Source organism: Phoenix dactylifera, chromosome 12, assembly GCF_051530095.1.
Source record: "Phoenix dactylifera cultivar Ajwa chromosome 12, Ajwa_hap1_PhDact_Kaust_v1.1, whole genome shotgun sequence".
Lineage (NCBI taxonomy): Eukaryota > Viridiplantae > Streptophyta > Magnoliopsida > Arecales > Arecaceae > Phoenix > Phoenix dactylifera.
In genome coordinates, this window is record NC_143201.1 from 14,083,148 (window position 1) to 14,154,714 (window position 71,567).

The 71,567-nt window shown below is 40.2% G+C and overlaps 4 protein-coding genes and 1 non-coding gene across 12 annotated transcripts; 2 read left to right on the forward strand and 3 right to left on the reverse strand.

The window, feature by feature from the left end:
• The first annotated feature begins 1,373 nt into the window (after positions 1-1,373).
• Positions 1,374-1,479, forward strand: LOC120108607 (small nucleolar RNA R71). The gene has a single exon (XR_005509895.3). It is a non-coding gene; the product is annotated as a small nucleolar RNA R71 (small nucleolar RNA).
• A 10,696-nt stretch (positions 1,480-12,175) lies between these two features.
• LOC103717019 (protein TIFY 9-like) lies at positions 12,176-16,084 on the reverse strand. 7 transcript variants are annotated; one of them, XM_088708499.2, is made up of 7 exons: positions 15,850-16,084; positions 15,612-15,771; positions 15,444-15,522; positions 15,251-15,365; positions 14,534-14,657; positions 14,345-14,431; positions 12,176-12,530 (listed from the first exon to the last, which is right to left on the reverse strand). In XM_088708499.2, exons 1-7 carry the CDS (start codon positions 15,872-15,874, stop codon positions 12,443-12,445), a joined length of 678 nt encoding a protein of 225 aa, XP_088564625.1. In that variant the 5' UTR covers positions 15,875-16,084; the 3' UTR covers positions 12,176-12,442. The 7 variants fall into 7 exon arrangements, with proteins under 7 accessions (XP_088564625.1, XP_088564627.1, XP_088564626.1 ...); XM_088708501.2 differs by having other exon boundaries at positions 14,349-14,431; positions 15,850-16,082; XM_088708500.2 differs by having other exon boundaries at positions 14,534-14,594; positions 15,850-16,081.
• Positions 16,085-32,470: 16,386 nt separating this feature from the next.
• Positions 32,471-36,400, forward strand: LOC103717018 (uncharacterized). 2 transcript variants are annotated; one of them, XR_015971949.2, is made up of 3 exons: positions 32,471-33,163; positions 34,867-34,978; positions 36,087-36,400. XR_015971949.2 is itself a non-coding variant. In XM_008805242.6 (2 exons), exon 1 carries the CDS (start codon positions 32,582-32,584, stop codon positions 33,140-33,142), a length of 561 nt encoding a protein of 186 aa, XP_008803464.4. In that variant the 5' UTR covers positions 32,474-32,581; the 3' UTR covers positions 33,143-33,163; positions 36,087-36,400. The 2 variants fall into 2 exon arrangements, 1 of the variants encoding a protein (XP_008803464.4); XM_008805242.6 differs by lacking the exon at positions 34,867-34,978 and having other exon boundaries at positions 32,474-33,163.
• Positions 36,401-37,693: 1,293 nt separating this feature from the next.
• On the reverse strand, positions 37,694-42,928 carry LOC103717017 (proline-rich family protein). Its single transcript, XM_088708506.2, has 4 exons — positions 42,460-42,928; positions 42,058-42,304; positions 38,085-38,146; positions 37,694-38,008 (listed from the first exon to the last, which is right to left on the reverse strand). The coding sequence occupies exons 1-3, from the start codon at positions 42,503-42,505 to the stop codon at positions 38,098-38,100; spliced, it is 342 nt and encodes a 113-aa protein (XP_088564632.2). The 5' UTR covers positions 42,506-42,928; the 3' UTR covers positions 37,694-38,008; positions 38,085-38,097.
• A 9,063-nt stretch (positions 42,929-51,991) lies between these two features.
• LOC103717034 (uncharacterized) lies at positions 51,992-59,167 on the reverse strand. The gene is made up of 3 exons (XM_039130631.3): positions 58,902-59,167; positions 56,684-56,758; positions 51,992-52,315 (listed from the first exon to the last, which is right to left on the reverse strand). The coding sequence occupies exons 1-3, from the start codon at positions 59,049-59,051 to the stop codon at positions 51,992-51,994; spliced, it is 549 nt and encodes a 182-aa protein (XP_038986559.2). The 5' UTR covers positions 59,052-59,167.
• Between the last annotated feature and the right edge of the window lie 12,400 nt (positions 59,168-71,567).

A 71,567-nucleotide genomic window follows, 5' to 3' on the forward strand; every position in this document is an offset into this window, starting at 1 on the left:
AAAGGTTGACACTTGCCCCTAGATCTAAGAGTGCTCGATCAATGAAATTATTTTCTAAGACACAGGAGATGGTGGGAGCACCAGGATCTTTGAATTTTGGAGGGGTGTTGTGTTGGAGAATAGAACTCACTTGCTCAGTTAGGAAGACCTTTTTAGGCACATGTGTCCTAGATTTTCGCTTTTGTGTACAAAGGTTTTTGAGAAATTTGGCATAGGAGGGAACTTGTCTGATGGCATCAAGGAGTGGGAGGTTGATTTTAACTTGTTTGAAAACCTCCATCATCTCCTCTAGTGAAGTTCCCTTTTTGCCAAATGGAGAGGGTGAAGTAAGAGCTTCAGGAAATGGGGCCTTTGGGATGTGAGTTTTGGCAGAAGATGGACTAGCCGAAGAAGAAGAAGAAGGTTTCAGATTTTCATTTGATACATTTCTATCCTCTTCTTCACCTTCCTTATTGTTGTCCTCCCCAATCTTATTGTCTATTATACGTCCACTCCTTAGGGTAGTCAAAGCATTGGCTTGTTCATGATGAATTGCATTTAGTTGATTTTCTTGAGCCATGTATTGTCCCCTAGGATTACTTAGTGGTTGGCTTGGAAGCTTTCCTTCCTCTCGCTCGTTTAGTGCATTAGCTAGTTGACCCATTTGGTATTCTAGCTTGGCGATTGATTGCGTATGAGAGTGCACTAATTGTGTAATGGTTTCCAAACCTTGAAGGGCGTTCAACACTTTCTCCTCAAAGGCTGTGTTTCTTTGGGGTGGAGGAGAAGTGTGTTGAAATTGAGTCGAGGGACGGTAGGGATGAATATTTTGTTGGGTTTGAAAATTCTGAGGATTTTGAAAATTTTGGAAATAGGGTTGGGCTGTGTTCGAAGCTTGCTGCTTCCAAGAAAAGTTTGGATAATTTCGCCATCCTGGGTTATATGTATTGAAAAATGGGTCATTACCCGGTCTAGGCAGTGTTTGAGCAGCATTGATGTGTTCTTGCACGAGTTCGGGGAATTGGGGCGCTGAAGGGCACTCATGAATAGGGTGGGATGGGCTAGAACAAATAGTACACACTTGTGCTTGGGAAGAGTTCATGTAATGCCCACCTATCATCAGTTGGTCAATCTTATGGGACAATGCATCTACCTTGCTAGACAGGTCCATAGAATGACTTATTTCACAAATGGTCCCTTTTCTTTGAGAACTCGGGGGTGCTTGACGAGAACATGAAGCATGGTGGAGGGAGTTTTCATTAAGATTTTCAAATAATTTCCATGCTTCATGCTCATTTTGAAGCATAAAAGTGCCCCCGCATGCAGCATCGATCATCTGACGGTTTCGTTCTATCAATCCGTCATAAAAACATTACACTAGTTGCCACTTAGGTATTTGATGATGAGGGCATTTACGGATTAGGTCCCTAAATCTCTCCCAAGTTTCATGAAATTCTTCTCCCTCAGTTTGGGAGAAGCTTGTAATGGCACGTCTAAACTGGTTCGTTCTTCCTATGGGAAAGTATTTTTTAAGGAATTCTTGTTGCATTTGATCCCAAGAACGAATTGAGTTAGCTTCTAAAGAATTCAGCCATTGTTTGGCTCTATCTTTAAGGGAGAAGGGAAATAACCTAAGTTTTAGGGCATCATCAGTGAAGTTCTGAATCTTGACAGTGGTGCAAATCTCAAAAAATTCATCTAGGTGTTTATATGGATCTTCATTGGTGAGCCCATAAAAAGATGGAAGCATTTGGATCACACTAGACTTTATTTCATATTGTACAGCTGCTACCTCAGGTAATCGAATGCAAGATGGGGAAGTGTAAATAGTGGGAGTAAAGTATTCCCTCAGGAGTTTGGGTTGTTCTTCAGCCATCTTAAGAGGTGGGGATGATCCTAATGTTTTGATCTTAGCTCGAATGTTCCTAAGGGTTCGTTCTATTTCAAGGTCAAAAGGTAATAGGTTTTGTACTCTAGAACGACTACCGTGCATACACTAGTACTCGATCAATCAAGCATGTAATAAAAGAGAAAAGCATATCAATCCTAGTCTTTATCCTAAAATCACTAGACAGCTCCTAACTGGTTTGAAGAGGGCACCTAAGCCTTCAATCCGGTCTAATGAACCGAGTTGACCAGGTAAGCTCCCAGGTAAGTGGAGGGGTCACGATGCGTTCGCAAAGGTCTCACTTAAAACCCACTTGCCTCGAACAGATGAACTGTCTCCCTTATAGGGACAAAGCTTGCCTAGACATCAACTAAGCCACAGAGCGAAATTGGTGCAACTTTCGGTGATCTTCGTCCTATTGAGCTCGAATGTCCCTAGGAGCCAATGTCTAATTGATTTTAATTAAAGTGACACTATGTGAGATTGAGTTCACCTAAGTTGGGCAAGAGTCCGGTGATGAAATCCGGCTCTTATCTTGTTGGGGTGATTGCCCTTACTAAGTGCAAATAAATTGGTGTATGTGTATCAGGCATGCATTCACACTTTTGCTGAAATTAAAATCAAACAATCATCACAAAATTTCAAGCTAATACTTAATTTAAATAAGAAAGGTTTAGAGGTTACCAAAGAGAATTTCTCCAGCAATTTAATTTTTTTTTTTTGCAAACCTCTACAGCATTTCTTTTCCGGCAGTTCTCCTTTTGATCATCCCAGATTCTTTTCCTCGATTCCTGATCAAATAATATAAATAAAAATTAGTAAGGGAGAAAAAGAAGATAAGAAAAGTAACAATAATAGAAATTTTTTTAAAGAATTTTTTTTTTAATTTTTAAATATTTTTTTTTAATAAGAAAAATAACTATGCTAGCAATCCCCGGCAACGGCGCCAAAAATTGATCGGTTATTTTAATTTCAAAAATAAACCACGCAATAGCACGTATCCTGTAGGATAGTGATTACGGGTGTCGGTCCACAGGGATTGGAGATAAGTTATTTTTCTAATTAAATAATTACTTCAAAGGGGATAAGCTAGAGTAAATGATAAAAACTAAGAATTAATATGGGTGTAGTAGTATGAATTATCTATGGAGAGAGGTGTTTAGGGCTAGATTCCACCGATAGATTTATATCCGTGACGCTTTCAATGATTGAGTTGTATGTAAGACTTGATTGCTTCCGACTACAAGCCAAAGCAATCACAAAAGAAAATTATAACTAATTCCCAGCATGAATCATCTAAGTCTAGCACAAACCATCTACTCTAACGATAAGCATGACCTGTCTAACCTAGCATGATGCATCTGATCATTAAGTCATTAAACATGAAATCGATGTCACATGAATATCTCCTCCAAACCACAGGTGTTGGATTCGATGAAATAGATCAATCTATGTAAAATATTTTATGCAAGATAAATGATTCACATAAATTGGATAAATCATAAGATCAATTGATAAATTCTTCATCATGCAACCCTCTTACAATACAAACTCAAATCAATAAAAATGAAACGAATACTCCTCTATGGCTTCATCAAACCCCTAAACCGAGGCTTAGCTGCTCATGGTGGCCGGAAGTCCTCCCATCTTCATAAAAAAATTGCTCTTCACTCCCTTCCGCTCCCAGCCTCTCTCTCTTCTCTCTTTTTTTATTTTATTTCTTCATCTCCCTCTCGGCCTTCTTCTTCTTTTCACTGAAACAGGGGGTCTCCCCTGTTTTTCTGTTGAACCGAGCTCCCCCCCTCCTTCCTGCCGATTGCTCCTTCATATAGACCCTCTCACCCGATGATGGATCCCTTGGGAGCGTGCCGGTGGGGATGCAAATCCGGGATACTCGATGGGAGGAGCCGCGGGATCAACGTGATGGCTGGCTCCGGATGCATCGCGGAAGAAGAAGCGGAGGACAGATCACGGATGGATGGCTCAAATCCGGAAGAGGGGGAAGGCTAGATGCTTGGGCTCATGCCTGATCTCATGGGATGCTGGAAGCGTTGATCATGGAGGAGATTTGGTTGCGGGATGGCTGGGACGATTGCTCCGGACGACTTCTTTCTTTGGACCGTGGAAGGAATGGATGCGGGATCGCCGGACGCCTGATGCGGAGGGATGGCTGACTCCGAGAGCGGCTGGGACGCGATGCTGGGAGGAGCGGAAGAAGGAGGTGGCCGGATCCATGGCGTGATACGCTGGGAGCATGCGGAGCTTGTCTCGGACGCCCGGAATGGCAGCTGTGCGGAGGCCGGGATGCAGGCGGATGAAGAGGCGGAGGATCTGGTCGCCGGTTGCACCGCGTGGAGGATTGGAGCGTCGGCTGGAACGGGCAGGGGGGCGCTCTGTGAGGCGGGATCACGGGAAGAATGGATAACGGGAGGAAGGAGATAAACAGTGAAAGAGTCATATATATTATTTTTTTTTTATTATTATTATTACATTATTTCTCACTGTTCATGTGAACAGTGTTTTTACGGGACACTGTTCATATGAACAGTGAATAAGTGATTCTCCCCAGAATTATTTTTATTTATTTTATTATATTCATTATTTCCCTTTTTTTGTTTTAAATTTATAAATTTTATATGAAGGTAGGTAAGGAATTGGTTGGGAATTGACTTTGGGTTTGAGGTGGGTCATGATGGTTGACTTGTCCTTGAGCCCATTGTCATTTAAATTTAACTAAACCGCTTCAGATTGGACTCAACCAGATCAGACCGTGACTTAATAAAAGGGTTAATCAAATATTATAACTTTCAATCTAACCAGGACCAAAGCCCATTTAATTATACCCTTAGCTTGATTACAACTCCATTAGGTTAATAAATCGGGTCAACACAATCTCCTCCTTATATATTTTTATGGAAGATCTCAACCAGAAGAGAGACAAATTCAGAGTCTGTTTTAAGAAAAGTATTATTTACTTCTTACCATAATTTAAATTTATTTCAATGATTATTCGATTTCATGGTAAAACAAGTAGTTATCCGTTTAAGAACATTGATAAGTGCTGGAAAAAGAATATTAAATTATAGATTAATCAGCACTTATCAGGAAGCTGCGGAGCGATAGAGTAGAAGGCCGAGGCCCAGGCAGCGACTGCCAAGCAACGGCAGCAAGAGGCGGAGGAGAAGGCGAGGACGACCGAAGCTCAGATGAAGGTTGGGCTCGCCGGAATTCAGGAGATGGAGTTCGAGCATGCCCAAGCTCGTTCGACCACCAAAGGTCGCATCTCCGAGCTCGAAGCTGCTCTGGCCAGCCAAGAGCATGAGGCTGGAATTTTGGGGTTGAAAGCTGAGCAGTTTGAGAAGGCGGCCGAAAAGCGTGTCCAGAAGGCCATCCATAACTACCGCTAGTCTGAGGAACACCTGGACGAGCTGGAGAAGGAGGCAACTGATGGCCTAATCTGGGGCTTCGAGAACTGCCGTGATTAGGCGCAGCGACTCTGTGTCGAGGTCGATTTCAGCGGCTTTCGTCCACTTTTGTCTGGAGCCACCGAGACAGCGGTCACGACTAAAGTGGCTGAAGCGGGCGAGCTTGTCGCCGGAGATGCTGCTGAGGCTATTGCTGAGGTTGGAGCTGGAGCTGCTGCCAAGGTCGGGCCCAAGGCTGCCCTAGCCGTCTGATTTTTCCCTTTTTTCTTTCTTTTTTTTTTATCATACTTGTAAAGTTGCCCACTTAGGCTTTTTTGTAGTTGACCACTTTTGTATTCAATTCGACCTCAAGATCGGCATCTCTTGTACTCAGCCTTTGGCCTTTTAATATCAATAAAGTACACTTTTTTCTCTAAATATTTGAGCTCGTCCTGTTTTGCGTCTTGTATTGGATTTTTGTGCTCAGCATTCACTTCTAACTTAGACTTAGGATTAGATCTGTAGTCTTGCAAAGTTGATGAAGAGCTTATTGCTCCCGATCTCGTCCGCTGGCGCACATTAGGCATCGAGGTCGGACATCAGGTCTGCTTCGGGCTTTTGTGCTCGGGACCCTATTGAACTTTCACTGTAGTTTGCGAGGGTATCTCTTCGGTAGAATGTCATCGTGAATTTCGATGCCTTTGGGCTTTGTAGGTCTTTTTAGGCTTTAACTTGGATGCGCGAACTGAGGTCGAGGCGCCCTTAAGTTTTTTTGGATCGATGGAGCTTCTTTGGCTCGCAGTCGACTCTATAGGGCGCCCCAGAGCTCAAACTGGAATGTCATTATAGATACATGCGGTTGAGGGAGCCTCTTGGGCTCGCGGTCAATACTGCAGGGTGCCCCAAGCTCGATCCCGGGGCATCATTATAGATACCTGCGGCCGAGGGAGCCTCTTGGGCTCGCGGTCAACACTGTAGAGCGCCCCGAGCTTGATCCCGGGGCATCATTATAGATACCTGCGGCCGAGGGAGCCTCTTAGGCTCGCGGTCAACACTGCAGGGCTTCCCGAGCTCAGTCATGGGGCGTCATTGTAGATTCCTGCAGCCGAGGGAGCCTCTTGGGCTCGCAGTCGACACTGCAGGGCGCCCTGATCTCGATTCTAGGGCATCATTGTAAATAACTGCGGCCGAGGGAGCCTTTTAGACTCGTGGTCGACACTGCAGGGTACCCCAAGCTCGGCCGGGGCGTCATTATAGACACCTGCGGCCGAGGGAGCCTCTTGGGCTCACGGTCGACATTGCAGGGCGCCTCGAGCTTAGTCCCAGGGTGTCATTGTAGATACCTGCAACAGAGGAAGCCTCTTGGACTCGCGGTCGACACACTGGGCGCCCCGCCCTTCTTGTCGAGATGTCATTACCTGCAGTCGAGAGAGCCTCCTAGGCTCGTGGTCGATTTTGCAGGGCGCCCCGGAGTTCGGAACGGGATGTCATTGTAAATACTTATGGTCGAGGAAGCCTCTTGGGCTCGCGGTCAACACTGCAGGACGCTCCGAGCTCGGTCCCAGGGCGTCATTGTAGTTACCTGCAGTCAAGAGAGCTTCTTGGGCTCGCGATCAATCCTACAGGACATCCCGGAGCTCGGACCGGAACATCATTATAGATACCTACGGTCGAAGGAGCCTCTTGGGCTCGCGGTCAACACTGCAGGGCACCCCGAGCTCGGTTCCGGAGCGTCATTATAGATACCTGCAGTCGAGGGAGCCTCTTGGGCTTGCGGTCAACACTGCAGGGCGCTCCGAGCTCTGTCCTGAGGTGTCATTATAGATATCTGCGGTCGAGGGAGCCTCTTGAGCTCGCGGTCGATCCTGTAGGGCGTCCCGGAGCTCCCTACCCTAGTGGCCAAAGTGGTCTAAGAGTTTGATAATCTTCCTGGATCATATTAGGGCAAGTTTGGATCTTCTCATAGTCAAGATCCAATTTGCTATGAAGCTTTTCAATCTCATTAGTGAACGCAGTAACTTATCACCCTCTCTGATAATGTTTCTTTTAATATTTTAAGCGATGTCCAGAAAGATTGATTACTTCATCCATTCATACACTTTATATAAAATATGTGATAAATGAACAAGAGCGTCTATGTTTCCAGCATCCTTGATAAAGCTCCTCATTGGCTTCTTCAAAGAGCCTCGTAGAACTTTTATATTTTCTAGTTCGGCTCATTACATTTGGTTACATGCATAGATCATCACTAACCCCATGAAGATTTTGAATTCTTCCTGTAAAACCCTTATTTCCAACTTGGGTGTAGCCAACGACCATCTCCTATAAGAATCAACAAACATTAGCTTGCATATGTTCAGGTTCGCTAGATCGGTGGGTTGTGATAATTACTCCCATAACAATATCAATAAGTGTAAGCAAGAGAAAACCCATGAGTCAGACATGATTTTAAACAACATCTTGAGAGTAACAAAGTCTTTTGACACATTTCACACATGGACAACCTAAAATTCCACCTTTAGAAGATCTTAATGCAAACTCTAGAAAGCTAGCAAGACCTTCCAAATATCTTGCACTGTCTCTATTAGGCTCATACATCCAACTTTGGTCCATATTATATTTCTTCATACTGACTTTTAATTGCACAAAAAATAGAAGCAACTCAAAATATAATATAAATGACAAAAAAAATACAAACACTTTGATCATTCAATAGAATAAAAATTAATTCTTGTCTTTAACAATCATTCAAATATTATAAGCAATTTGTGACTAAATCCTATAAAAAGCTGTAAATAATTTGGCAAGATACTTCACTTCTTAAATATATAATCGGCATAGCTTGAATGGATGGTAGTAAGTCACAAAATTGAAATTTGCTCCCTCTCATAGTCCAACTGTCAAAGACCTTAGCTCAAGACCATAAAAAGAAGTCAAGACCAAAATCATGGTTATGAAGCAAATCAAACAATACTGCAATAAGTGATGCTTTTGCTTTCAATAAGAATTAGGATTAAGTCAAGTCCATGGCGAGTTCAGAAGAGATCATAATTGCAATTATAATTGTTCTTATATTCAAATAAAAAACATAAACAGAAGCAAATCATTCTCATGACTATAAAATTTTGTGCAAGCCCAAGATTGCATTTGAGATGATGGATCCCTGAAAAACCTAGGAGATCTAGTAATGGCTAGCATTGTGATAAGAATTTCATATGGAATGTATATTAAAATCAATGTAAGAAATAATTTGAAATGAGACTTTGGGCATTTTTATATATGAAAAAGTACAAGCATAACTAAAGAAAACTTTGGTTGCAATTTGTATTATGATCTAGGCAAGTTAGATCAAAATTCTCAAAGGACTAGATTATAAATTTTACATCAAAGCGAGGGTCCTAGTTTGACATGCAAGTTGAAATCAAGATTGGAATGTGACTAACACTAGAATCAAATTCAAATCATGCTTCAAGTCCTCGAAAGTCATAATCAAAATTTAGTGTATTCCAAATTAAATTCAGATTCAAGATCAACATGATTTGGCATATATAAAATCATGATGCAGTGCCCATGTCAATATTCAAAATAACCACTTGGCGAAGCCTGAGTTAATTTCAAGGGTCAAAATTTGGATCTCATATCTAAAATTGAACATAAAGACTGACTAGTGATTAGATCCAAGATAAAATATCATAACCCTAAACTTTTTACAAGTGGCCTCCGCATAATTGTCACCAAGCTTAACCAACTTTTCCAAGAAAGTTAAACCACGCATATTGAACATAATCACGAGGCTTCACAACCGAAAGATCAAAGTCCTGCATAGTCTCTTAGTCGCTAGCATTGAAGCTAGGCATGCGACAACGCTGCATATTCCCTAGGACAAGACTTGTGATTATATGCATGACCGTTAAATTGAACACAAGCTCAATATCACTGGACAATGATGATCCTCATTTCATAACAAAATAAAATAATTTCATCACTAACCAAAAACAAGAGTTACCCAATTACAAATTTTAGTCATTTGATTGGTATCAATTACAGTCTAACTATCCAGCACTGCTCAAACAAACTGATATACACATATATACATCATATATCATCAAATAACTATTCTGTTAAAAATGACATATTATATATTATCATTTAAATCTTTTTATTCAACAGTGGATTCAAGTGGCTTTTTATTTCTCATTAATACCAACCGGATCCAATATAGTTAGTTTTCCAGTTTTGGAGTAACCCAGGTCATGCTCTAGCCCGTGAATAAAAAACCACAATACCACATTTCTGTATGAGGTGAGGGTATCCATAATATCTACATATTAGCCCATGGCAGCCATCCATAATACCTACACTTTACCCTATGGCAACTATTTATATTACGAGACTAGTCCAAATACCTCCTATCCAACCATCTAGTTATTCAATTTTATACTTATCAAATAAAATATAATTTAACACTACATTCCTTGCCTAATTTCAAAGCAATGGCATCATATTTCGTGCAACCAAAATTATCGGTATATGATACACAAGTAATTATGTGTAGGGATTCTTACCTCTACCTGCAGCAGAAATCAAGGTACAACATTTATCAATCATGGTGATTCCTAAAATATCCAATTAATTTAATATCAATATCAATCCAATTACACTCCTAAAATGTCCAATTAATTTAATATCAATACACAGCCAACTTGTCTTCGATCAACCACCAGCAATATTAATTAATCAATCAGTTACTCACTAATTTCTTGAATTAGGAGTTTTAATGTCCAATTCACCCCTAATCCTAGATTTTCTTATCCTACCCTAATTCAAAAATAAAAAATAAAAAGGTCAGGGTTTTACCTCGATTTAAAGATGAGAGTGCAAAACTCCTTGCTAAGCATCTTCTTGCCCGAACGATTGCGCCCCCACACAAAATCAAGACCGAACATTAGAGGGGATTTGCATAGTGAATAAGGGCAATGATGGAAAACTATGAGGAAGCTGTGGAGGTGGAACAAGGTTGATTGGGTGGTAGCATTTGATGGCCCGAATGGGTCTGATTTGGCAACCCTACTTTTCAAATAAAGAAATAAGTATCTAATTAGGGCAAAGGTAACATAATAGGGGTTGTCGATGATAGGGTCCAAGGATGGTGACAAAGGCCAAATTGGAGGCCAACCTGATGGACGGTTGCCAAGTCGGTCCAGAACCCTCTACTAGGGTTGATTGGGAGCACAGAGAGAGAAGAGAGAGAAAGGAACCCTTTGCCAAGGTCCACCTAAATATAAAGAAAAAGAAGAGAGAGAAAGAGATACAGAGAGAACAAAGGGAAGAACCCTTCAAGGCCCTCTCAAAACAAAGAAAAAGGAAGGTAGTTCTAAGGCTGCGCAGTGGTAGTGGCTAGAGGGCTATGGTCTACAACGATGATAGGCAATAGTGAGTGACCGGCGACGACGGGCAATTGGAAAGAAAAGAGAAAAGAAACGAAAATAAGAAATTCAAGGGAGATTATGGCTCATTTCAAACCTAGGCCTGCTAGCTAAAGACCGAGGCTCCAGCTTTGCTCCCCATGTCATTGAGGCTCAATTGATTGTAGGACCGGCAGGACGACCAGAAAATAGGAGAGATTTTCGAGATGGTGGTTCTCTACGAGATCCTACCTCGATCACCTACTACGTCATTATCATAATTGAGGTGTCATGGCATAAGGGCCATATGCGGCAAGGCTTGGATAAAAACTTTGCTCCCTTTTGGGTGACGGTGATCAAGGTCATGGTGCCTAAGAGGGTGGGAGTAGGGATCTATAAGTGGCGAAGTCCACATCCACATCCCCCCCCCTTTTTGATTAGAGTTTGAGGAGAAGGCAAAGTCCACCTCCTTCGTGTTTGAATAGGCTCTGCCTTGTTTGCTATTCAAGTGCAAGATCAGCCTGTGGACCACCCTTAGTCTAGCATTGAACTGGCTAGAAAGTCTGGGTCATGTAGAAGTTGGATCTTCAAGCGACAACCCCTACGGAGGTGTAAGAACACAACCATGGGTGCCTCTGGCGCCACTTGCTCGTCATTGTTATGATTTGCCAAGGAAGATGCCATCATGGTGACATTCAAGTTCTTGGTCCCGACGGTCATTGCTATGGACACCTAGAGATAATTCAATATCAAGCTCACTAGCCCTCTGCTCCTTTTCTCCAATTGTCACCCTCAGCGACTCGCCCCTTTTGCCTTAAACTTTACTCTCTCTATCTCTCTCAATTGATTATGACATTTATAATTAATTGAATATAAAAATTTTGAGTCTTTTTAGCTAATCCTCACATGATATCTCTCATCATGATATCAACCCAAAAAGAGATATAACCCCACCATGATGTCGCCTTGCTATTTTTGTCCAAGCAGATTGATGACTAACTGTATTTATTCTAATTCAACAAGCAATCAATACACAGTTTGAATCCAAGGTTTGATTACATATTCAGTAGCAACAAAGAACGAAAAAAAACAAGGGACGATAGCATGAGAGAGGACATCGAGAGCACGTGCTACCTTTAGGTCCCAGTTAGTCCAACAGTTGCGAGTAGCGAAAACGAGCGGTGCCAAAATGGAGGGAAGAGAAGAAGAGGAGGCATTTGGGGCCATATAGAAAGGATCTATATATAGGAAGAGTATGGATCATCCGTCCCACGTGAAAGAAAAAAAAAATGGGTACGTGAATTTTTTTAAAAAAATATAAGTGCAAGAGTAAGATTGTGATGTGTTCCTTTTTATTATTTTTAATAGATTTGTCATGACATTTACTAAAATAAATCTATTGTTACATTTATAAATATAACAAAAATATAGTATTTTGATGTTAATAAAAAGCGTCATAACAGAAATTGCGAAGGCATACCCCCAGCGAAGTTGATGGATAAATGTAGTAAAACAAAGTACTTGTACTGATCCTTTTTTTGAAACATCAAATAGACCACATTGTTGTAGTGACTCGGTACCAGATATTCTTTTAATTAAAGATACAATTTTGAGTCTACTTAAATTGTACCAGCATGCCCTTTTTACATGTATGTATAACAGAAAATCTCAAGTAAACCCCCAAACAAACCCATAGATCATTGTTCTTAGGAACTTTAGGATAAGAAAAGTGCAGAGAAGTCCCTCGTGATTGCCTAGACATATAGTTAGGCAGCTATTATTGTCTTTGTCTCCTTCACCAATGCCGTGCTCACTTCACGCTCTGCCTTTTTGTAAAGTTGCCACACGGTCAGCCTGCATGCACAAAAAGAAGAGTTGGGACATAGTTATCTTCTTTCAAACTGGATATAATTTTCTAAAGCTGATACATTGAATCTTCATTAGCAGGCGACACAAGACTCCCTCACCACATCATGTAGGCTTATGGACCCACACTTAAAAGAAATGGGACTTCAATAGATCTGAAAAGTTATAGTTAACGCTCCAAATGAGCAATTATGTTGATCTCTATAAGGCTTCTATTTCAGACATTAGCTTCATCTAACAGTAAGTTTTATACATGCAAAACAAATCGCACGACTTAATGCTCTCATCCTTTGTGATATTAGGGTAGGTAGAATCCATTCCTAAACCACAATAGAAGCCTACATGACCATGCCCTAGTCAATATAAGTGCTCTGTGGAGTGGATTTTGACTCTTAGATTATCTCTAAGAGTGCTAATGCTTAAGTATTTAACCTGTTTAACTTATTTCAATTCATTCTAGATCGAACTAGATTACCTATTTAATAAACTGGTCATATTTGGATATGGACTTTTGATATTAAATAGGTCAAGTTCAAATTGGTAGATTTTTCATGTATCATGTATCCGACCTGATCCGTATCTTGTTCGACCTAACCTAATTGCCGCCCTTACTTATCTCTAACAGGAAGTCTAAGTTGATCAGACATAAGTTCCGCTATTATACACCACACACATACACACCAAAAAAAAAAGGAAGAAGAAAAAGAGTAAAAAATAAGATAAAAAGTAAGAGTTAAGAGTTTTAATTCAAAATGTTGGTTGGGTAAAAGAAGATCCAACATGTTCATCTAAGAAAGTTTGTATCCTCTACATATCAAGATTGAACTGGAAAAGTCAAATTATCAATCACTAACTATCCATATATCATGGGAAGGGCAAGCAAATATACAAGCCAAGGATAGCATGGAGCATGCTGCATGGGCTGATGATTGATAACTATATCTCTTCATCTAGCTCAATCTGGGATTGCGAGGGGACCTGCACTCGAACCCCTGAATCTTAATTTTTAGCCTCAAACTGATCGTAGAGTCCTATTCATGCCAAAAGGACAAGACTAAGGGGTCTAAATCGGAATCATCTCCCATTGGGGTTGTACTATATAGGTTTGATTCACAACTGGACCATCTCCAGCACTCCTTTGGACCACAGAGGATCCTAACTCCATGAATATTTTAATGTATCCCAAACTAAGACCCAAATTTCAAATGCATCAGATATTTAAGAAATATATTATAAATAAGTTGTTGGTTGATGGGGGACAAAAAAAAAAAAAATTAGAAACAAGTTGGGCATCGTTTTGGGTATTTGAATCTGGCACGTAATGTACGTACACGTAATGTACGTACGTGCACAGCTCAATTATTAATCACATGCTAAAAGCATTGTAATTAAAAAGAATTAATTTAATAAAACATCCTCAACTAACCTTCCAAAGTCAAGACTGTAATTTGTAAGAAGTTGCAAAACTTATCCACTAATATAAAGAGTAAATAATTTTAAAAAAATGAAACCACTAGTTAAACGTTGTCGGCATTATAAATTAAAAAAAAAAACTAATATTTTAAATATTATTCCTTATATTTTAAATCCAAAATTTTGTCTTAGTCTTTTCAGTCTCTTGTTTACATTTTCACCAATAAAGTCAAAATTAATAAATTAATTGGAACAGTCGTTGTCCGAGCCCACTGTCGTAGAAAACTCAAGTAGTTTCAAAAATATTAAGATTTTGTGATTTTCTGATAAATTTCAGGAATTTTTATCTTTTGGAACTGTGGAAATGAAAAAGAACGGAGAATGTTCACCTACGTTTACCAACGACGACGGGAGAGCAGCGAACGACGACCCACGCGCCGCGTCGAGAAGCAGGGAGGACATAAAAAGGAGGATGACGGGGGGAGGTATTTATTTGTTAGCACGGGAGCACTCCCAAATCGAATTAAAAGAAGGAGAGGAAAGACCTCACAAGCAACGGAGAGCAAAGCCATGCATACCTTTCCTTCCGCTTGGCAAAGAAGCGCTCTAATGACTTCTTCCTGGCGATAGGCAGGAGCTCTGCTTCCAATAGTACCCGTTTCAGATACCACACATCACTTTCCCCACCATCATATATTAATGCTATAATCACCGTATGTAGAGTATGAGCCAGTGATTTAACCCCAAACTTATATATATATATATATATATATATATATACATACAACTGTTTGTGTACCGTAACACCATGTTCTTCTCTTCTATGTGAGCAAGCTTGAGAAAGTTTTCGGGACTCATTTAGTTCGAGAAAAAAGAAAATTATTAAAATATTGTTTTATAAAATAGATGTATGATATTTAGAAAAATAATTTTTACATATTTAATCGGTGAAAAATGATATATTTTGGAGTAGCTTATATTTGGTTGAGCTTGTATAAAATACCTATTATATTTTTAATACAAAATACCTTATCACATTTTATCTAAAAGCTTAAAATAATTTTGAAAAAATAGTAAAGATTAGACTCTCTCATATTCCATATGATTTTTTTATAAAAAATCAAAAAAATATTTTTATAAAAAAAATTACTTTTTTTATCTCTTTTGTTCTGAAAATTTTAACCAAAAATAGGAATTTTTTTTAATATTTTTCTATTAACGCCACTTTTCCCCTCCACTTCGCTAACCAAACGAATCCTTGCAAATATGCAATAGTTTTGAAAAAGCTGGCTCACCTCCGTTTAGTTTCACCAGTAGATCCTCTTGGTGACCTGACGCCGACGTCGGATCGGACGCTTCCACGACGCCGCCGACGTTCCCTTTCTCCGCCAGCTTCAGTATAGTTTCCGCCTAGACCGAAAGAAAATTCCAAGTACTACTTATAGAAGCGAAAGGCGAAAAAGATGGAAGGGAAATGTTTCAGCGAACCTTATCTTGAGGAAGATCGAAGACGGCGACCGTGCCGTTGTAGAAGATAGTTAACGGCGCCGTCCCCTTGGAACCCGATCTACAACAACGAGGCATTCCTATTTTTAGTTATTGCTAGTTGATGATATTGAAGAATTTGCACTAAGATCTTCTAGATAACGGAGTCACCTGAAAGCAGAGGTCATCACCGGCAGCGGCGCAGTAGCATGCCGGAAGGCGGCGGCTCCCGGCGGCGATCTCGCCTCCGGTCCGCGCTTCGCCGCCGTGCCGGAGGTGATGACGCTCCTCAGTAGCTCCGGGTTTATCCGCGAGATCGCACCCTGGATCCCTGTAACCGAAGAAGAGGATATCAGAGAGCCCAAATGAGAGAGGAGAAGAGAGGGAGTTAGAGAGATTCGAGGGAGACCTCGGAAGGAGTTCTTGCGCTCCATGGCGGTGGGTTTGGGGGGCCTTCCTGCTCTCGGTGCTGAGAAAATCCAGGACAGTGATGGCTTTCGACGCGGCTAATTAGTTGGGGTGTTTGTTGAGATGGGGAAGGGGGAGAGGGGAGCAGAGATTCCAATAAGCTTTGTCTAAACAAAGACGCACGAGGAAAATGGGGGGTGCGACTCGTGCCGTGCGCCAGGGGGGGAAGTGAGAAAGGAAAGTGCGGCATCTAAAACCCCCACGCCATCCACGGTTTTTTTTTTTTTTTCTGCGCTTCTCTAAATCGGCCATTTATAAAAGAAGAGAGAGAGTGGTATGTTTTTACCCTTTCCCTTAACAGAAAATCACAAAAATCCGGCTAAAGCACAAGGTGTTTAGGTAGTCTCTAAATCGAATATTTTTACTTTCATAAAATACTTATTTTATTATTTTTTTATTTTTATATATGTAACTACATTATCTAATAATATTAAAAAATTAACGGTTTCAAATTAAAATAATTAAAATATTTTTAATAGGTAAATGTGTAAAAAGAAACATTTATATGGCGATCGTGATGGAGGACAAAAAAAATAACTTCAAAATTTATTTTATTATTAATTAAAATAAATATGGTTTTTATTAATGGTGTTAAAAAACTGTTATATTAGGCGCATTTGTGCAAAAATAGTGTTTTAGAAGAGTATAAAAATAAATATAAATTTTAAGAGAATATTCATGCAAATTTGAATTTTTTAAAAAATTTCTATATAAAAAATTTATATATTTTTTTATCAGCCTGTTGGAGCAATTATTACATGATTTAATGATAAATTTATATGAAGAAAGATGAATCTTTCTTTGGCACAAAAAATACAATTTCTATCCATACAAAAGAGGGTCGAATCCTATCTTGTATGAAAGGATATCCATTTGGAAGAAGATATTTGCTATGCAAAAAAAAGTTCCATAATTTTTTTTTTTTTTATGTTGGCCATTAATATCTAAAGATAAATGTCGCAGGCTAACCAACCACTCCAAAAGATACCATTTGCGAGAGCATTTTGTTTATTCCTCTTTAGCTCCGGGACAATTTACTTTCTAATTTCTGTTGATATGTGTATACGTATGTTGCATCCATTGCATCAAAAAAAGAAACTGATAACGTCCATGGATGACTGCGACAGTAAATCGGAAAAGGAAAATGGTGTCATCCATGAATAAAATGTGACTGTGGCAGTAAATCACAACCGTCCATCTTTGTATTTAAGGAAATCAAGAACCTGTTTTAATGCGTTCCATTGCGTCCCGCCAACAGAATCGGAACGCCAAACATAGCCGATCTCGTCATCCTACTAGAATAGCGGCAGTCTGGAGTCCACGTGCTCTTTGGAAGGTAGCCGGATTCAGAGCTAGAAACGTGGGGCACCGCCAAGCGTCAGAGCGGTGCTTTGATACAATTACCGACCGGGTCCGGTCACCACTGGTCCTTTTTGTTTTTTTAATCAAAAATAGAAGAGGAGGGGGGAGGGACTAGCCCATCCGCGTAGCAGCCCCACTACTGAGTCCCTCTTTTACCAGAAAATGTTCGATACAGGTTGCAGATTTTTGCGTGCCTTTTCTGATCCGTGGGTTTATTCCACTGGGCTCACCGCCTCACGTGTGGGTACGTCACTCCAGCACCATCTCGGTACAAATGGAAGAAAAACATATCTGCCAACAAGCCATTCGAACGTGGGGCATCCGATCCTCTAATTTAATTAATGCCCGTGCATTTCGAATTTGGACAATTCAGATGGAATTATCGTCCTCTTACCACCGGGCTACCAACTTGGTGGCACCACTGGTCATTTTGGCAGCAGGTATGGCATGAAGGGGGATCGGAAGGCGGTGATTGAAGGCTGCGGGTGGATCGAACGGTTGGCCTCACGAAACTGTTTCCAGAGTTGGATCCACGGGTTCTCGAGTGCAGCACCACAATAAAAACGCTATATGTCGAGATCATGAAATTCAATCCAAATCCGACCCAACCTACCACCAAACCAGAAATATCTGATCCGAACCCGACCCACAGCCGTAGTACTAAATTATTAATGTCCGAAAATATCTAATTTCAGGTTTTAATATGTGTTTTGATTCATAAAATAAAAGTATACATATTTTTCCGAATCTATGATTGAAATCGTAGTCAAAATTACAAAATTAATTAAATAAAAAAATATTTTTGGATAAGCTCTTCAATGATGAATCCCAAGCGATCCACTGACGGGTCAAAAGACTGACGCATGCCCGACACACAAGCCGAGGGTTGGAAGTTGCCAGGCTCTCAGATCTGCGGCTGCGCACCTTGGATCTGCTCCCGATGTTTTTGCTCAAAAATAGCATTACATGATTTAGAACTGGAATGGTCTAATTTGGACTTGAAGTAGAAGGGATCGGACTAACTTATCCCAAACTATGATATAAATTTCAACCCGATCCTATATGGATTTTGGAAAAGCCAGGTCACGTGAAATTGTTTGAACACCGCCTGCCGTCGAACAACTCAAACAATTGGCTTTATGCGTATTCCTAAAAGCAGAGAGGAAGGTAGGTCAGCATCCATCACGGATGACAGCGGCAAGGGGAAAGGTATCCCCAAGGTTTGCTTGGTTCGCGGAAAAAAAAAAAAAAAAATATGGTCAACAAAAAATAGTAATAAGATGATTGAAGTTTTTAAAAAAAAGAGGCGAAAAAATTATATTTTTATAAAAATATGATTCCTATATTTCATAAAAAAAAAAATTTCTATGAGAAACATAGAAAAGTTATTTTTTAATGAAACAAAAATCACTCAATATTTATTTCTTCTCAAAAATGACCTTCAGCATTAAAGAGACATTAAATACTTAATTTTTATTAAGAATATAATAGAAATTATGCATAACTTTTTCAAAAAAGTGGATGGTCAACCAAGCATCAGCACTCTGAAAATCTGTCACTTTTCCATAGCCAACCAAACATGCCAAAAGTAATTTCCTAGGCATCCTCTTCCTAGGAATCTACTTTCCAGAAGTTATATTGCAAAGAGAAAAAAATGCTTCCCATGAACCAAACAAGCCCTAAATAAATGAAATATGGGCTAATATATATATCCGTGGGTATGTCAAGAAACTTTCAAGTTACATAAATAGTCTTTATTCAAACAACTTGCCAAACTAAAATGTATTATAAGTAATTGTGTTGCTTGATGGGGGGCACAAGAAATCTGATTAAAAAGGTTTTGGAACTAAGTTTGCGTATTTTAATCCAGCACGCAATGATGCGCACACATTGTATATTAATCACATGCTAAAACTCATTTTAATTAAAAAATATTTGCTAGTTTAGGTAGACACTCTCAGTTTACCTCTTTGGATTCTGGATTAAAAGTCATTCTTAGGCAAAATGCAAAATATAAACATTAAATTTAAGAAGTAATAAGTGAATTTTTGAAAATAAACCACAAGTTGAGAATCGTCAGAATAAAAAATTAACAAAACTATTTTTTTTCCTAGCACAAACATTCTTGTAGTTGTTGAAAAATATTTATTATTTTTAATTGTCATTTTATTGATTGTTTCTGTTAATCTAGAAACATTTAATTATTGTGAAACTATAGAAAGATATTATAGTTTATATACTATGACTGTTTCATATTTCGAGCGGGCATGATAATGTGTTTTCAATGTAATAAAATATATGAAATTTTCAGCAATTTTATATTTTAAAAAACTTATTATTTCAAAATATCCTATTGTTTTACAAATTCAAGATGATTTTTTGAATAATTTTCCAATCTAGAAATGGAAACAAGAAAGAGACTTATGTTTACCAATGGTAATTGGATAAAGACTGGGGGAACCCAACAGGAGAGGCATGTATCTATGATTGCCTCTAAAGAGAGGGCTACAACTACAATCTGGGATGGTTCAAAATTACCACTGATTCTTTATGGCTTAAGAATTGGAAGCCGAAAGGAAGAGTAATGGATGAGGCAGATCCATGGGTCCTTTGAACCCAAGTAAAATTTTAGGATACCATTGAGGAAGGGTCAAGAATGAGGCACCCATTCAGCCCTAGGCAAATTGGCCTAGGCTCGTATACTTTTATAGAAAGGAGTCTAGGGTATACACACCATGCACCTAAATGGTAGGTGTAAGGTGCGTAGGGTTAAGAAAATCCACACCTTAAGATATTACTAAGGGTAGATCAAGAGATCCTGGCCCTTCTTACCTATCTAAATGTTTGGAAAAAAGAAAATTAAGTCAAAATCTATAGGTAACCTATTAACTAGGCTAGCATTAAGCCAAAACAAACATAAGAAGAAGACACTCTTCATCATCAAGGAGCAGAAGTTTTCGTTAAATCAAAAGCTATTACACAAAAGTAACATCAATTGCAAGATCAAAGCATGAAAACAAAAGAAAAGAGGGAAAATGAAGTTTTTTTGATAATGTACTCCACTTTAGAGGAGACTCCTTGGGGCTTCCCTCAGCTTCAGCTCCTCTTAGCTTGAGGACTCTTTGGATCTTCTGATATACTTACTCCTTGGTGTAGGGAGATCTAAATCTTGAGTATTAGGGTAGAAGAAGAAAGGAAAAGAAGGGGAAGATCCAAAGTTAAGGGAAACTCAAGCTAAAACTAATGGATTAAATTAGAAGTGTGGCCTGGAAGAATGGGAGAAAGCTCTAAAAAAGGGATGAAAAAGATCCAATTCTCATTCAAATTGACTTTTAAAGTTCCAAGCCTCAATTAGAAGTTCCTCAAACTGATTGCAAAATGACCATTATTTCCATTATAATGGCAAATAAACCTCATGAAGGAGAATTGCTGCCTATGAGTTAATATATTTAATATGATTGACCTTAGTTGTCGCTTTCAGTATATAATAGCTATCATAGTGAATGGGATTAGAATCCAAATAGTGGCAACTGCAACATAGCTTCAACGGTTACATTAGAACGTGCTTGTTAGTTTTTTTGATAATATCAAAAACTAGCTTGATATTTAAAGGTCTTCTACAAGCTTGACAGGATATTATAGGGCATCTCAAATGTTGTATATATACTTCCAAGTTCTCTTGCATTGCTATAGATAAAAATCTTAGATATGCTTTATCTATTTTATCAAAGCTACTTACAAGGGTCTTTTATTGTTTAAGCATTTTTCCTTCCCAATATAGCAACGTGAATTATTTGTTTAGATTTAGAGTTTAAGAAGTCTCAACATATATGAGAATAGGGGCAACCATAACGTTGTAATAGCTTGAAATAATGCTTGTTATGTCATACATATACTGGGAATACTTAAATAAAGGTTGTTACATGGTCATCATTCCTCTATGATGGTCATGAAATAATAGTTAATGATAGCCATATGTATTATAATCCATTAAAAAAGGTTTGTGGAAGCCTATATCCTATGGACATGTTATGTGAAATAGAAGAAGATGATGGATTTGTTATACATGACAAATATAAAAATAGATCCTAGACTATATTTGTTTTAGGCAAAAAGTATGCATAAGGCTTGGAATAAGCTTTGATATGCCTCCAAACTAGCTACAACTCACCAGAAGGTTCAACCAATTAAAATATGCCAAGGCGCTAACATGTGGTGAATCGAGAGCGGCCATTGGGTGGGGCCAGTGCTATACCACCGAGCTTGCATATCAGGATCTCTCTACTATTGGTCGTGTCCTAACTAGGAGATCCAATGATCATTGAGATCCGATCGATTAACAAGCAAGACATCATCTACATGCGAAGCATTCATGCTCGATGTCTAGGTTGTACTCAAGTCAGTCATTTCTAGTCGACCCACATGCCCTAATTCTCTGGTGGTAGGTAGGCTCTTCCTTGGACATGCACAAAAAAGGGGGTGCAAAGGAGATAAGCAAGAAGAACACCCTTACAGACTGAAAGACAACCTCATTCTATTTTCTAATTACCACATAGACTTAGGCATTGGAGGGTCCCCCATCGGATACGTTTCGACAAGAGGACTTCTTTGCTTTGTGTTGTTTCAGGTTGAAGTGCCACCATCCGACGAGGATCTTGGCTGCAGCAACCAAGCACCGCTCATCTTCTCCAATTTCGGCTAGAGCAGTTGACCCCAAGCTCTCTAGCATCGTCTGCTTTTCGCCACGGTGCCTAGGGCCAGTCAATTCTTAGCGGCAATAGATTGGCACTGGAGTAAGGGCACAGACCACTCTAGAAGTTTTTGTCTCTCTATCACTATAAAGTCTCGAAGGGCACAACTAGAACCTTCTAATACCTAGCTGAACACATTGGAAGAGTTCAACGGCTCTTTATAGAGCCTATAGAGGGCTCTACACCTGCCAGACTATAGACGATTCCGGTGGTGTCCTTTGAATAATTTCAAGCACTTCTTCAACAAATTCAGGTGCTGACTACTGCGATCCAAATGCAATAGCTAGCCACCCCCCAGCGGCCATGATAGCAAGAGGCCCACAAGAAGGACCACTGAGAGGACCTAGAATGCTCGAGTCGATGCACCCCACCTCATAGTGGGGGACAGGTGCCTCCTTACCAACCTTTCTGTCATTACCGCTCCAACAAGGCTCCACGTAGCCCCTACAACCATCCATGGAATCATGTGTAGGAGGACTCATCTCGATCCATTGACTCTCCCTCTTGGGAGGAGTTGGCCACCCTAGAAGCATGCGACCTGAATCATTTGGTCGCAATGTTTGCCATGAGGAGCAGACTAAGGACTTCTCGGTTCCTTTTTCTTTAGAGAAAAGATTCTCGAGAGACTACGCCGAGCTATTGGCCCAAATAAATAGGTACATCAACACCGAGGAGGCCATGACGACATGGGGAGAGTTAGCTGGGGGCGGTCCTAGCCAAAAAAAAAATAATAAGCAAGCCTAGGACGACTTGATGTCCCCCGCTAAGAAATTCAGAGGGGATGAAGAAGCCCCCCGCCGAGCGAGAAGCCCTGCTCGAAGGTTTGGGAGGTATGCACCCTTGAACACTTCGTGTTGGCAGATTCTCATGGAAATACACGACCGTAACTATGTGAAGTGGCTGTGGAAGATGATCACTACCAGAAAACAAGCGTATAGTGACGGAAAACTAGTAACGGTCCATTATCAGTCACTATTTGTGACGGATTAGTGACAGACAGAAATTTGGTCATTGTGGTATGAACTTAGTGACAGATTAGTGACCGACCGGTGACAGATTAGAAACACCATGAAGAATGGTAGCATCTCTAAACACTGTGGAGGATCAATCGCATTTGTCAATCATGACGAACGACTGGTATACGTCTTTATTCAATTAGATTTCTATAATAATTTTCATATTATTGTTCAATCATCTCAAATCAGCCTATTATATGTTAATGATTTTTTTCTTTTCTCTTTTGTAGAAAATAAAGCTTGGTAAGGAGCCAACAATAGTTGAATCTTTTAATCAGACGCATAAGACAAAGCAAGTCATGGGAGGATATGTGGATAAGAGAAGTGAAGCTGTCATGGTAAGTATAATATTTTTATGATTCATAAATATTATTAAGCTTGCTCATGTTTATCTCTTGTTTGATCCACCATAATGTATTTCTCTTCTTTTAAATCAACTGGCAGACAAAGTATTTAGCTAAATACTCCAAAAAATATGGTGATGCCTCCACCTCAGATGCTCCACCACGTGATTATGACTTGTGGTTTGAGGCAACTGGTGTTCTAACTTATGGCCATGTCTATGGCTTTAGTCCCCTGGAGGATCTTACTGAAATTATTAAGCAATCATCATCCTCTTCCACCTTTACAAGTCAAGCTCCGGAGCTGTACACGCATGAAGACCTTCTAGGTATTCTTGAGCGCGAAAAGAAAAAATGGCAAGATGAGGTTCTTCAAAAGATGAGAGAAAAGATTGGCTTTGGACCAAGGCATGCAGATCAGGGGAGTAATGGTTATTCAGGTTCTGCGGATCATGCTTCATTATGATTGCTTTTGCCTTAGATGATATGTTTTTGCATTCGTAGGAGGAATGAAATCTCTGTTGATCTCTATGATATATTTTTGGACTTTGATTTTGATGAATTTAGGACATGTTGATGCCTATTTTGAATGATATGTTAAATGATTTTTGTGTAATATTAAATGCCTTTGATATTACTGATATTATTATTAATATTATTATTATTATGAGCCAATCAATGTACCAAATGTACCAGGTTATCAGAATGTGATTAGTGACCAAATCTGGTTACTGAATTGTTTACCAAGTATTGTGACGAGCAGCCATAAACTTAGTGACAGAATTTTGGTTACTAAAAATTGATTTTGCTTAGTGAATTGTGACAAATTAGTGACGGTAACCTTGTCACTAGGTTAGCGACGGGATTAATGACAAATTTAGTGACAAAATTTGTAACCATCTCTGTGACGACTAAATCTGTCACTGAAGGTTTTGACAGATCAGTGACCAAACTTGTGACCGAATTCTGTAACAAATCAGTGACCAAGTTATCTTCATCACTAACTCAGGGACTGGTTAGTGACGGAAAATACGTAATTTCTTAAATATTTAATTTTTGGATTTGTAACGGCTTAGTGATGGCGGTTCTGTCACGGAGTTTAGTGACGGGAATCGCTGCCGTCACGGAAAATTTAGTGATATGTATTTTTGTAACCAATTCAGTGACGAGAGCTTCGGTCACAAATTCCGTATTAGTAACTAGAAACACGGTATAGTAACGGGAATCTCCGTCACTATACACGTGTTTTATGGTAGTGTGAAGTCTATGGCATCTAAGGATATGATGTGGTACTGCCAGTTCCACAGCGATCATAGGCATGACACCAAGGACTGCTTCCTACTAAAAAATTAGATCGAGGCTTTAATTCAATAGGTCTACCTCGGTGCCTATGTTTGAAACTCTCAGGGCCAAGCCGATCATGGTCGGAAGCGACCCTCTCCCGAGGCGAAGCCCGATAACCAACTAATTACTAGAGTCATTAGCACCATAGCTAGCAGAACAACTGCTGGTGGAGCTAATTCATCTATCCAAAGAGCCTACGCGCGAGCCATTTATGTGGGGAGCTCATCGATGAAGAGACCGATGATAGAGGAAGCCATTTTCTTCTCAGATGCTGATGGAGAATGGGAACAAACCCCCCATGATGATGTTGTTGTAATTTTTTTTTTACTATTACAAATTATGATGTAAAAAGAATTCTAGATTTACAAGGATAAATTATGATAGAAAATGGGTACAAACCCCCCATGACTGTCCCTCATGCCGAAGGCTTAGCCTGCCAACCAACCTCTCTAGATCGAAAAATGGTTGCACAAGCAAAAGACCATCCCCCACACCATAAGTTGAAAATGGGAGAAGCACTAAGAAGTTGTTAAAAACGCAACACCAGTCCTGCGAGCGGTCTCCCATATGGCCAGCCTAATGTCCTCATTGACAAGGCAGGACACTAAAGTGGCCGGGAACCATTCAACAGTGGTTGCAATCGTTATACATGGATGCACTATAAGTGCAAATAGAATCGAAAACAAAAAAGGAGGGTGAAGTGAAAGGGATAGTCTTTATTCATTGTTCCAGTTACAGTGGAGGCTATAAACCAGCTGGATGCATGTTTATGTAAGAATGAAAAAATCGAGTTATCCATTCAAGAGCATGGGCAATACGATGGTGACTAAACTTTTAGTGGACTGCAACATCTAGAAGGAGTCCAATGGTTGCTTCCCACTGCAACTTTCTTGAAGGATAGCATGATGGTCCCCAACCTAAGTCCTTTGGCGAGGACTCGACCAATTCAAGTCCCATGATAGTAGAAGACCAGTATTCTAAGAAAGAAACATCCTTTCCCTCGTCCTCCATGGTGCACACAGACATGCTTTTCGATCCCACTATTGGCCCGACGAGCTTATGATGTAGCTCCGCATCCTAGGTCACTCCCACTCTGAACTCTGCCTCCATCCTCACCAAATCGATAGCTGACTACTAGTGGAGAACTCCTACGAGCCTAAGCTACAGCCTCTCTAGAACTAGGTGAAGGTGAATGGCAAAGTACTTGCCCCAATATAGAATTAAAAAGTGGATCTCATTCCATTTATAGGCGAAGATCCACCATAGAAATTGAAGTGCCCAAGCTCTGATTAAAGAACGCGTGTCTAACCTTAGCTGAGCTACATTCAATTTTGGGATTTTCTAAGAGCTCTTACCTGCCCTGCAGCATTTGGGATTATTGTTTCACCAAATTTCGATCCCTATTGAGGAAAGGCATATCAGATCTTGGCCAAGGTCAACATGATGATTGATGATGCATGCAGCTTTTTGAGGGACGACTGGATCCTGCCTTGTGACAACTACCGGATGGAAACCACCGCGTCAATGAGGTGGCAACCTTGACAACCATCCCAAGAAATAAAGGGCAACTGCCAAGCAAGAACCACTACATCACCAAGGTGGGAAGCTTGACAACCATCCTGAGAAACAAAGAGCATAATAGCAAGATTATCTAGCAATCCTGAACCTAATCAAACAATCCTTCAGATAAAAAGTATATCAGTTCAAATCGAGCCATCGGATAAATCAAAAAAATGTGCAGACTTTCATTTTATTTACCAAAAAAAAAAGAGAAGTACAAAAGAATGGCTCACAACAAATCCAATACAAAAAAAAGGAAGAAAAAGAGAGACCAACAATGGCAAGTATAATCATTTGTCTCTTCTCTCCTCTTCTTTATGCTATTCCTCCTTTTCCTCTTCTTCTTCCTTAGCCTTCCTCCCTAATCCTCGAAGAAAGGCCTCCTCGTCCGAGTACTTGCTTGAGAAAGTGCCCGAGTTGTGGTTGAGCTTAGGATCCACCTTATGGATTCTTCCCCAGCAGACGGTAAACCCCTTTCTGAAGGAGTCTCTAGCAGCCTCCAATATCTCGTTACAGATCTTTGCACAAGTGTTATAATCTACAACACCCTCTCTTTGGCATGAGATGCCTCCTCCTTTGCCCTAATGACCTCTTTCGTCGCGAGGCCGGCCCTCTCTTCAGTACAGGAGCCCTCCTCCTTTGCCCGGACAACCTCTTTGGTTGCAAGGCTGGGCAGCTCTATCTTCTGCCCAAGTAAATCTCTCCTCAACCGGGGAGGCTTGAAGCTTGGCTACAATGACCGCGTCCCTCAGGCAGGCAATCTCTACATCATCCTCCTTCCTCATGCAGGCCCCTTCCTCAGTGATGGCTTGCTACATCTCCCATAGTTGAACGACCATCTGTCGCAACTCTATCTGAGAACTCTCAGTCTTGGAGCTAAGAAGTGAGTTTGCACCTCAGCTTCCTCTCTTCTCTTCTCGGCCCTCACCCGTTCCACCTCCGCACGGGCCTTGCTGCTCTCTTCTCTTGGGGAAGACGGTCAGAGATCTCTAACCTCCACTGATGGGAGCAGATGATCTCAATAAGTACATATATGACATACAGTCCCTAAAGAAACAAAGAAAAGATTGATTATTCAAAAACAATAAATGGACAGAAGAAGCAATCTGACTACCTCAATGGTGGTGTGGTAGGACGAGTTGATCATGCTCTCCAATGGCCTCCATCACAACTCCTCGTCACCAGGGAGCATGAACCTCTGGACCATCTCCCACATCACTCGATAATTGCCCTGGTGCAGTACCGAGTTGGAGACCCTTACCGACCAGTTCGATAAAAAGGTCTTCGACTCCATGCCCTATGCATCTGGCCAGAGTGAAGATGTTGACGCCTGCGTACCCCTAGTAGGATGGTAGAAGGTTGGCTCGGATGCCTTGGCCGATAGCCTAATAGTGACGCAACTAATGGAAGAATGTGACCCCACTATTAAGGCCAAAGAAGGACCGATAACCTCCGGTGTAGCTAACAAAACCAAAATGGCTGCAGAGGCCATCCCAAAATCGGAGCAACCGCCAAAGCAAATGATGGTACACTAATGGGAAGGGCAGTAAGCACCTCCATCTCTGATGATCCTCCCCTAGCAGGCTCCTCCTCGATTATGATGACTAGTCTTGCAAGTACACTCCTCTTCTTACTCGAGGAAGAGCTACTCTCGTTGGATTTTCTCTTCCTCGAGGAGCAGAAGAGTTCTTCTACCTCAAACTTCATGGATACAAGAATGGAAGAGGAATGAGTTAGTCACAAATTCAGATTGACGAAAGAGAAGCAAAATAAGATTAGAAAATGTACCAACAAAAGAGGCATGACTCAATCCGGTGTCGACCAAGGCCAACTCCCAAAATAACTAGGCCAAAGTGAAGCTTTCACCAGATGAAGAAGATCAACAGATCCCCGCTCTTCATCCAACAAAAAGGGAAAGAGGCTCAAGGCTTGCCTCTAGGTGCCTCCATAGGGTCAAAAAACCCTATGGAATTGCCGAAGACACAAAGAAATACTAACCCTTCCATCCATCGATAGATGAAGGTTCAAGAGGAAGGACGTTGTGACCCTTCCTACAAGAAAGCCTTCACTTGAAAGAAGGCCTGAAACATCCTCGGCATAGGGGAAATTTCTTGAAGCCGGACAAAGTAAAGATAGCCCCTAACCTCCAAGCATTGGTGACAAGCTTTGTGGGGAAAAGTTGGTTCTGGGTCAACAGGTCGGCGATAACCGATGGAATGAGGAGCCTTAGCCCTACTTTTAGGGACTCCTCATATAGGACTATCCAATTCTCCTCGGGCAAAGTCATCCAATTCGAAGGATTGTGGCACTCAAGGATAAAGTTTTCAGAAATAGAAAATGGCATATGGTTCCAATTGAGGTCGGACCTCCCCAGAAGGCTTATCTTAGTATTCGGACCTAAAGATATATTAGAAAGAACTCTCCCCGAGGCCATAGAGACCTGGTCAGGTAAACCTTGATCCATTACATCATCATCGGGAGACTAACCTCCAGTAGATGGGTCCAGGTATTTTCTAGACAAAAAAGAAGACAACAAAGGGAGGAAAAGCAAAACAATCTACTAGGAAGCAAAGACAAGATTTTGGTCGGGACAAGGAAAGAGAACCTTACAACAGAAGCACACAAGTCACACCTGGTGACTTCACACCTCCTCTCTCTCTAGATTTTGGAGAGTAAAAGAACGAGGTGAAGGAGTTTGGGCGGTACCTGCCGACCGTGTTAGCTCATACCAGGTGGCTGATGGGCGATGGCCGGACCATTGTTGTGACTGATGACCCGTGGGTAGATACCATTCCCTTGAGATATTGGCCGACGACGGTGGATTTCGAGGCAGCAGTAGGGCTCCGGGTGTGCGACCTCCTAGCACCAGGGAGGGCAGAGTGGGACGTGGACAGACTCTACCAGTTGTTCGGGGCACATCTAGCTGAGAGGATACTTGCCATGCCAGTACCAGGATGCGAGGGCCCAGATGTCAGGGTTTGGAGCACTTCGTGCAGGGCCAGTGTGAGGCTGGGTGATCTGGCCCGGGTGATTCAGCGCGAGCATGAGAGTGGATGGGACGGTGCCTGGATTTGGAGGTCTAGGCTCCACCCGAGAGCAGCACTTTTCCTATGGAAGGTGATGTGGGACCGCCTTCCGACGAGAGCTGTGCTGAGCCGACGTGGTCTGGGGATCCCTGCGGAGTGTGGGGCCTGCGGTGCGGATGAGTCAGTTGATCATGTACTATTTGGATGCTTGTGGGCGCGGCAGACATGGCAGTGGACGGGTATCCCAGAGGAGATTTGGCGGGAGAGGAGACTGTTTTTGCAGATGATACGTCAGTGGCTGACTAGTCCGCGGACATGTCAGGAGGCCATCCGAGCGATTTGCACCGCCCACCAGATCTGGTTGGCAAGGAACGCTCGCACCTTTGGCGAGCGTCGGATGTCGCCGAGGTTTGTTGCGGAGTCCGCTCGAGCATTGGCGATGGAGTTCAGACCTGCCAGCCCTTCAGATACGACCTTGATAGCTCGGGACACCTGGGGTTCTTTCTCTGCTCAGGCAGCTCTTCGGACGGTGTTCTTCACCTGGGAGCCCCCACCCCCGAGTTTCCTCAAGGTCAATTTTGATGGCTCAGTACTGGACAGTGGTACACGAGGCGGTGCCGGCTTCGTCATACGAGACCCTCACTCTCGGGTAGTGGCAGCGGGCGGCTGCCGGCTTTTCGACACATCAGTGCCAGCGGCGGAGTTGCGAGCTGCCTGGGCCGGCCTCTGCCATGCGCGGCGGGTACTGCGGGCTAGCTCGATCATCTTGGAGGGCGACTCATCCACTGTTATTGGGTGGATTCGGCGGGAGAGCATTGACCATCCTCTGATCCGGGATATTAGGATGATGATGAGGGACGTTGTGGCCTTTGAGGCCAAGCATGTATTCAGGGAGGCCAACGGAGCGGCCGACTGGGTTGCTGCATATGCAGCACACCATTCGGGATATGCCTTGTGGGCAGGAGAGCGGGAGTTGCCATTGGCACTACGCGAGATTTTGTATTTTGATGTTCTTGGGTGTATTCGGACACGCGCTGTCTGAACAACCCGTTTCAAGCAAAAAAAAAAAAAAAAAAAAAAAAAAAAAAAAGAACGAGGTGAATGGACACTTCCAAGGCGATCCCTAGCCTTTCCTATTTATCGAGGATTTAAGCAACCCCTTCTGAGGCGATGCTTCACCTAACCTTGGATGCATGTCTCTTGGGCGTTCACCCCAAGTTGGCCCATTCGAATTGTTGGCAAGACCTAGACGCTTATTAAATTCATGGACGCCTTACCCATAATTATGGTACTTCGGGAAGGACAGCAAAATCACTCCCTTCATAAATACGAGATTTAAAAAATCACTATTTTTCTAATGAAAAGGCACAATGCATCATCCTCAGCGATCTTCATTAAAGTGGCCCTTTTGAAAAAACTACTTTTGCAGCCTGAGCAGGATAGCTCAGCTCAGTTGCAAAAGTGGGAGGCAAATGATATGCCTCCAAATCGGTTACAGCTCACTAAAAGATCCAACCAATTAAGATACGCTATGGTGCTAATATGTGGTGGATCAGGAGTGGCTACTGGGCAGGCCCAGCATCATACTTTCGAGCTTGCATATCAGGAGTTCTCTACAGTTCGCGGCATCCTAACCAGAAGATCCAGTGATCATTGAGATCTTACCGATATGATAGGCAAGACGCTATCCGCGTGCGAAACATTTATGCCCAATTTCTAGGCCGTACTCAAGCCAGTTACTTTTGGTCCACCTATATGTCCTAATTCTCTAGTCGTAGGTAGGCTCCTCCACCGAACACACAAAAAGAGAAGAGAGAGGAGGGGTAGGGGTAGAGGAGGTAAGTAAGAAAAACATCCTAATAGACAAAAAGATAACCTCCTTTTGTTTTCTGCTTAATATACTGACTTAGATATTGAAGGATCCCCGCTAAAGACGTTTCGGCCAGAGGACTTCCTTGCTCTATGCTATTTCAGGTCGGAGTGCTGCCATTCGACGAGAATCTCGGCTGCAGGGACTGAGTGCCGCTCGCCTTATCCAATTCCAACTAAAGTAGCCGGCCATCGAGCTCTTTAACATCGTTGCGCTTTTCATCGTAGTGCCTAAGGCCAGTCAATTCTCAGTGGCTACAGGCCTTGTATCTATCAAACAAATCTGGAAATGAGGCAAATTACGGAAAGAGGCGTAACAAAGAAATAATCATGATGATTAAAACTTTCTTATAACACACCTAATTATTCCAAGGAGAGCTATTATAGGTTGTTCCTTAGCATAAAAGCACCTTTTATACCTATTTTATACCTTATCTATGGACAAAAGGGACATCATTCAAAAATTACTACAGGCATTACTATTCCCATGCACCAAAAATATTCTCTCTGCTCACTGTCGGCCTGTCAGGAAGGGATTGAAGGGGATCCACATCCTAGGACTACTTTTTGCTTCACGGAAAGAGATATTAAGGCCCTGTATTTATGGTTGCGGATGGACCTCCTAGCATTGTCCGTATTCTAAAAGCATCCTGGTCTCCTATATATAACTAGGATATTGTCTCAACTTGGTTGAGAAATGAAATTTTATTAAAACAATCATAACAAATTCCTAAGAAATACTAAAGCTTATGCAAATATAAAATTGAACCAAATTGAAAATTTATTTTATCCAACTTATGCACATAAATTCCACTTTCCAAAATAACTAGTTTAGCATTAATAAAATTTCTAGATTGCCGCCTCCAATCCTCCACCCCCCACCAAAAAAAAAAAAAAAAAAATAGTAGGATCAATGGAGGTATAATCTTACCATATAAGAACCAGAGTGATCATGCTTCATTCACATTAATCAACCAAATTAAACAATTGCAACTGAATTTTTCAAATTTCAGACAAAACAAACACACAGTTGTAAATATAAATACAATACAATATTATTTTAGTTAATTTTAATTATTGTTTTTTTTGTATGCGGTAAGTATTTCTAATTCTTGTTGAAGGCTTGAAGGCAATTAGAATAGCAGGCAACGAAGCACATCCCTATTTACCCCCCCCCCCCCCCCCCCCCCCACCAAAAAAAAAAAAAAAACTCCCTTAGCGCGAATAACTAGCCAAATGGGATGACGGGGCTGCACATTTGTCTGCCACGTACACTAGTACTCGTAAAAATCCTGCAACAGGGACGGCAGCGGCTCCCGCAAGTCTCTAAAATCCCGTGGAGGACAACATCCCTTTCCCCCTCTTCCAAAACCCCAACCCTTGCACACGAAACCCTAATGCCCCATGGCGGACCACAGAGAGGAGCTCCAAACCCTAGACCAAGAACCATCGAATCCCCGGCAGCCCCCGAAGAGAAAGCCTGATCTCGACTCCGTCGACGAAGGCGAAGAGGACTGGCGGAAGAAGACCAAGCCGCAGCCCGAGATCCCCTCTTCTTGCCCCAAAGAACCCCCCGACGACGTCAAAGCCGAAGAAGACGTTGACGGCGGCGAAGAAGATGGAGAGGAGGCTGGGGTTGATCCCAACGGGAATGCAGCCTTCTTCAAGGGGAAGGGAGTGGCGGCGGCAGTGGATAAGGGGAAGGGGAAGATGGTAGTGGATGAAGACGAGGACGAGGATGAGGATGATAGCAGTGATGACGATGATAGTGGCGATGTGATTGGAGGGGAGGACGATGAAAGCGATTTCTCAGATGATCCCCTTGCCGAGGTCGATCTATCGAACATTCTGCCCTCGAGGACGCGGCAGAGATCGCCGCCTCCGCAAGGGGCGTATCTCCTCTCCGATAAGGAAGACGACGACGACGACGACGAAGTCGATGATGATGTTAATGATAGCGAGTAGCTGGGATGAAGAGAAAATGAGGTAATTCTTGTTCATAGGTCCTATCTTTGTATTTTGTATCCAATTTTATTGTTATATGTATCATTTGCATTGTAGGGATCTTCAATATGGTTAAAGAAAATTCCCCCTTTTGGTGTAATGTTGGAATAGATGTTGATTATCGCAATAAACATAAATCTGGAATGATTGAGCTTCTGTTCATGTGTGAGATGGATACTCTCTCTGAAAAAAAAAGCTTTGTGAATTGAGTATTATTTAATTTTCTTGTAAATATTTCATAATTGATGAAACTGTGGAGCTGGTCGCTACTTCTTATATTGATGTTCTGATTTGAACTTACTGAATGTGGGTGAGATGATTGGATAGTTGAGGAAAGTAAGCTGAAAGAATTCTTGTGTGTTTGTTTTATTATAGTTGAATTAGCAAAGATATCATTACGATTTTGATCAACGGTCGTTAGTCGTTAATCGTTAGTCTTAGATGTAGAATTGTCACTCCCAATGTTTAAATGGAAATAGCTTTGTGCAAGAGAAGCGAAGTTGGTTCTCGAGCTTGGTGTGTAAAAAATTCAGCATTCATTCATATTGCATCTGATTTTTCTGATAGACAAAGTGTTCCACTGATATTCATTCTTTATGAGATCCTACTGTTTACCTGTTATTCGGCTTTCCATCATTCTTGTATTAAGGCATCATTAGGTGATTATCAATTTCTTTCCAACCATTTCTTTTATGTTGCGATTGGTTTTGTGCAATAAGTCAGGTGTTTATCTCTTTTATAATTTTGTTATGAGGTTGTTCTGTCTTGAATTATCTAATTCGGAATTTATCCATTGGTATCTCTGGAAATGATGCAAAGACTAGAATAAGGTTGTTGAAGTTATCTTGTACAGATCCATCTTATGCTTCAGAACATGTACAACTTTCATTTAAGAGTTGATAATGACAATAACATATAATTAATGACTCACGACAAAGCTATATCTATGATCTTTTGCGCAGTTATCTTATGAGGATGTAACTTCTGTCACCTAGTTATAGACTTAGGTCTACTGTCCATCTAGGTGAAAGAATTCTCCCTTGAGGTTTCTTGGTTGTTTTGTGAACTGTGTCCATGTGCAGTCTGGGATATCAAGCAAGAAACAGAACCTTATAGAGGACAAAACCTTACAGAGGACTATAACGATGGAAATGAAGACACCATATTTCTCTCTTGGATATTAGGTGTCTAACATTGGTTGTATGCATACAAACAGTTTTCAATGAAGCTTACGAAGATCAGTATATAGTTTTCAATGACACATGCTGAAACCAGTAAGAAACTTAGGGATGATGATTGACTCCTTTGCCAGTAAGATAGAATAGTGTGTGTTCAGACATCACCAGCTGTCTGTAGAGAGAGAAGGTCATGTAAAGTCTTGAAACCTTGTTTCCTGTAAGTGCATGTATCTAAGCGCAAAAAGTCATGAATAGATATGGTTCTGTACGTACAGTTTTCAATGAAGCATACTGAGATCAGTAGGAAACTTAGGGGTGATGATCAGCACCTTTGCCAATACGATAGAATAGTGAGTGTGTTCATATATCACCATTTCTCTTTAAAAAAGTTACATAAGAGTTATGTAACCTTGCTTCCTGTGTTTGGGTGCATCTTAAGTGTGGAAAAGCATGAACAGAGACTTTTGTTTGTCCAAAGATGTATCTGTTGAATCTATTTTTTTCCAGAGATCGGTTGAAGTCAAAATTAAGAATCGGAAAGGGAAATGAAAGAGAAAACAAGGCAGTATGTGAAGATTAGCTCTGAATTGTATGCTTGAGGTATCATCAAACTTTTAAGGTATGCTTTCAGAAATATATTAGCATATTAGAATCTGTTTTTTTCTTTTTTAATCCCTTCTTTGAAGAACAGAAGTTGAACATAGGTTGGGGTTGATTTTCTGTTCTATTTCTGGAGTATCATTATAATCTGAATATGTAATCATGGAATGCTAAAGCTTGACCTTTTGGCGGTGCTGTCAGCCCTGAATATTTTAATACTGTAGGTCACCGTCAGAACTGGGCATTTAGGCCTGCCAGTTGAAGCATTTTTAATAGAGAAGTCAGAACTGCATATTTTGCCTTCCGTGAGAAGTATCCTCTTAGGGCATATAAAAATTGTAACTGCTTAATTGAAAAGCATGAATTTGTCGTTACCAAAACAAAATAGAATGTATTAATGAGTGGTTTATGGAAGCTATATCCGTTAACAATTGGCAATGGAGAAGCTTTACTACTTTTGATAATCCATATTCTAAAATATGATCTTTCTTTCTGCTTAAGATTTTGATATGGTTATGCTAGAATAGATAATGTATTAACTCTCCTTTTCTCTAATGACCACATGTCCTTCCTACTAATGTACCCTATCGTGGTCCTCATGTTTGAGCTTATTTTAGATGCTCTAATAATAATTTAGGTATGCCATTTTATTTGGTGATAACTTTATCTTGGATTGGAAACTTATGTGGTTTTGGAGAATCAATTTAGGATTATTATCTAATTTTCCTTGTTAGAACAAATAAATGAATTGCTTTTTGTTTTATGGAGGACTTTATAACCAGAGGAAATGAACACCACCTTCTTTGCCTCTAATTTACTGCAATTCTATTGGTGTTTCTCTGTTGGTGTTGTGCGCGCATGCTTGTATAGTTATGTTTCGACAAATAGCAGCCATAATCACATGCATTTGCTATAAATGAATTCTTGATCAAACCTCCTAACAGATATATGGTTTTATTCTGAGAATTAGAGATCAAGCTACTTTATTGATTATTTATCATTTATTCTAGCTTCGGAATAGGCCATTTGAATGCTCTGTCACAAAAATTTCACTAAGAAATTCTCCTTGGTTATTTTCACACATGCCTCCTATTGGTAATGATGTGTGCTTCGTTCAAAATTGGCAGGATACGATGTACCAGGACTGAGGGAGAGCTATTGTGTTTCAAGTCTACAAATTCTTGATCTTCTTCTTGTTTCATGAAAGGATGATACTATGACATTCAAGAGTTTAAGTGGCTTCCAAATTTTCCCCTCAGAAACCAACAGACTGCTGTAGCCTCCTTTTCAAAAGAGGACTGTAATGATTCAGTATTTTATGATATCTTTGTGTTGAGGCAATGGAGAGCCAGTCTGTGCAAGGCCCTTCTTGTTGAGCTTTTGCAACTCTTCATTTTTCTAAAGGAAGTGGGTGAAGCTGGCTTGTTTCTCTTGGATAACAGCTTGGGTGTGCCATATCCTCTGCCAAGCACCTAATCAAATTCTCTCCAAGTGTTACAGATCAGCCAACGCATTAGTAAGTCCATGGGAAACGCATTTGCCAGCCAAAGGAAATCTGTGGACTGAATGCCATGAATACCATAAAATTTGATCAGTCCCCATTGTCCCCATTTTGGAATCTATCAACCTTCTCCAAGTGTTACTCTTGGCTAATCTTCCATCAAGACCTCGTGGTAAAAATCTCCATGGCAGCTAGAAAGCCTTCATGATTCAATCATTGAATCAGCCTTTGAACAAAAGCATTGGCTCTGCCCATTCATTTGATTTACCTTCCTCTTGGTAGCTGCGAGTTAAAATGGTGGGGCAAGCTTCCTTTCCTCCTGATCGTCAGGAGAAAATTAATTGATCAGGAGAAAATTAATTCTGATGTAGCAGGCACTTAACAGTATGCATCAAGCTCATCACCCTCGATTAGGTGCACTGAATGATTTTATCTTTCAGGGAATTTGAAAGCAAATTTAGAGCTGTCATGAAAGGAAGCCAAGTTATGGCAGAAATTACATGTGGACCAAGTACAGTAGGAAAATTACATATGTATAGGACTTTATTTTTCAGCGACTGAAAATTATGATCCAATTTCAACAACCCAAACCAGGATAAGCTGTTAAGAGCAACGTGGAATAGGAGGTGAGAGATTGAGACAGAATACAGAGGTTGGGAACTTCAAAATCTAAATCAGGTATGAACTCCAAAAGCAATGTGGATTTGTACTTTATAAGGTTTTTTTTTCAAATATAATGATATTTTAGATGGTTGGGAATGCCGCGTTAGATTCAAAGATAACAAATCTCTTATGGATAGAAATTATTTAGCATTTCTATATATTGTATGGATTATTTATATGTTCCATGTAACTATACCTTTCAACCTGTTAAATTATTCTTTACATAGACCATCATAATTGATGAGTGGTTAAGATCTCGACCCTAATAAATATTAAATCCTACAAGAACATCGCAAATTTTTCCGGACTCTTAAAATTTGTATTCAATCCGATCTAACATAGGCTAATCCATCCCCACTAACTACGGATTGGGTCAGGTTGGGTTAAAGCAATCTCAACCTAATACCAAATAGGATTGGTTAAGGTGGGGAGAGCGCAGGATTTGGAGTTGGGCACAAATAAACCCGAACCCTCCTACTTGAGTTGCAGCCCTGATGGAAAGTCTAGTTTCTTGCATTTCACTTGCATTTCTTTCATGTATCTCCATCATAGTATGTTCTCTAATAGATCTGTAGAAGAGTAGGAAACATATGCCTCCATGTGTTGATTTATAATTGCTACACAGCCTATTCCCAATGCATGCATGATTCTAATGACTGAGTGAATTATCAATAGCATAATGTCTAAAAATTACAAAGTTCATCATAGGGTAGTATTATGGAATAATAACTATGCTGCACACAAGCCATAAGTTCTGATGATCTTATATTATAGTCCACGGCCACCATGATGAGTAGTGCCCCACGACCACCATGGGGAACAGGCCGAGAAATATGGACGAAGAAAGTCACTGTTAGTAGTGCCATAACCTCCAAACACCTTAAGCTGTAAGCAGCAATAAACAACATCAATGACAATTGTAGATGACAATGCAGAAGAAAAGAGATTATTTCCATGTTACCCATTAAGGCTCCTTAAAAGCAGCACTCTTCCAACACACAACAACAGCAAAGAGCAGCCAAACTGCAACAGGAAAGTTGAAGGTAAAGTAATCAAATTAAAAGGCAAAGAGAAGAAGGAAAATTAGGAAAAACTTAGGATGAAGGGGGAAAAAATGATAATGAACTCGGCGAGATACTGTATCATCGAAAACCAATAGTAGTTTTATTCAATCCCCTTCAAGATTTGGCACTGAGATGACCGTAACAACTTCCAGAAATACTAGATTCATGCAAAAGTTTGGCAGACCCCTTGCTTAAGAGGACATAGGTTCCACTGGTACTTACTTTTTGCTGCTTGAAAGTGGATGATCATTATAGCCACAACCATGTAAACAGTCTTTATGCATTCACTCTTGCAGTTCTAGTTCTTAATCAAATAAGTTTGAAGTGTGATAATTAAGAACTAGACCACAAGACGCATTGGTACTTCTAGTGTATCTGAAGAACCCCTTTTTCATTGCTATCACATTCTATGGATCAATGTTTAACAAACCATAACTTGCATGAGTTCAAATAGAATGATACTCAAGATATTCAAGTCCCAGGTTACTAAATTAGTGTAACGTTATAATAAATAATTTAATCTGGGTTTTGCCGGAATTGGACAAGCAGATCACTAAACAGAACCAACCTTAAAATATTGTCCATGATGTTACTTTGTCTCCCACACTTACAAGGCTAGGTGGTGTATACTATCATGAAGATTTGGAGGACTAGCGACCTAATTTATGGTGAAGAAGGAGAAAGCGAAGAATGAGAAGAAGACATGCTTGAACAACAAATAATCACACATCCACGGCAGGAATTATGTTTACTAAGACTCTCACCATATTCCTCTTCAGACATTCAGCACCTTACATGGATGCATTTTTATGGGATGCTAAAGAATCCTTTTACTATCCTAAAAGACTTATGCTCAAACTCTTGGTTGTGCTAAGCATCGGTCTTGAAATTTGAGGAGCCACTACAGGAATGGATGCAGTTATTTACTAGAACATAACGTGATAGAAGAAACATAACAAAAGACACTATATCGAGTGCAAGATTATGTTTAGCCTCTACATTACTGCAGTTGATACAGTTCATTTTCGTACCAACTTGATGCATACGTATATGGACAAGTGCTGTAATATATTTAACAACAGAATACGCTGCATCTGCCTTCTTTGCTCCTAGGGCTCCTAACTAAGAATTAACCATGAAAATAAAAAAAAATAAAATTAAAAAAATGATATATATGATGCAGGATAGGAGAAGATAGAAGTAGCAGGCTTGCTGATTTTGGAATATAAGTTTCTGGAATAATTTAATATTACATGATAGCTGGACATTTTGATTGAACATAAGCTATCAAGGTTAGAATATATGAGAAAAACATATAGAAAGCTGGTATAGGAAAGTAGGAATGTACTGGTTGTTAAGGCTTTGGTGTCTTTTCATAGATAATGAAGGAAAAGTAATACAAAGTAAATCCTGATATTGAAAACAGATCTGAAGGTTAAATTTATGGAAGTGCTTGCCAGCATTATATATCACATCCGGTCATATAAGAACCAAACTTGCTTCTGTCTTTGCTCATTTAGAAACGAAATGGAAGAGACTAAGTCATCTTTCTACTATTATATATTTTAATATATGCATTTCCGGCTAGTTCCAATACTATCTTATGTCCTTGATTATTGAGCAAAATGTCAATGCTATTAGAGCTGCCAATGTTCTTTACTAAATTAAGGTTGTATTTTATTGCCCCATTATGCCTGTTTGGAATGATGAACATCGTGTGGCTAAATGGAAAATTAGTATCGAGTAGTCGAGGATTGGAAAATGGGTAAAAATAAAGAGATAGGGAAGTGAAATATCTCCTAGCCTTTAATGAATCAGGATGCCATAAATCAAACATTTTGTAATTGACTGTAGTAACTTGGTTAGTGGATATGGTTCACAATTTCCACTTCAGTTAAATGATCCAAACTCCTGGGGAGATTTATACTTTATGACCAGTAGTTCCAGCATACTTACCCTTTTTAGCTTATTTGGGCTAGAGATGGGCATCGGGCCGTGCCGGACCCGGCTCGGCCCAGGCCCACCGGGCCACAGACCACAACGGGTCGTGCCTGGCCTGGCCTGTTACTAAATGGGCCGTGCCTGGAACGGCCCGCCCGCTTAACCTAAAGGCTAAGCCCGGCACGGCCCTAGGCCCGTGGGGTGGCGGGCCATGTCGGGCCCGGCACGGGCCGTGCCATGCACGACCCGTCTGTCCAAAAAAAAATAGCCGTTATGGGTGGCCCATAACGGCTATTTTTTTGGCCCATAACGGCTATTTGTGGCTTTTTACCCATTTTGCCCCTTCCAACAGGCATAAAACGGCTAATTTGAAGGGTATTTTGGAGAAAAAAATTGGAGTCCTATAAATACCTATAAAGCGCTAATTTGAGGGGTATAAGAATTTCTGGCCCGCAGGCCGTGCCTGCTTGGCCCACGAATCGTGCCAGCCAGGCCCTTATGGGCCGTGCCGTGCTCGGCCCGTGGGTCAGAAATCCATAACCCAGCTCGGCTCCCTTTTATGAGCCGTGCCTAGCACGGCCTGTTACTGTAGCATGGCCCGCTTCGTGCCGGGCCATGGGCGGCCCGGCCCAAGGCATGGCCAGGCCCAATGCTCACCTCTAATTTGGGCATTCAAAGCACTTAGCAACCACTTAGCCATGCATATTCAGATGATTCTATAACTAGTGACAGGACATGCAAAAACTGTACAACAATGACATTTACTGTGAATAACAAATATCAACTCAAAACTGACAAAGCTTCTGGGCACAATAAAGAGTATAATTTTGTTACTGGAAAAAGATAAAGTAAAAGGAATATAATAGTAAAAAATCATGGATTCTTCTTCGAAAGAGACATAAGAAATATGAACATGTTCACATATCCATTGAAACTATATCTCCATATTTATTCTGCCGAACAAATTACCAATATATGGAATATCCTTCTTTTGTTTTCGGGACACCTTTTCTCCATGGTCTTTTTGAGTTATTTATGTAGTTTAACTCAGCAAAGATGAGAAAAATATACATAATGGAATTTTCCTGTACATTGTTACAGAAGACTTCCCATGTTTGCAAAAGATGACTCTCAACATTGACCACAAGGGACTGAAATTTTCTATCCTTACTTTAATCTCCACCTTTTTATGACACTAGATTAAACATGTTGTCAATGAGAGACAACCTAAATTAAACTTTTTTTTATCTCTACATATCTTTTATTGATCATAGAAGACATATCTTTTATTGATCATAGAAGAGAAGTTGATCTCGTTGATCCAAGGGAGAAATCATAACACTGGTATCGAAATATGGCATGGTCCAGTCTTTTTTTTTTTGAGAGGGGGGGAGAGGGAGGGAGGGAGATCAAAGTGATCTCAGGTCAGTAGATCATAAACAATGTCAACATTTTAGACAATCAGCAATATGTCAAACACAAATTCCGCAAACTTCTATGCGGCATTTGTGACTTAAATCCATAGTTATCAGAGAACGAGAACAGAACCTTGCACATATAACATCAGGGCGGCAACAAAACTAGCATAATCCACATCTAGTCACACGACATCTAACTGGCCATGCCTAACCAAAGATCATAACTTGTACACGACCAGCAGCCAGAAAAGGGCGAGTATAAGTAAATCACTTTGAAACGTAACAAAAAAAAAAACAGATGGAGTGAACTAAACAGATCCAACTTCTCCATCAATCGAGAGTAACCAAAGCGCCGATCACGCAATTGTCAATTCGCATACCATAACAAAAACACAAAACAACCCATCAACATATAAAAGCCAATGACTCATAAATTCTTCTAAAATGAGAAATACTTGAGAAATCAAAAGGACAACAGAACAAGAACCGAACTGCGAGATGAGATGCATACCATCCTCGTATGAATGAGAAGCAAGAGGAGTCACCATCATGGCTGTGGTAGTGGGGCTGAGATGGTGGTGGTGGCGGCGGTGGCGGAGGTGGAGGAGGGTACCCATCATGGAAGTAGTCCTGGTATCCCGGTGGTGGTGGGGGATAGATCCCTTGCGGTGGGGGAGGAGGGTTGACTCCTTGGGGTGGTGGAGGTGGAGGATAAGGTTGAGATCCAGATGGTGGAGGTGGGTATGGTTGGGAGTACTCTGCAACCAAACCAACCAAGAGATCTCAACATGATTTTATACGATCCAAACAAGGATTCTCTGCACCTATCCCACAATCTAGTAAAATTCAGAAAATCTACAGAAGTACAGCAAAACTCATCGAAGAAATTCGATTAAAAGAAAGCGGTCTTTGCCTGGCCGGGGGTAGGATTCCTGGGGAGGGACTTTCTGGTAGCTCATTCTCCTCTTCTTCTGATGCTGGTTGGCTTAGCAGGCTGCGTAGGGATACATAAATAGGGGTGGATTGGGTGGAGACAGAATGGTATTGGGCTTCTATTTGCGGGGTGCCCACGGGGAAACATGTGACGAAGCCGTAAGGTGTAAGGTTGCTCATCTAACTATTGGAGAATTCCTTCCCAAATATTGTTGACATGAAGTATGATGGGTGGGGAAATGGAGGACAACTGGGAATTGATTTATCGTATGCTCTCACGATTAAAGGTGCATGTGATTCATTAGTTTGGAATATTATGAATGCAGTGACATTACTAGTTTGTAACTTCAGAAGTTATGGCCTTACATTTGGGCTGTAGGCTACATCCTTTACTAGGTAGGATGGAGAATGGTGGTTGGATGCGGGAAGGGAAAGACATGGAGAACCAACCGCTCAATCTCGGGAACCATTATTAGATATCAATCGGTCAAGTTAGGATTAAGATCCCGGTTGTATCTTTTGTGTGACAGAATGATTGACATTCTTTTGCAATATTTGACTGTTAGACTGCATCCTGGCATTCTGACTTTTTCATTCATCTACTTGCATAAATTTTAAAGTGATCATTGTATGATCGAACAGTGAATTCGTGTGAAGGAAGATAAATTCTTCTTCGGTACGGGAGATACAACCCTTGTCCTAAGGACCATACCTGTGAGTTTATCACCAAGATCTGATCAAAACAAGTTTAGCTCTAGGATTTAATTGAGATAGAATGAGTGGAGCCACAAAAGAACTATCTGTTGAAGGGGATGTTTGGAATCTGGAAATGATGGTTTCATGGGAAAATATAGTGACTTTGCTACGAGAGAGGTTGGAGAGGATGGAGCAGCGAGGTTGGAACGGGTGGAGTGGAGCAGGCTTTCGGGACGGGCCAAGGCAGCGCCGGCTGAGGATTGCGTCGAGGGTTGGAGTGCAGCTTTTCACAATTAGCTGGGGCTTGACATGGTCGATTGCCAAAGAATCTGGCGATGTAGAATAAAATAAAGGGAAATCTAAAGACATTTGGATGTAGATTTCAGCCTAGGGAATGGTATCGGTGACAAAATCGAGAACGAAGAAATAGGTGGGGCCAGTGAAAGGCCTCTTCCAGGATGCTAAGCCCCGATGCGCTGTAGGGCGGAGAAGAGAGAATAGCGGAAAAGTAAATGGATGGGAGTTGGAAAAGAAAGGTAAGTGGGCGCTTTCTTTTTTCTCAGACTTAGTATAGGGGCCATTGGATGTAACGTCCAAAGCCTAGGATCTAGAATTTTTTTATAAGGTCGGTCCAAGGAGCCAGCAAAAAAAAAAATCCCCATAAAGGCCTTAATTGCTCTATTAGATCTTTTAAAATTCAAATTTAAATTCAAAATCTAAGTTTATTTTGAAATTAAACTTGACCCATAAGTGTTAGAAATCAGAATCAAAGTCGAATTTTAAATGCAAATTGAGGCATGTGGCAAAACAGCCAGCCATGTGCTTGTTCAAATTGAGTAGCCTAGCCACGTGTGTGCGTATACGTTGTGCATGCGCACAATCCAGTTGGCTGAACCAAGCCAAGGTGAGAGCGCATACATATAGTCACCAACCCACTGCATTTAATTATCCAATATAGGATTATTAAGGATTGAATTTAAAACTTTGAATTGATTAAAAAAAGAAATAAAACAAAATTTTATTTTTTTTGAAATAGAAAAAATTAAAAATCTTCCATCTGGATAATTGAAGGAGTTGATTGGATAAAACGTTCTATGCAATTATGCTCACAAGAGAAGGTTGGACTGAGCTGAGTGCATTATACTTTGAGGACGATCACGTCGTTGATTTACATAAAGGGGCGAATTTCGTTCTTAGAGCAGTATTTCAACATGCCTCAATTCAGTCATGCTTTCATCCATTTGATTTTCGTAATTTGTGTTTTTATTATCATTCTTGAATTTATTATTTTTGCATCTATAGCAATTTCGATCATCATAAGAGATTTTTATAGGAAATAAGGCAACGATGAGAGATATGGAAAAGGAGTAGAAAGACAAGTCCAGCCATGTGGTGGCAGTTGCCCTGGGGTGCTAGTGGGGTCCCGGGGTGGCTGATAAGAGCGAGGGTAACATATTAGGAGCCACCAATAGTGGGGTCTTGGGTAAGGCTGCAAATGGGTTGGGTTGGCAGGAGACCCGACCCGGCCCGACCCGCGTAGATCCGATCCGACTCCGAATTTTAGGACCCGCGGGTCCGGATCGGATTCTAAAATTGGACCCGAATCATTTTCTGTGTCGGGTCTGGGTTTACCGAACAGATCCGATCCGACCCGAATGGACCCGAAGAGAGAAAGAGAGAGAGAGAAAAAGCAAAAGAGAGTTTTTTTTTCTTTTTTTTGTGTGGGTCATGGCACTATTGGTCCGTCAGGATCCTCTCCCGGTCTATTACACTGTTGATACCTTTGGGTCGTGTCTCGGTAGCTGGCTTTTCTTTTTTTTTTTTTTTCTCGGTTTTTTGGTTTCTGTTTTTTTCAACTTTTACAGGGAGGAAGTGAGGGAACACCGAACTGAATATGGGCCATGGGCCAGTTTTCTGCAATGGAATTGGATTTTGGAAGAAGGTCTGGGATTTTTTTTGTCCTCGTGAGAGGGGAGCTGGGAGACACCAAGTTCCGTCCAATCAGTCATATGGACAAAAAATAGTGTGATATGAAATTTGGTTTGTAGACCGACTTAGTTAGTAAGTCGGGGTCACCTGTTCTGACTGGAGATCAATTGCAAGTCTTTCAAGTCATGGGTCACCCAGCACCTCATAATTATGATATGACCAAATTAGATTTGCCCAAATTCTTTCTCAAAAATATAAAAAAATTGGACCGATTCGGATCCGAACCCGACCCGACTCGGATCCGGACCCAGCTCGGACCCGACCCGACCCGATCTTCAACCGGGTCGGGTCTGGGTCCAAAATTAAGATCCGAACAAAAAACTGGATCGGATCGGGGTCACTCAGGATCCGACCCGATCCGACCCATTTGCACCCCTAGTCCTGGGGTGGCCGATGAGAGTGGGGGTTAAGATTGGCATGATGGGTGGTCACAACAATGTTGGGGTCAACCTAGAATCCATGGAAAAGGAATCTTGGATCCCTTGGTGGGTCCATTGAGGCATGTAGAGAAAGAGAGAGAAGAGAGAGAGAGGAAATAAAGGGAAAAAAAATCTCTATAGCATTCTGATGGGGACATCAGAGCCCTTCATCCAGATGATCCTGAGCCCCCGGATTGAGCCAGATCCGTTTATTTGCATATTTATTTTATTATTTTATTTTTGGGCTTATTTGCATTCTAGGGTTTATTTGTGGTTTATTTTATTTCTGGGCTTATTTGCATTTTAGGGCTTATTTGTGGGTTCATTAGGATTTATTTCTGTGTAAGGGGGGTTTATGCAAGTTGTGTATTTGGGCCCTATATATAGGGAACTATTTTCATGATTAGGGTTTAATGAAGTGATTTGGAATTTCTTTCCCCCTACGTTCTTTTTTCTCTTTTTCTCCTCTCCTCCTCTATTCTTCCTGCGTCTCTACAACCTCTTCTTCCTTTTTCCTCTCTTGTTCTTCCTTCTTCTCCTCTTTCCCCACACTGGTGCTGCATCAACTTGGTATCAGAGCCACGTCGGCTTTGCCCCTGCTGCCAAAGCCACGGTCCAGTGTTTCCTCTCTTCCTTTCTCTCTCGGTTTTCACCAGCCCCCCCCTCCCCTCTATCGGTTTTCACCAGAGACAAAAAAAAAAGAAAAAAAAAAAAGGGGGTCACTGCCGAGTCTGTGAAGACCCAGATCGACAGCCACCCGCATCCAAACCTTCCTCTCTCTCGGTCTGTGTTTTCACCAGAGCAAAAAAAAAAAAAAAAAAAAAAAGGAAGCTCCCCCGTGGCCGAGCAGTTCCACTGTGCCCCTCCCTGCCGCAACCACTTCTTTCCTTCAGATTCCCCGGAGGCCTCCCTGCAGCGCCGCCTCTGGCCCTCCACCGGAGCCTGCAACCGACGCCACCACCACCTCTGCTGCGTCTTCACCATCGTGCCACCACCGGTGTATGGCCGAGCGTCGCCGGATTCCTGGATTTCTGTGGCCGCACGAGTATTACGCCGTACGTCGACCACGGACACCGGAGCGCGTTGAAGGACCGCGTGTGACTCCCGCTGCCGGAAAGAGGAAGAGTGTCGCCGATCTGTTGGCCACCTTGTCCCTCGGCACTGTCGACGCACCCGCCGACCACCGCGCGCAAGATTCCGGCTGCCACCACGACCAGCCGCCGCCTGTCGCCGCCGACAACGGAGCCACCGTCACATTGCCGTTCGGCCGTTCCGCAACCACCACCGAAGCGGCCGGAACGCCCTCCCAAATCGTTCGGGAGGTTGAAGAAGGATACGGGTGGTAACGGGTAAGTTCTAAACCTGTTACCCCAAACCCGTTAACCCGGGTTCACATCCAGTAAGTAAAAAAAAAAAAAAAAATGGCACGTGACCCGCACGTGCTGAGTTTTACCGTTATCGGAGCGGGTTTCATTCGAAACCCGAAACCGATAACCCGAACCCGTTAGGGTTCAAAAAAAAAAAAAAAAAAAATCCCGTAGGATCACGTGACCTGCACGTGTTTCCAAAAAAAAAAAAAAAAAACTTACCTCTGTTTCTGTCGAACGGAAACCCTAGGGTTTCCGCCGCCGACGCCACTGCCGCCGCCCCTGCCGTGCCATCTCTGCCACCGACGCCTTCTCCTCCGTCAACCGAGCCGCGCCGCCTCGCCGCCGCCGTCCGCGCCGCTCCCGCGACCGCCTGATTGCCACCACCGTCCATTCGGCCGCCTCCCTCTCACGGTCAGCCACAGCGACCATCGCCGAGTCGCCGCCGCCGTTGCCGAGCCGTGCCACCTCCGCCGGGCTCCGCCTCCACCGAGCCTCGTCCGCCGCCGCCGCCGTGTCCGCCTTCACTGCGACCCGAGGACGTCTCCCGTGAACGACACCGGACCCACGCCATCCTCGCCACCGCCACCCCGAGCACCACCACAGCACCTCCCCGACTTCGGCCGCCATCCCAACCGTCGCCTCCCTCATCTGCTCTTCCCCTTGGCCATCACCGTCGCCTCCCTCATCTGCTCTCCCCCTTGGCCATCCATCTTTCCCGCACGAACCAAGGCCCCAGCCGCTCTTGCTTCTGTACTGGCCCAAGCCCGTGCGCTATCAATTGAGCGCGGCCCAAGCCCAAGCGGCTGCAGGTCCGATCTCAGGCCCAAACCAGATTGTTCTTCAGCCCATTTCAACAGCCCCGGAAGCCTTGTGCTGTAGATGCAGGTCCATAACTCCAGCTAGCTCTGCCTGGCGCCAACTTCGTGTCCGAGACTCCACGAGTAGACGATTCTGGTTGATTGCATCCGCCACAGGTGATAGGTTTCTACTTTTTCTGGCTTGTTCATTTAATTATGTTCTAGTTCTCTTGCATGATAGCCACATTTTGAAAACTTATATTGCTGTTATAATTCAGAACATTGAACCTCTCACTTCCGAACCCGTCCTATTGCCCTTTAAATCTTGACATTAAATTAGCACACCCTAGTAACAGGACGTTTCTCAACATTATTCGATCATATTGATTTAGGATCAGAACAACTGTACTACTTGATTGCACTCTAATTTCTTAAATTGAATAATCTTAATCCTTAATTCTGAATAACCGAAGTAAAAATCAGCAACATTTAAATTTAAGCTATTATTGTGAAGACTTGCTGATTTATGAAATCATAATAGATTGCATTAGTAGGTTGTCCTGCATCAAATTTGGTCCTACATCATAGTTATTAGGGTTTCATTAGTGACACTGCATTTCACATCATCACCCAGTGTCATCATTGCATGCCAACCTGTAGTGATATGGAGTACTATCTCAATCAACCTAAAACCCCTGTAGCTACCATGAATTCCGACATTTTGAGGTCTATCTTAGAACAGATCGTTGCCATACGGGCTGGATACAAAGAATTCAGACAAGAGATCCGTGAGCTCGTGCAACATTCTAGGACCCCTAAATCGCCAACCCCTGTTACAGCCCAACCTAAAATCGGTTTGGTCGCACCACCTGTAGTCCTTCCCTACTCTCCTAGGCACCAAACCCAATACTCTAGGTGTCAACAATTCGGCTATATAGCGCCCCAATGTTCCACTAAGACCTACCCGATTACTGAACCAGAAGTTAGGAACCAAGAGGCCGAATATGTCGAAGAAGTCTATGAACCAAATATAGAAGACTATGAAGAAGACTTTGAAGACGAACCTATAGAATTAGATTTTGTCCAAAATGATTTCCAAAGGGAGATTATTGATCTAAGTACGACCAAGTCATTTCACATCACTACTGTGGAAGAGATAGTGACAGATATTGAGAGTCAGTCACCTGAATTGGCACTTGTAGCTAAAGATACCCATGTGGAGTCCAATCTTGAACATTCCCCTATAGTAGTTTCCCTTCTAGAGGAGCTTAATGATGTAGTCCCTGATGATCTTCCGGATGCACTTTTTCCGATGCGTGATATCCAACACGCAATTGATCTAGTTCCCGAAGTATTTCTGCCCAACCTTCCACATCATAGGCTCAACCCAAGTGCATATGCTAGGACTTGGGATTTAATTTTACCAACAGTTGAGTTTGCATATAATAGTTCGGTTCATAAGTCCATAGGTATAAATCCATTCGAAGTGGTGCATGATTATAAACCTAGGCAACCCATAGACTTGTTTTTCATGTCTCATCAGTATAGAGTCTATGAGTCTGCACAATTAATTGCTTCACATCCACATTCATTGCATCAAGAAATCAGCAATTGTAGTCATTTTAATAATTTAAAATATAAATTTCTTGCTGATTTACATAGACGTTATAAAGAGTTAAGTGAAAAAGATTACGTCATGATAAGAATTAGGCTTGAACGATTTTCTTCAGATACGTTTAAGAAATTGCAAACTTGTAGTGCAGAACCGTTCAAAATCTTAAAGAAAATCAGTTCGAATGCATATGTTGTGGATCTTCCTGATGACTATGGGATTAGTGCGACATTTAATATTGAAGATTTGGTCCCATACAAAAAGATAATATTCCTGCCTTCTGACCCCTTTATTGATATACCTGCCCATGTTGGACACCCTGCCCTATTACCTGCTGTTGAGCCACCACCTCCCAAATTTCATGCACGCAGAGAACAAATAGAACATATATTGGATGAGCAGGTTATTTCAAGCAGGAACGGTGGTTACCAACGTTACCTTGTTCGGTGGAAAGGTCGATCAAAGTCTGATGTGACGTGGATTTCCAAAGCACAGTTGCAGCGCATTGACCCCGATCTTCTGGAGCAGTACGACAGCCGGCCAGACCTGTACTCGACGGGGTCGAGTTTTTCTCACCCGGGAGGAGTTGATGGGGACATCAGAGCCCTTCATCCAGATGATCCTGAGCCCCCGGATTGAGCCAGACCCGTTTATTTGCATATTTATTTTATTATTTTATTTTTGGGCTTATTTGCATTCTAGGGTTTATTTGTGGTTTATTTTATTTCTGGGCTTATTTGCATTTTAGGGCTTATTTGTGGGTTCATTAGGATTTATTTCTGTGTAAGGGGGGTTTATGCAAGTTGTGTATTTGGGCCCTATATATAGGGAACTATTTTCATGATTAGGGTTTAATGAAGTGATTTGGAATTTCTTTCCCCCTACGTTCTTTTTTCTCTTTTTCTCCTCTCCTCCTCTATTCTTCCTGCGTCTCTACAACCTCTTCTTCCTTTTCCCTCTCTTGTTCTTCCTTCTTCTCCTCTTTCCCCACACTGGTGCTGCATCACATTCTCTCATAGAAGAGAAAAGGAGGGGATAGATAGGAGTGCAATTGGGCAGTGCTTGGTGTCAGATTGAGCATCAGCTGCTTGTTGATAGTTGAAGCTTAATTGCTTGGTTATGAAGGTTGTGCTGAGGCTCGGGTGGATTGCCAATAGGCATTGTCACCAAATACAGGGAACGAAGTCCATGAACAAAGGAACAAGATAGGCTTTTAGGGTGGTGCAAATCCATGGTGGTGTTTAGTAGGATGGGAGTGTCAACTTGTGGATGGCATTTTTTTTTTGAAAAAGAAGGAGGATTACCAAACTTGACATGGATTATTTTGGTCTCTACGGGAATGACTAGATAAGATCCAAAAGTGAGGTCCACTATATTGAGAAGTCGAATCATGTGCCAAACTTCTAGAGGATATAACTTGCTTGCACGATGCTTGACAAATTTTTTTTTTTTGGAAATCAAATAGCTTTTCGAGTTCTACAAAGGGATATAGTGCATCAGGAGATCAAGGTCAATTTTTTTTCATTTAAGTTCCGAAATCGGTCCATCAAAGCAATAATTTTCTTTTCAGAAAAAGATTTTGACCTGGTCTATCTCCTAATCTAAGAAGAATTAGATGAAGCAGTTGCAGATAAAGTCGATGTAGAAGTTAAGATCTATCTTCTGTAGGATTTTAGCTTGTTTATAATTATTTTTACAAGTCATATCTATTTTGAGAAAACTATGTTTTCTTTAAGTAGGACAGAAATCTAACCTTAATTATGTAAGGACAAATCTCACTAGCATAAATAGAGATTGTGTAACTTAATTGTTACTCGTTAATAAAAGAAAAGTAGACTTAGACTCTGATTTTACTATTTTTCTCTGTAAATTTTGTCAAGATATTCAAATTGAGTGGATTGAGAGAATTACCTCCTTCTCCATGATCGGATCAATTTATATTGAGGTTACTCATTTTTACCCCTTGGTTGTTTACCATTTTATATTAATTTCTATCAAACAAAAAGCTTATTCTTATCCATTGATTTTAACTGCCATTCATGTTTAGTCCCTGTTCCTGTATGCATTTATATAATTATGTGCAAAACTGATGACCATATACAAATTCAGGTATAACCATGTGCACTACAGGACTTATTATATGCAAAATATGATAGAGCTAAATATTAAATGTCAACTATTGAAGAGCTACTTACAAAAATGACAAAGGAGAAACATTTATTTTAGCCAGAGATGTTTGAACTAAAAGTTAGGTATCAGACTTATAGCACTTGCCATGCTTGGCTGGTCTCCAGCCACAAATTTGTCATTTTCATAAATACCCAAGCCCCATATTCCCCTCTTGGTTAGCAAACTGATTAATATCCTAGACCATATTATGAGCTTCTTGATTAAAATATCCTAAATATTTGTACTCCTGAACACCTTAGCTTGTAAATTGACCATATTATGAGCAACTTCAACACCAGATCCTGTTTAATTATTAAACATCAATACTGAAGTCCTTTGTAGGACTACCACAAGTTTCCTCGCCACCCATGGAGGCTTTATCACATAAGATGATGACAAACTAGGTAAAATCCCATGAGGAAAATACCATTATTAAACAGGTTTCTGAACTATAAACCCTTCAACCCATATTGTTGGCAGGGCATTTCTCAGGAGATTTGCCCTTGTCAAAATGAATCAACTCTCCACCGCACTTTGGGCATTCCTTGGTCCCCTTTGCGACCATCCTGTAAACGTAGCAGGCCCTGCATCCCACGGCAACAAGATAGTTTGGAGGTTCAGTAGCCTTCCTGGACTTGGATGGAGCAAGGCCATCCAAGTCACTGACGTAATTGGTGCTAGGCTTGTAGCAGCAGTAGGTCTTGTTCAAGCTATAGATATCACGATGTTCTTCATAGGTCCTCTTTATTCCGGTCTTCATGTTTGCAGAGTAGCTCTGATTGGCCTGCAAAAAAAATAAAAATAAAATATGTAACAACCCATGACCTCGCCCAAAAAAGATAGATGGAAGAAATTATTTGGGTTTCTTGATTCTGTATAAGTACCTAAGATCTACCAAGCAAATAACAGATATGGAACTAAACACATGCCCGCATGGGTCCTCACATACTCTCCCCGTTTAGGCTTTGACGTCCTCGTCAGGCTAAGAGTTCAAATTCATTTAAATCTAATCACAAACACCACGATCGGCCTGTGGTCAGCCCCAATAGAACCGTGCTGCAGTGTCCTCTAATCTCATAGGTTAGAGGCCGGGTCCGCTCTGATACTATTTGTAATAATTCAGGACCTCACCCAAAAGAAACTAGCAGGAAGGTACTATTTTGGTTTCTTGATATGTATAAGTACCTAAGATCTACTTAGCAAATAACCGATGTGGAACTAAATACATGCTCGTACGAGTCCTCACAAAATATAACAAGCCCCTTTTTTTTTCGAGAAACAGGCAGGGGAATAAATAGAACAAGTCTTCTAGATGGAAGAATTCAGATTTGGATACAAGAAATAATTGAGAAATATGACATCTAAATATTAAGAAACAATCTATCTGCAAACAGAACATGGCAAACTTGAATAAGACAGAGCCAGATATAGAAGGACTGATTTTGATTGAGACAAGTAATTTAAAGAAGATAAATTTCATGGAAGATAATAAAATAATACGTATTCTAATAAAAATTCATCAATAGAGAAATAGTAACTACTTAAAACTTATGAAAAGAGCTAGATGGAGCTGATGAGAACATAATGAAACATGGGGATACAAGCAAATGATGTTCTATTCATCAAAATTAATCTGCATGTTCAGTATATATATGAGAGATGGTAAGAAGCCAACAAGTAGCAGAACAAAGTTTTACCTCTTAGCATGTAGATGAGAACAACGAGCTAGATGGAGCTGATGAGAACAAAGAGAAACATGGGATACAAGCAAACTATTTTCTGCTCGTCACGATTAATTTGCACGCTCAGTAAATTCGTGAGAGATGGTAAGAAACCAACAAGGAGTATAAAAAAGTTTTACCACTTAGCATGAAGTGGATCAGAATTGTAGGTTGCCTATAGATCACATTCTCCATTTCTTTCTTTCTTTCTTTTATTTTCCTGTTACAATTTCTTTTGGATTTCTCCATGACTATCCCTACCTTTTTTACCTTTTGAATCATTAGCACAACGGCATATTTCTTGGAAAGTATTCAACGAAATCCTTGGACACTTCTAAAACCATGAGCGCAATATTAGCTCTTCCTAGTTTGGCACCATGTGCCAAAACTAGTTTTGACATTGTCACAATATCTAGCTCTATCTGCACTAATATTATCTGAATAAACACAAGTAACAAACACTAGTTTTGGCATTGTGGCATTAACTCAAGAACTTATTTGGTGCTATAATTTCCATGTAAATGGTTTTTGTTCAGATAAAAATAAAGCCACAAACAAGTCAATACAAATTTTAAGTCAAATCGAACTAGTGTACATCAAGGTAGAATTATTGCAATACTGCAAGAACTAGGGCATGTATCTCCAGTTTTAGCGTACATGGTGACAAAATAGTGCACAAGGATTAGTTTGTATATTTCTGAAAAATCAAATGATTACGCTGCAATATTCTAAAAGAAAAGGATGTTTCTGAAATTTCAGAAGAGATATGGCTTATAATGAAAAAACTCTTTTTCACTGTCTTTCTAGCGGTCATTTGCATGAGAAATTTAGAGGTCAAGGGAAAACTAAAATAAATAAAAAATATAAAATTTATTATAAGAGGCAAATATAGATGCCTTTTCTCCATGTCCATGTTTTCCTGTTATATATCAACACCCTATTTACCGGTTTCTCTATCTTTCCGCATGAATGAGATAAATTTAAAAGGAAAGAAGAAAAATATATTAAGGGTTTGTTTGTTTGGGGTATGTTAGATTGCAAGATAATATGATAATTTGTGAAAATTATTTATCTAAAAAAAATGATTGTGGAGGAAAATAACTTTTATCATGTTTGGTTAGTAGAAAAAATACTCCAAAAATAGCATAAAAAAAGATTACTGTGTTTGATTGGAGGTAATTTTATATAAAAATTTGCAAAATTTTTAATAATGCGCGTGAATAAATAATTCAAGCAATAACATTTTGTTTCAACTCGTTTGTTAGCCATTTATGGCCTACTTAGATAGACATTGTCAATATTGACTGTTTTCAAATATTGAAATATATTTACATGAGTTACTAATATTTTTAAATTAATTATAAATATTTATTTATTGTATATAATTTTTTTTATATTTTGGTATATAAACAAATATATTAATTATTAATAAATCCTATGCTAGATTTATCAATAATTAAGAAATATTTGTTAATTACTTATTTATAAAGAATATATTAATAAATATATTAATTGATTAAATTTGTTAATATTGAGAATTATGATTAATATTATATTAATATATTCATAATATAGTAATATAATATATAATAATATAATTACTATTAATTTATAATATAATTAATATAGTATTTACATAATATGGGTGTGGGTACTTCTGTCAAGAAATGATAATTTCATACTATCTCTACTTGATAATCTAGCATGGAAAAGTAAATACCACATTTAGTGGCATTTATTTTATCTTCTTTCTCAGAAAAATAGACATAGATCCAACTATTTATTTTACCATCTCTCTCATCTACTTTTTTTGTTGTACCAAACTGGCCGTAAGTTGTAAAAAAAAAGTAGAAGAAGTTAAGGGGAGGGTGTTTGGGGCGAAGAAGCCAAGATGACCAAGGCAAAATTCAAGTCAGTTATAATCCAACCGTATCTATTTTCGAATCCTGTTCGGTTTGGATTCAGATAGCAATTATAGTATCCAATTGGATCTAGATTCAAGTCCAGATATTAGCTTATAAATTTGACCAGATTCGGATCCAAATTTGGATTTTAAAGATCTATCGGATTTGGATCTAGATATCCAGTAAAAAGAATTCTCTAGATCCTTGTACAGAGAAACCAAAAAGTAGCAAAAAAAAGCTTTACCTCTTAGCATGTAGCGGATCAGAATTATAGGTTTCCCATAGATCACATTCCCTATTTTTTTTCTTTCTTTCTTTTCTTTCTGTTTTTTTAGCCGATTAGCGGTTTCTTTTGGATTTTTGCATGACTATCCCTATGGAATTGCAAAAAAATCAGCACCTTTTAGGTTATTAGTATAACCCCATATTTCTTCGAAAGTATCAACTGAATTCTTGCACACAATTTAGAACTATGTGCACAATATTAGCTGTATGTGTACTAGTTTGGCACCATGTGCCATAACTAATCTTGACATTCTCACAATATCTGACTCTATGTGCATAATATATCAGAATAAACACCAGTAACAAACATTAGTTTTGGCATTGTGGCATTAACTTGAACTTATTTAGTGCTACAGATTTCCAGATAAATTATTTTTATCAGATAAAAGTAAAATCACAAACAAGTCAATTTGAATTTTAAGTCCATTGAAATAGTATTGTAAATGGTGACAAAATAGTGCAAATGGATAAATTTGGATATGATCTGAAAATTATGAGGATTATGCTGCAACATTCTAAAAGATGAGGATGTTTCTGCAATTTTAGTGACAAGGCTTACAATGAAAGAAACTCTTTTTCACTTTATCTCTTGGTTCCAATCACTTGCTTGAGAAATTTAGAGATCGAAGGAAAATAAAATAAATATATATGTAAAAATTTTGTTATAAGAGACAAATATAGATGCTTTTTCTTCGTGTTGATGTTTCCTGCTATATGGACACCCTAAGGACACATTTCAAAGAAAAGGAGGAAATCCTATTAAAAGGCTGTTTGGATGATTAGGCTAAAAATCCTATGAAATTCATGGTTGGGCTAATACAACCAGTAAAATTATAGAATTACATGTTAGCTAGGCCTATGTTCATAAATACCCTGGAGTAGCTTTAAAGCGGGCCAACTCGAATTCCATAGGAAGAATAAAATACTTTTTTTCTTCCTATAGAATTCGGGCCATCTCATTCCAATGCTAGTTTTGAGTATTTATGAATATAGGTCTAGCCCAGTCTGTAATTCTATGAATATGATTTTGCTGGTTATACTGGTTCAACTTATGAATTTAATAGGATTTTCAGCCTAGGCGTCTAAATAGGTCCCAAGTGTTTATAAAAGGAAAGTAGAAGGCCCGAAAGCTGCAAAAGTAAAGACAAGTGGAGTGGGAGGGAGGAGGATGATTTTTCACAAACTATGCCAGAGACGGATCATGAATTATTGATTTTTGGAGAAAATGTTGAGAGATGCTACCTCCTTGTCCAAGTTGTTGGGGAGTGGTACTCTAGATTTTGACTTGATGTAGTCGTTCAGTAGTGAAGAAGAAGCCTGAAAACCCAAAAAAAATATAGTTAGAGGAGGAGAAGGAGGTGATGTGTGATGGAGAATTGGGTAAGGGTTTCTATATATAACAGAGTATTTCAGAGATATGATTCAGGATTGACATAAGAAATAATAAAATAAGTGTAAGATACCATTTTAAATAATAGTATGTAGATGGGTAAATTTAAAGAAAGATTCTATAAATACCCAAACTTACGATGTTGTTAGTTTATAACAACGAAACTGAACAAGGTTTAATAGCACAGTTTTAGATATAGAAATGTGGGATTTTGACTATTTGATGAGACAATTGATCTAAAGTATCATTCCGATTCGAAATAATATACCAACAATATATCCTGGAAGGCCATTAACAACAGAAATTATAAAAAAAATGAAATTTCAAGAAAGTGATAAGTAGTGTTAATGACAACATAAAAAAATGAAGTAATGCGACAAACGGAAAAGGCAATTTTCGTTAAACCACAATTAACTTGCATCTTTTTCCGGGATGACAATGGGCTAGGTTGAAAAGGGGGGTTTGGTCAGGTATACCTAATCGATTCAACATCAGGCCAAGACCTCTCGAGTCTCGACCCATGCCTGGGGTCATTTCAATCACCTATTTGACCATAACTTTAGTTTATTTGCCAAGACTCAATCCTTAGTAGGCCTAAGGTAGCCTATCAAATCTAATCCTTACAATTCTTATCGACTAATTTTTTAAATGATTTTAACAAAAGATATTGAAAGTAAATTTTTGTTTTTTTTGGGGATAGGAGGGGCTATTCCCCACTTTTTACTCTGTACCCATCCCACCCACTCCTAGATTGAAGAACGAGCCCCTAGGCAGACCAAGTCAATTAATTGCTTGCAAAACTGGGGATACAAATAAGTCAGCTACTCCTTCAACTTCTTCTGATAGTATCCAAGATTATGACTCAACTTGACCAAGATTGTTTTGACCTAAACAGAATCATATCCTTATGACCCAAGTTAGGTCCAAGATTTGACCCATACCCAGCCCATTTAAAGTTCATGTTAGAAAATTTGCCCTACACAAAACCCTAATTAAAAAGCTTTTGACCCAAACCTGACCAACATTGGGTCATTTGGGTTGGATTTTTGGCTCGATTCAATTTTTGTCGCTTCTAATGTTTACCGGCAAGCTGGAACCAAAAGGTAAAGATAAATTGTAGTTATTGGCAAGTAGAGTGATAATAATAATAGGGTACAAATAGCTCACATTTTCTTTTTCTTTTTTCCTTTTTTTTATTTTTTTAATACCCTTTGCATGAGACATCAAGTCTCTAAGAAAAAGAATAGAATAGATAATGACCAAATATGAAAAATAAGAATTATAAAAGAATTTTATTTTTAAAGAAAGAAGAAAATGTTGTTTCTCCATAATCCTTGATCCCCAACATATAAAAACACTATATTACTTTCTCTTTTTATCCTTCTACATCAAAAGATACAAACAAAAGAGATCAAAGAGAAATGAGAACAAATCCATCAAGTGAAAACATAGAAGGAAAATAAATAAAATTTAACAAGGAAGCAGAAATAAAAAAAAAGCAAATAATCCATAATCTCCTCTCTTCTAGGGCAGCGAGTGGATTGAATCGATCCACTTCTGATCTATAACCGGTCCAAAATCGATCCATCCCAATACAAAAAAAATATTCCTTCGATTAGGCTTGTATTCAAAGACATGACCCTTTACAAATATGGATTGGATTTCGATCAATAGATTCCTAATACAAACTCCAATCGATCCCAAACTAATATAGCATATACTTCATAACCCTCCTTATTATGGTTTGTGTTTAGATTACTTTGATCTGATTTGATCAAAAAAATATGAGAGATTGGTAAAATTAATATCATCCCCAATTCAATCCATCCCGAAGGGAGTTGGATTAGGTTTGGATTCGATGTTTGAGCCGATTAAAAAATGGAGTGGATTTGGGTTGTGCCCATCTCCGATCCAGCACAAGGTCCTCACAACCCTATCTTTTTCTAGACTCTTATCAAATGGAAAGAAGTCCTGGATGGCGAACAATACAATGAAATGGAAAATTTATCTTGGGTTAGATTAGGATAAGGAGTTACTGATTTCATGAGGAAGGGTTCAAAAAATATATACCTTCATATCCATCAATTTCTTGTAGTCCTCGAGAGGCAACATTTCAGATTTTACTTTGATCGGCACATAACTAGGGTTGCCAGAGGGTTGCTTTGGGCGCTCCATTTCTGCAGTATTAGTGGTCTCTAACTTGATTTTTTTTCCTTCCATTGGCTAAGGGAGAAGCCAGAAACCTCAATAAGGGAGAAATGAGTGGGAGGGGTGGTGGATGATGGAAATATAGGCTAGGCTTTTTAAAAAGGGAAGGCAATGAAGGAGTCAAAGAAATGGTTGTTTACGAGATATTGATATAAATGTAGTAATTTACTCATTTCAAAAGGGGCTTTTACGAAATTATCCATTATTTTTTACAAATTACCTCATCTAATAACATTTTGAATCAATTTTTACCCGAGCCAATTTGAGTTCAGGCTTAGTGAGTTGGGTCAGCTAGTTGATTTGCTTTGATGCTTGTCAAATATGTTATGACATTATAATATTTCAAAAACCTTTGGATTTGTGATTATTGAGGTGAAGCAATTCGAGAGTGTCAGGTTGTGGAGGTAGAATGGTATACATTTTCATTTGATGGTAGAATCAATTTGGGCTATAGGTGCTTGTCAAAGTTCTGAATTTGTTCAATATCTCATAGACAGAGTAGAAGGTCTTGTTGGTAATAGTTCAATATCTAGGCATATGATAGAAGATAATAGTAAGACTCATGTGGGGAATTTGTAATAATAATGCAATTAATTTGCATTTGAGTTCATGCATCTTGAAATCTTTCCCACGAGATTACATGGTCGATTTAAAGATTCACATATGTTGCGTGATACATGAAAAGCTATTGATAGGGTATACGACAAGGGAACTTAATAGTTACTCTTTTTGCTTGATTATCAATTTATATTTAGCACATTTATAGTTAGCATTTTAGATTTAGTCCCTGTTTACGATAAGGCATGTCTTTTCCACTCAATTAGGCTTGTTTCTAAACACATTTATTTTGACTTTGTACCCAATATGAACATGTGGGAGCAAGTTTTAAGATATCAACATTAGTACCATTATCGACACTGATCTAATGTTCAATTCGAAACTCTCAAAAAAAATTTGGTGGCACAACAATGGAAAAAGTTCACCTAGACCTGTGCTATATCTATCCTCCTCTTAAATCATCATCACCCTTCTAGCTGATCCAATACTGGTGGTACGCCCGTGCACATATTTTGTGGCCCTACTAGAACTTATCATCCCCTACCAGCTAGCCAAGTTTTCTGGAACCCCAATTTTCTTAGCACACACGGCCCAGGATGGAAAAGGAGGGCCAACAAGCTTCTTTAGCACACCCAATGGAATCTTGCGTAGTCATCGTCTCCCTAGTTTTGGCAAGATAACTATGTTGCTACCATTTAAGCATTGAGGAGACAATGGATGTAGAGTGGATGATGACTCTCTTCTGCCATTTGACCTTCTTTAGGATGTGCTCGTGCAACTCCGATTCTAACCAGAGGAGCATAGACACAACTTGTTCAAAACAATATTTTACCAAATGGCTGCCATATTGAAGCCGTTAGATGAGCGGAACGAGAAGACTTGCAGATTTACAATGGAGCATGTAAAGAAACTTGGTTTTGATTCTAAGAACTAGAGTCCCCAACCACAATATGCCATGATGCAAACTATGGCAAAATTGGCAGATCAAGAAACCAAGCAGGCTGAATAGGCCTCTAACTCTGAAATAGAGTGCTGAGGTTTAAAATAACTTTGGCTCCATTTTGGGGAGCTTTTGGAGGGCCAAAAAGCACTTTCTGCCCTCCAAAAGTACTTTTAGATAAAAAAAGATGTTTGGTAAAAATTTTGGAAAGCTGTTTTAACTTTTCCAAAAAGCTAAAAACAACCTTTGGGAGAAGCTCCATTTTGGAGCTTTTCGAAAGAGTACTTTTAGACTCCATCGGAAAGCTATTTTTTGACCAAAATACCTATAATAAAATATAATAATTACACACTTTGTCCCTTTGTAATCCTAAAAATCTACTAGAGTCCCAATAAGAAACCTTAGCCGTGGATCATATTCCCTGCCATGCAGAAAAGGTATTGTTTTTTCCTATTTTTGTATGAATCCTTTTGAATCATGATTTAGGAAAAAAAATTTATCATTTCTTCTCCATTCCTTCAGAAATCCTTTGATTTTTTTTCATCGACATCGCGGTCCACACTAAGGTCCTCCTTTGAGCGTGGACCGCGGCATCACGATCCACATAGAGAACATCATATGGACCATAACATTGCGGTCCAGGCTCGAGGGTGGACTGCGACATCGCATATCACGCATCAGAAAGTATGAACCGCGGCATTGAGGTCCAAGCTCAAGCGTGGACTGCGACATCGCGGTCCACCAACTCTCTCCCTAATTGATCTTGCAGTCCATGGTGGACTGTGAGATCAATCGTGTTACAGAGAGAGAATCTCTCTCTATTTCAGAGAGAGAATCTCTCCTTGTTACAAAGAGAGAGAGAGAGTTCTCTCTCTGTTACACTTTGTAACAGAGAGACAGAGAGAGTTCTCTCTCTGTTACAAAGAGAGCTCTCTCTGTAACAGAGAGATAGAGAGAGAAGATATGGCCATGCCCTACTTTGTCAAATCTATAGTATTTACCGGTAAAACTATCAATTATTAGGAAACAATCAATATACATGTCGAATCAAGATATTATTTGTTTCCGTTTATGCGTGGATTGCATTGCTAGATTTTGTTTATTATCATACTTGATTAAGAAAAAATTGGTGCTAGATTTTGCTTATTATCATACTTGATTAAGAAAAAAATGGAGCTTGGTTATTGACCGTAGTCATATAGCTATTGACATGTAACATGTGTTTTGTGAATTAAGCAATAGCATCTTATTTATAGGTGTACATTCTTGGTTCACCCACAAGGTATAATATGACTAATATATGAATATATAGGATTCTAGGGGTCTTTATGTTAAAAAAGAGTTCAAACGAAAATGAAAAAGTAAGTTATATATATGTACATAATCTATATCTATGTAAATTGTACATATTTAGATATGCTTTACAAGGTGCTTTATGATTACGGATGAAATCATGACTTATGATTGACAAAATGTTTCATGTCTTTGTTGTTGCATTGTAAGAAGAACAAATGTCTAAGAAGAGCCAACATATCCTTACTGGTCCATTAACCCAAGATGAGAAGAAGAGGAAGGCCATTTGGAATGACAAATTGATGGAGGAGTTTATCGATATATGTACTAGTGAAGTTGAAGCTGGTAATCGCCCAGGAACACATTTCAATAGGGTAGGTGATAGTCAACTTTAAAGACCACGCAATAACACGTATCTAGTAGGATAGTGATTACGGGTATCGATCCACAGGGATTGGGGTATAGTTGTTTTTCTTAAAAATAAAAATATTTAAAAGGATGAATTTGTGAAGACTATTAAACTAAGCAATTTAATAAAAGAAAATGCAATTAAAAGGATATCAGTTTGAGGGAACCTAGGGCAAGAAATTCACCACTAACATCGGAACAAGGGTCATTTATATTTTATTTCGTTCTTAGATTAACATGCAAATTGGCTACAAGCCTAATAAGCATTTAAATAAAAATTCACAAAAGTAATTTGGGCATAATCCATCTTCAGTAGGCATGAAATGTCTACCCTAATCTAAGGTGGCAGCACATCGCATCTTTCCTAAGCATGGACTATCTTATATTTACTTAGTGATCATGAAGAACAGTTGTACGAACATCATACTTAAAATCACAGAAATTAAATATGATTCAAAAGAAGATATCCATTAAAAACAATAAGTTCATACAACCCCAAGAACATAAAATAAAATATAAAATCCGTGTCCCTTTGTTAGGGCTGCATCCAACCCTGGAGAAGATCAGCCTTTCATGGAGTGGTAGACGGCAGCAGCAGCACAGCAGCAGGCTTCCATCTTCATATAAAAATCTTTTCCTTCCATCCCACTCTCTCTATTCCCAAAATATCACAAAGTATTCTCTCCCTCTCTTTTCTCTCTTTTTTTTTATTTTTTCTTCGTGGGAACTTGGCTTCTCCCCTGTTCCGAAGAGATCCTGGAACCGGACCCCCAAAGCTTGCCCCTTCTCCGTGTGAAGCTCCCTCCTTTTATAGCTGCAATCTCCTCCTCTCTCCTCTCTTTCGAATGAAGGATTAAGATGAACGAAAGCGGGATAAGGTAGATGACTTCTATCCTTTGTTCCTTGGATGTGGCAGTTATCTTGCGGATGATGATTTGAGTCTATCCGTGGCTGATGGAGCTGAACTTCGGTTGAGCAGCTGAGAACGGAAGAACGGCTGGGACGCAAGCATTTGAGAGGATTTCGGAGGCTGGGATCTGATCATTTCTTCAAGCATGAGATCCTGTTCCGAAGCCGAGAAGGATGCAGTTGCTTGTGAATGGTTGGATAGCTCATGCGGACGGTGGATGCTTGAATCAAAGGGAGATGATGTCTATCCGGACGCTGGAAAGAAATGATTTGGTTCTATCCATGGATATTGGACTTAATCCGGATTGAAAGGAAGCTTGGGAACGGCTAGCAGTTGGGAGAAGGTGATCCGGAACGCTGGCTGGTTCGGAAGTAGTGGATATGGCTGAGAGAAGATGCTCGTGATGGTTCTGTTCCGCTGAAACAGGGGATGCGTTGAACGCCATCGCGAACGGAATGATCCGTGGATGATATGGCAGCTGGGATCAAACGTGAGATGGTGTTCTCGGCTGGAATTAATCCTGAAACAGGGGAAGGCTGTGACAGACGTGGACGACAGAGTCAATCCGAACGACTGGCATGCTGCGGGATTGGTTTTGTGAGAGGAAATCTGGGATACAAGCTGATCTGGAACGAGAGGAAGATCGGGAAGCTTCAGACGTTGGGAATAATCCAGCAGAAGGTTGCTGGTTCTCATCCGGAAGGGAAGATGAATATGAGAGGCTTGATTTTTGAAGGAGATAGACTCTGTTCTGGGATGCAGGGAATCCGGAATGTTGGGAAGAAATGAGATGATCTTGGGATGCTGATAAAGCTGGAAGATGAACACGATGCTAGAGATGAGTCGCCGGGAGGAGATGGATTCGGCTCTATTTCGTTGGAACACGGGACAAGGGGAGGATGGTCCGGAAGACGTTGAGGTGCTGGAAAGATTAGATTTGCATCCATCTTGGCTGAGAACATCTCCACTCGGCTGGGAATAGGTTCATGTGGCTGGAGTGTTATTTTTTATTTTTGAATGGGGAAGGGACTTGGTTTGGAAGGAATAAGGGAGTCGGTTGTTGAGCCCAATGTTGAAAGAAATAAGGAAGTTGGGAGAGTAATGAAACGGATCTGTGAGCTAAGATATTGGGAGATCAAGCTGGGATCAAACTTGGAGCATTAATCGCTAAGCACTTAGAGGGTGATGTGGGCACAGGTTCAGTTGCAAACGCGACCTGCACACATTAGTTCAGACATCATCCCAATTAATTCGACTTGACCTGTACACATTAGACTTAATCATTAAATAATAATAAAAGAATCAAACTTGAATAATTTATTTAAAATGAAATGATGAAGGAAAACATATTTTTTTTAGTTAAATTTACAAAATATGCGGATTAAAATAATGATAAGTGCTATGAATAAGATATTAGTTTATGCATTATTTAGCACTTATCACACCCCCAAACCTACATTTTGCTAGTCCTCGAGCAAAATAAAAACTAACTCACTTTCGTAGGAATCGCGATTGCATTTACCGTATGCAATAAGGCTTTAAACCCCTAGGTGGCCCTAGTGGACGAGTTTTGTCTCGTGAGGGTTTCCGGCGCAGATACCCACAAACTGCGGTCTCTACCCAGTTTATTTTATTGTTTTATAAAATCTAATTTCAAATGCATTAGTGCCAAGAATTTCAAAAGCACACAAAGTTTTATTACTAAGTCAGCCCAAATCCTAGGTCAAGATGCAACTTAAGTTGAAGTCATTAAGTTTCCGTTAGAGAGTTATAAGGCTAATTTATACTTGGGTGCTCGGTGATGTCTGGACCATACACAAGCTAAGGCTTTAGATTCTCCAAAATACTGCTAAAACTAGTAGTTTCCAAGAATTGGTCAGATAAGACCTAATCACTGATTCAAAATCATCCTATCTTGCAAGATTTCGAGAGTTGTGGATGTTTACTTTAATACCTCATGGGCTTTATCTGTAATATTCCAGTTTACTCGAATTTTTACAACGACGGCTTTCACACTATCGTCTTTTTCAAGGTCAATATTATTTTGTCTTTCTTTTTTCTTTTTTTTTTAGGCACTTTTACTCTTGTAATGATTCTTCCGTGTAACGAGCATTCAGTCAACACTCCCACACCAGATGGCATAAGGTGTTGGGCATCAAGACTCCCCTACGGACCTATGCTCGGGTTCATCATCACGAGCCCGCTGACCTTTGAAAATAGGTAGCCCTTTTCGATATACCTGACTAAATTTACTCTTTCTTTTTTTTTACTATTTTTTTATTTTATTTTTATTATATATATATATATATATTTTTTTTTTAAAGATAAAAGTGAATTAGATAAGTATGATTCATCAGGACTCAAGGTTGCTACCAGACTTAACAACATAATATTGAACCTAACCCTTAGAAGTGCAGGCCATGTGTGTTGTGAAATTCCAAAGTAAAAATAATCTTACAACTCGCTAAAAGTATTTTTAATGAAAAGAACTCAAATTGACTTATTCCTGACTAATCATTGGGCTTTTTAGATTTTATATACTTTGTGTGATTATCATTTCAGCACTAAGGCATAGAAATTAGATTTTTTTTTTTTGAAATTCACTTTTTTTTTGAAATTCACTTAAAAATGTGAAAATGCGAAAAATTCCTTTAAAAATTCGAATCCTATACCCCCCAACCTAGATCAGACATTGTCCTCAATGTTTTTTTTTTGAATATTATATTATTATTTTTATTGTTTAATATATTTTTTTATTTTGGACGAAAATATGATGCATATGGAGGATAGAAGCATTTTACCGTAGTTGCATCAGTAATATGAGGGATCCTGTTAAGAAAATAAAAAAAAATGCAACAAGAAAATATGCAAAAATAACCTACGAGAATTGGGTTGCCTCCCAACAAGTGCTAAGTTTAACGTCTTCAGCCAGGCGCAGTGCATCCTTATCAAATCATACTGGGTTCATGCGGGGTTCTCCAAGGAAGAAAATTTGTGGAAGACTGATTGTTGGGTAGGAAGTTGACTGCTTCTATGGCCTTGTCTATATCAAAGTCAAAATGGGCCAAGTATGTTTTCAGAGGGTTATCTGCCAAAATATAGGAAAGGATTTCTTCTACAAGATCGTCCATTTTGTCTATTAGGAAGCACTCAACTTCCTTTGCAGGTTGATCAGAGGTACGAAATATATTTAACTTGACCTTCATATTCCCAAAGGATATATTCATCACCCCAGTTCTACAATTTATACTCGCATTGGCTGTAGCTAAAAAGGGGCGCCCAAGGATCACGGGGATTTGTTTCTTAGGATTAGGCTCATGTTCCATATCAAGGACGATAAAATCTACTGGAAAATAGAATTTGTCTACCTTGACAAGAACATCTTCAATTATTCCTCGTGGTATTTACAGATCGATCAGCCAACTGAAGGGATACCGAGGTTGGTTTTAACTCACCTAACCCAAGTTTCTCATAAACTGAGTAAGGTAAAAGATTGACACTTGCCCCTAGATCTAATAGTGCTCGATCAATGAAATTATTTCCTAAGACACAGGAGATGGTGGGAGCACCAGGATCTTTGAATTTCGGAGGGGTGTTGTGTTGGAGAATAGAACTCACTTGCTCAGTTAGGAAGACCTTTTTAGGCACATGTGTCTTAGATTTTCGCTTTTGGGTACAAAGGTCTTTGAGAAATTTGGCATAGGAGGGAACTTGTCTAATAGCATCAAGAAGCGGGAGGTTGATTTTGACTTGTTTGAAAACCTCTATCATCTCCTCTAGTGAAGTTCCTTTCTTGCCAAAGGGAGTGGGTGCATTAAGAGCTTCAGGAAATGGAGCCTTTGGGATGTGAGTTTTGGCCGAAGGTGGACTAACTGAGGAAGAAGAAGGTTTTGGATTTTCATGTGATACATTTCTCTCCTCCTCTTTACCTTCCTTATTGTTTCCCTCCCCAATCGTATTGTCTACTACACGTCCACTCTTTAGGGTAGTCAAAGCATTGGCTTGTTCATGATGAATTGTATTTGGTTGATTTTCTTGAGCAATGTATTGTCCCCTAGGATTACTCACTGGTTGGCTTGAAAGTTTTCCTTCCTCTCGCTTGTTCAGTGCATTAGCTAGTTGCCCCATTTGGGATTCTAGCTTGGCGATAGATTGCGTGTGAGAGTGCACCAATTGTGTAATGGTTTCCAAACCTTGAAGGGAGGTCAACACTTTCTCCTCAAAGGCTGTGTTTCTTTGGGGTGGAGGAGGAGTGTGTTGAAATTGAGAATAGTGAGTAGGAGGACGGTTTGGATGAACACTCTGGAACGGTTGAAAGTTTTGGGAATAAGGCTGGGAGGTATTGGAAGTCTGCTGCTTCCAAGGAAAATTTGGATGGTTGCGCCACCCCGGGTTATAAGTGTTAGAATACGGATCATTACCCGGTCTAGGCTGTGTTTGAGCAGCGTTGACTTGTTCTTGCACAAATTCAGGGAATTGAGTTGCCGAAGGGCACTCAAAAACAGTATGAGACGGACTAGAACAGAGAGCACACACTTGTGCTTAGAAAAAGTTTGGAAGCTGTTCTCTAGACATTAGCTGGTCCAACTTGCGGGATAGTGCATCTACTTTGTCAGATGGACCTATGGACTGGCTAACTTCATATATGGTTCCTTTTCTTTGAGAACTCGGAGGTGCTTGACGAGCGAAGGAGGCATGGTGGAGGAAATTTTCATTAAGGTTCTCAAACAATTGCCATGCCTCATGGTCACTTTTAAGCATAAAAGTTCCCCCGCATGCGGCATCGATCATCTGACGGTTTCGTTCAGTCAATCCGTCATAGAAACATTGCACTAATTGCCATTTGGGTATTTGATGATGCGGGCATTTTCAGAGTAAGTCTCTAAATTTTTCTCAAGTTTCATGAAATTCTTCTCCGTCAGATTGGGAGAAGCTCGTGATAGCACGCCTAAATTGGTTTGTTCTTCCTATGGGAAAATATTTTTTTAGAAATTCATGTTGCATTTGAGCCCATGAAAGAATGGAATTGGCTTCTAATGAATGAAGCCATTGCTTAGCTCTATCCTTAAGAGAAAAAGGGAATAGCCTAAGTTTTAGAGCATCATCAGTGAAGTTCTGAATTTTGACAGTGGTACAAATCTCAAGGAACTCATCTAAATGTTTGTATGGGTCTTCATTGTTAAGTCCATAAAAAGAGGGAAGCATTTGGATGACACTAGACTTAATTTCAAAATGTGCAGCAGCGGTGGTATCAGGTAGTCGAAAAAAAGATGGAGAGGTATAAATGGAAGGAGTGAAGTACTCCTTTAGGAGTTTGGGTTGTTCTTCAGCCATCTCAACAGGTGGTGTAGATCCTATGGTTCTATAGGTGCAGATTTCGGCTCGAAGGGCCCTAATAGAATGCTCTATTTCAGAATCAAAAGGTACTAATTCAGGAGATCTGGAACGACACCCTAGCATACACTAAAGCTTGTTGGATCAATCAAGTACAGTCAAGCATGCACTAAAGGAAAAACAAATCAAATCCTTGTGTTTACCCTAAAATCACTAGACAACTCCTAACTAGTTTGAAGAGGGCACCTAAGCCTCCAATTCGGTCTAATGAACTGAGTTGACCAGGTAAGCTCCCAGGTAAGTGGGGGGGTCACAATGCTTTGCAAAGGTCCCACTTAAAAACCACTTGCCTCGAACAGATGAACTGTCTCCCTTGGGACAAAGCTTGCCTAGACATCAACTGAGCCACAGAGCGAAATTGGTTCAACTTTCGGTGATCTTCGTCCTATTGAGCTCGAATGTCCCTAGGGGCCAACGTCTAATTGATTTTAGTCAAAGTGATAGCTATGTGAAAATTGATTCACCTAATTTGGGCAAGAATCTGGTAATGAAATCCAGTTCTTATCTTGTTGGGGTGATTGCCCTTACTATGTGTGGATTAATTGGTGTATGTGTATCAAGCATGCATTCACACTTTTGTAAAAAAAATAAAAATCAAACAATCACCACAAAAAGGGAATTAATTTAAATAAGAAAGGTTTAGAGGTTACCAAAAGAAATTTTCCAAACAATTTTTCTTTATTTTTAGGCAAACCTCTACTGCATTCCTTTTTTCAGTAGTTCCCTTTTGATCGTCCCAAATTTCTTCTTTGATTCCTGAATAAAAGAAAATTCAAGAATTAGTAAGAGAGAAGAAGAAGATAAGGAAAGTAGAAATAGAAAATATTTTTATTTTATTTTAGATATATTTTTTTTTGAAATTATTATTTTTTTTAAATAAAAAGAAAACAACTATGCTAACAATCCCCGGCAACGGCGCCAAAAATTGATAGTCAACTTTAAAGACCACGCAATAGCACGTATCTAGTAGGATAGTGATTACGGGTATCGATCCACAGAGATTGGGGTATAGTTGTTTTTCTTAAAAATAAAAATATTTAAAAGGATGAATTTGTGAAGACTATTAAACTAAGCAATTTAATAAAAGAAAATGCAATTAAAAGGATATCAGTTTGAGGGAACCTAGGGCAAGGAATTCACCACTAACATCGGAACAAGGGTCATTTATATTTTATTTCGTTCTTAGATTAACATGCAAATTGGCTACAAGCCTAATAAGCATTTAAATAAAAATTCACAAAAGTAATTTGGGCATAATCCATCTTCAGTAGGCATGAAATGTCTACCCTAATCTAAGGTGGCAGCACATCGCATCTTTCCTAAGCATGGACTATCTTATATTTACTTAGTGATCATGAAGAGCAGTTGTACGAACATCATACTTAAAATCACAAAAATTAAATATGATTCAAAAGAAGATATCCATTAAAAACAATAAGTTCATACAACCCCAAGAACATAAAATAAAATATAAAACCCGTGTCCCATTGTTAGGACTGCATCCAACCCTAGAGAAGATCAGCCTTTCATGGAGTGGTAGACGGCAGCAGCAGCACAGCAGCAGGCTTCCATCTTCATATAAAAATCTTTTCCTTCCATCCCACTCTCTCTATTCCCAAAATATCACAAAGTATTCTCTCCCTCTCTTTTCTCTCTTTTTTTTTTATTTTTTCTTCGTGGGAACTTGGCTTCTCCCCTGTTCCGAAGAGATCCTGGAACCGGACCCCCAAAGCTTGCCCCTTCTCCGTGTGAAGCTCCCTCCTTTTATAGCTGCAATCTCCTCCTCTCTCCTCTGTTTCGAATGAAGGATTAAGATGAACGAAAGCGGGATAAGGCAGATGACTTCTATCCTTTGTTCCTTGGATGTGGCAGTTATCTTGCGAATGATGATTTGAGTCTATCCGTGGCTGATGGAGCTGAACTTCGGTTGAGCAGCTGAGAACGGAAGAACGGCTAGGACGCAAGCATTTGAGAGGATTTCGGAGGCTGGGATCTGATCATTTCTTCAAGCATGAGATCCTGTTCCGAAGCCGAGAAGGATGCAGTTGCTTGTGAATGGTTGGATAGCTCATGCGGACGGTGGATGCTTGAATCAAAGGGAGATGATGTCTATCCGGACGCTGGGAAGAAATGATTTGGTTCTATCCATGGATATTGGACTTAATCCGGATTGAAAGGAAGCTTGGGAACGGCTAGCAGTTGGGAGAAGGTGATCCGGAATGCTGGCTGGTTCGGAAGTAGTGGATATAGCTGAGAGAAGATGCTCGTGATGGTTCAGTTCCGCTGAAACAGGGGATGCGTTGAACGCCATCGCGTACGGAATGATCCGTGGATGATATGGCAGCTGGGATCAAACGTGAGATGGTGTTCTCGGCTGGAATTAATCCTGAAACAGGGGAAGGCTGTGACAGACGTGGACGACAGAGTCAATCCGAACGACTGGCATGCTGCGGGATTGGTTTTGTGAGAGGAAATCTGGGATACAAGCTGATCTGGAACGAGAGGAAGCTCGGGAAGCTTCGGACGTTGGGAATAATCCAGCAGAAGGTTGCTGGTTCTCATCCGGAAGGGAAGATGAATATGAGAGGCTTGATTTTTGGAGGAGATAGACTCTGTTCTGGGATGCAGGGAATCCGGAACGTTGGGAAGAAATGAGATGATCTTGGGATGCTGATAAAGCTGGAAGATGAACACGATGCTAGAGATGAGTCGCCGGGAGGAGATGGATTCGGCTCTATTTCGTTGGAACACGGGAGAAGGGGAGGATGGTCCGGAAGACGTTGAGGTGCTGGAAAGATTAGATTTGCATCCATCTTGGCTGAGAACATCTCCACTCGGCTGGGAATAGGTTCATGTGGCTGGAGTGTTATTTTTTATTTTTGAATGGGGAAGGGACTTGGTTTGGAAGGAATAAGGGAGTCGGTTGTTGAGCCCAATGTTGAAAGAAATAAGGAAGTTGGGAGAGTAATGAAACGGATCTGTGAGCTAAGATATTGGGAGATCAAGCTGGGATCAAACTTGGAGC

Excerpts from the sequence above, each read along its gene's own strand:
- LOC103717017 (XM_088708506.2), bottom strand. The coding sequence starts at position 42,505 with ATGAGCTACCAGAAAGTCCCTCCCCAGGAATCCTACCCCCGGCCAG. Across the intron at positions 42,305-42,459 it reads GGAATCCTACCCCCGGCCAG|AGTACTCCCAACCATACCCA; the intron begins GCAAAGACCGCT and ends GTTTGGTTGCAG. Across the intron at positions 38,147-42,057 it reads TTCTCATTCATACGAGGATG|TTTGGCTGCTCTTTGCTGTT; the intron begins GTATGCATCTCA and ends TTCCTGTTGCAG.
- LOC103717018 (XM_008805242.6), top strand. The coding sequence starts at position 32,582 with ATGGCGGACCACAGAGAGGAGCTCCAAACCCTAGACCAAGAACCATCG.
- LOC103717019 (XM_088708499.2), bottom strand. The coding sequence starts at position 15,874 with ATGGAGCGCAAGAACTCCTTCCGAG. Across the intron at positions 15,772-15,849 it reads GCGCAAGAACTCCTTCCGAG|GGATCCAGGGTGCGATCTCG; the intron begins GTCTCCCTCGAA and ends CTTCGGTTACAG. Across the intron at positions 14,658-15,250 it reads ACTGGTGAAACTAAACGGAG|CATTAATATATGATGGTGGG; the intron begins GTGAGCCAGCTT and ends CGGTGATTATAG.
- LOC103717034 (XM_039130631.3), bottom strand. The coding sequence starts at position 59,051 with ATGGAAGGAAAAAAAATCAAGTTAGAGACCACTAATACTGCAGAAATG. Across the intron at positions 56,759-58,901 it reads AGAAATTGATGGATATGAAG|GCTTCTTCTTCACTACTGAA; the intron begins GTATATATTTTT and ends TTGGGTTTTCAG. Across the intron at positions 52,316-56,683 it reads CCAACAACTTGGACAAGGAG|GCCAATCAGAGCTACTCTGC; the intron begins GTAGCATCTCTC and ends TTTTTTTTGCAG.